The 71,059-nt window shown below is 45.2% G+C and overlaps 4 protein-coding genes, 1 long non-coding RNA gene and 3 pseudogenes across 5 annotated transcripts; 5 read left to right on the plus strand and 3 right to left on the minus strand.

Moving 5' to 3' along the window:
* Nucleotides 1-1,350: 1,350 nt before the first annotated feature.
* LOC136514296 (peroxidase 2-like) lies at nt 1,351-2,695 on the plus strand. The gene is made up of 4 exons (XM_066508282.1): nt 1,351-1,608; nt 1,735-1,929; nt 2,063-2,225; nt 2,343-2,695. The coding sequence occupies exons 1-4, from the start codon at nt 1,351-1,353 to the stop codon at nt 2,693-2,695; spliced, it is 969 nt and encodes a 322-aa protein (XP_066364379.1).
* Nucleotides 2,696-8,676: 5,981 nt separating this feature from the next.
* Nucleotides 8,677-10,512, plus strand: LOC136514504 (peroxidase 2-like; annotated as a pseudogene).
* Nucleotides 10,513-17,158: 6,646 nt separating this feature from the next.
* LOC136513867 (uncharacterized) lies at nt 17,159-22,827 on the plus strand. Its single transcript, XR_010773458.1, has 2 exons — nt 17,159-20,269; nt 20,388-22,827. It is a non-coding gene; the product is annotated as an uncharacterized lncRNA (long non-coding RNA).
* Nucleotides 22,828-23,352: 525 nt separating this feature from the next.
* Nucleotides 23,353-29,609, minus strand: LOC136512470 (CSC1-like protein At4g02900). The gene is made up of 12 exons (XM_066506425.1): nt 29,052-29,609; nt 28,022-28,405; nt 27,657-27,806; nt 27,093-27,228; nt 26,823-26,924; nt 26,449-26,568; nt 26,224-26,304; nt 25,750-26,090; nt 24,852-25,097; nt 24,413-24,737; nt 23,975-24,208; nt 23,353-23,837 (listed from the first exon to the last, which is right to left on the minus strand). The coding sequence occupies exons 2-12, from the start codon at nt 28,333-28,335 to the stop codon at nt 23,580-23,582; spliced, it is 2,307 nt and encodes a 768-aa protein (XP_066362522.1). The 5' UTR covers nt 28,336-28,405; nt 29,052-29,609; the 3' UTR covers nt 23,353-23,579.
* A 3,077-nt stretch (nt 29,610-32,686) lies between these two features.
* Nucleotides 32,687-35,328, minus strand: LOC136512691 (tubulin alpha-1 chain-like; annotated as a pseudogene).
* Nucleotides 35,329-36,412: 1,084 nt separating this feature from the next.
* On the minus strand, nt 36,413-37,710 carry LOC136510064 (peroxidase 2-like). Its single transcript, XM_066504637.1, has 4 exons — nt 37,462-37,710; nt 37,145-37,339; nt 36,843-37,036; nt 36,413-36,737 (listed from the first exon to the last, which is right to left on the minus strand). The coding sequence occupies exons 1-4, from the start codon at nt 37,708-37,710 to the stop codon at nt 36,413-36,415; spliced, it is 963 nt and encodes a 320-aa protein (XP_066360734.1).
* An 896-nt stretch (nt 37,711-38,606) lies between these two features.
* On the plus strand, nt 38,607-39,617 carry LOC136510907 (uncharacterized; annotated as a pseudogene).
* Nucleotides 39,618-45,272: 5,655 nt separating this feature from the next.
* On the plus strand, nt 45,273-46,856 carry LOC136513844 (peroxidase 2-like). Its single transcript, XM_066507819.1, has 4 exons — nt 45,273-45,633; nt 45,726-45,920; nt 46,028-46,190; nt 46,320-46,856. Exons 1-4 carry the CDS (start codon nt 45,382-45,384, stop codon nt 46,673-46,675), a joined length of 966 nt encoding a protein of 321 aa, XP_066363916.1. The 5' UTR covers nt 45,273-45,381; the 3' UTR covers nt 46,676-46,856.
* Nucleotides 46,857-71,059: the final 24,203 nt, after the last annotated feature.

Consider the following 71,059-nt stretch of genomic DNA (forward strand, 5'->3'; position numbering starts at 1 on the left):
AGTCTTTTCTTTTAGTCGGGTAAAACTTGTTGAGTACCCTCAAGTACTCAGGGTTTGTTAATCCCTGTTGCAGGTTCTGACTTATGCTGCGAATCGAGGTCATGTCGGTGGGCTCGATATGATCTGGTCGTCTCTTCTACCTTTGAATGCTTTACCTAAGTTGCTTCTGTAGTACTACTCATCTTTTGGAATTTAAAATTTAGTTGCTTCCTGAACATGTTTTGAAAACTAATGTTATAAGTCTTCCGCACTCCGATGTAAGATATTTTTGTATCAATTGTTGTAATGTTTTGGTAACTCCATGTTGATCATGTATTAGTAGTAAAATATGGATGATTCGGGGTTACCCGAGGACACCCGACATACTGTCGGAGTTATCTGGCTCTCTTGTGCAGCAGTCAAAGGTCTCTAGGACAATGACAGGTGCACGTGGGTCATATAATTTGGGTGGTTCTGCCATAGCCTCTAGCCGCTAGGACCTTTCAGCGGAAAGAGCCATTAGGCGCCAACGGCTAGTTTCAAATGGTAACTGACATGTGTCACGCGCGGGTGGCATCAGACAGAGCCGGTTTTGTCTGGTAAGAGGGTTCGCGCAAAACAAGAGGTCACATTTCTATTGTTTTCAGTTTTGCAAGTTTTAAAAACATTTTCAAGGATGGTCGCTAATACCCTCCACCCTAGATTGCATATCCGCTCCAAAAATTGTTTAGTTTCTTGAAACATTTGATAGAGGTGATTATGAACGTCACCTCTGAAAATCATTTCTGACCATTGAAAAAAAATACCGATTAGTGCTGAGATTTGTGGATCCATTCTTTGTTTCCCCGAAATGATGTATGGATCCATTTGGTTTCTAACTTTAGTTGTTCCATACCAATACAGCTGGAAATCGGAAATGTCTGGTCTGATCGAAGTTGCTGAACTATTTTGTCGGATGTATAAAATGGTGGAGTTTTGGTCACTACTCGTCACGACCGCTTCTGCTCGGGCCGCAATCATATGTGTGCATCGCCTCATCGGTCAACACCGCAACAATAATATATTTAGATGCAACCGCGTGCAGCGGCATGTCGCCGGCCCTAACAAGTACTCAAATTGACATGCTCCGGCACTCGGAAAATGTCAAACGCACACGCACGCCCAAGACAATCCTCCGACCCCAGCGAAACAGTCCGCGTGCCCATCATCGCTAGCTCGAGACTATAAAAGCTGCCGCATCCACCCATCCCTGTCGCATCCTCCGGCTCTCTTCTCTGCAACTGCAAGCAAGCATCACCGGCACTAGACGTAGCTACCAGCCTGCCTGCTGTCTGCCATCAACTAGCTTCGATCTCCTGCATTCAGACCTGCATGGCGGGAGCTTCCTCGCGCATCTCGTTTCTTGGGCTGCTGTTAGCCGCGCACTGCGCACTGATTTTGCTCGCTTTGGCTGGAGCTGCTCACGGTTATGCTCCTGGCGGCGGCGTGGCGCTGAGTTCCGCGTTCTACGACGAGTCGTGCCCCAGCGCCTACGACGTCGTCCGGCGCTTCATCCAGGACGCTCGCGTCTCCGACCCGCGCATCCCGGCCAGCCTCATCCGCCTCCACTTCCACGACTGCTTCGTCAACGTGAGCACAGAGTTCGAGTTCATGCTTGCTTCTGCCCGTGGCTGATCAATATTGCTGTAGGATGAACGCGGCAGCTAAGTGCGTTCTTTGCATCATCTGACATGAATGAACGGCCAAATGTTTCAGGGTTGCGACGGCTCCCTTCTGCTGGACGACGATCTCCCGGAGATCCAGTCCGAGAAACACGTGCCTGCCAACGACAAATCAGCACGTGGCTTCGAGGTGGTCGACGACATCAAGAGCGCTCTGGAGAAAGCGTGCCCTGGCATCGTCTCCTGCGCTGACATCCTCGCCCTGGCAGCCGAGATCTCCGTCGAACTCGTAAGAACCCCATAGCATTAGCTGGCTTCTTCTAGTGTTTCGTACTAGCTAGCTCTAGCTTCCCAATCTTGTTCCAAGTTAATTTTTCGATCTCGACTGAGAACTGACAAAATCATGAACTGCGTGCTTGCAGGCTGGAGGGCCACGATGGAGGGTGCTGCTCGGCCGGCGAGACGGCACGACGACTAACATCGAGAACGCCAACAACCTACCCAGCCCTTTCGACCCCCTGGACAAGCTCCAGGAGAAGTTCAGGAACTTCAACCTTGACGACACTGACCTCGTCGCCCTCCAAGGTAATCAATCTTCCACTTACCGATGTAGCAGCACAAACACTTCAAGCTTAGAAATTAAAGCTCAAGACAGTGTGTGCCTTGTCTCAAATCTCAACATATCTGCTATTACCACTTCAGGAGCGCACACATTCGGCAAAGTACAGTGCCAGTTCACGCAGCAGAATTGCACGGCCGGCCAGTCCAGCGGCGCACTGGAGAACCTGGACCAGGTCACACCCAAGGTGTTCGACAGCAAGTATTACAACAACCTCTTAGAGGGCCGCGCTCAGCTCCGGTCCGACCAGGTTATGCTATCGGACCCTTCTGCGGCGGCGACCACTACTCCCATTGTTCATCGGTTCGCAGGGAACCAACAGGATTTTTTCAAAAACTTTGCGGGATCCATGATTAAGATGGGAAACATTAGTCCGCTGACAGGAAAGGATGGGGAGATCAGGAACAACTGCCGGAGGGTTAACAAATGCTACTGACTCTGAATACATTGATTCAATTCGAACGATTCCTTTTTTCTCTTAAGCAAATGAAAGGCTTGTGTAAATGATTCTTCTGTTTCCATTTCTCAATCTTTGTAACAGTAAGGTGTTCATCTTACTCTTTTTTCTTTTCTGGAACAAATGTAAAAATGTTCTCACACTGGTCGTATGTCCATTTCACGAAAGTTGAGTTTATACAATTTTTTTTATCAAACTAGCCATCTCTCTAGCGTGGCAAAAAAATTTAAGTTACATAATATTAAAATTATTGTGAATGAGTTTAGTAACATAATTTTTCAAAATTGATTACCTTTACTCTCTCTCTCTCTCTCTATTCATTTTCTAAATCTCTATTTGGTTGTGATAATTTATCATTTATTCTATTAATGCATACAACTTTATGATTAATATGAAAAATTTTAGAATTTATTATTTTTCTAAAGCATCTCATGCGGATTAGTATGAAAAAGTTTTGTTGAGGGCCTCTGGTTAGTAATGTTAACATACATGTTGCCATACTTAGTTGAAACACAAGTTTAAGTTATATGTATTAGCTCTTAATTTTAATTTTGATCTTTTTTGTTATCTTTTTATCAACATGTTAAGTTGAAACTCTAATGGTTATTGTTCCTTTTATTCAAAAGTTTTATTTTTATTTTTACTAATTTATTTATATTTTATTTAAAAAGGTTCTAAGTCCTAGACTATGCTCTTAGTTACTACAATAAAGTAAATAGTCATTTTAGTTTACACCACAAGACTCAAGATGTTGAATTTACTTTGCCATATTCTTTCATAAAAACTTAGACCCCTAAATTTTAAATTACAAGTTTAATATTGTAATGTTTTAGTTAAAATGTAAACTTATTATATAAAGAAATTATTGACAAATTTTATTATGATGCAACATTCATACAATTTAAAGTGAATTGTCAGTGTCATTTGCATGTGATTTGTTAAGGGGTTCATTTTTCATAATTTATATAATTTTAATATAATATTTTGTCCAAATATATGGATGTTCACTTGGTCGACGTAGTCACACATATCATTTTTGTTACTTTTATTTTGATAGTGTTAGAGGTATGTCATTTAGAAACATCATATATCCCATTTTATGGTTATTGAATTATTTTCTATAATAACGTATATTTGTATTTAGAAGTAGATTTGAGGGATATGCTAGTTTATTTTTATAACGACATGTGGGTACTTTAGATATTGATTAAAGGGTTAATTTTTATTATCTTTTATGATGGTGGATGTTAGTAGTGTAAAAGAAAGTTTAGGGGATTGCTTTGCATTATCTTACATAGGCACGCGTGGGTAATTTAGATGCAAATTTTGATAGATCGAGGTGATTATGAACGTCACCTCTGAAAATCATTTCTGACCATTGAAAAAAAATACAGATTAGTGCTGAGATTTGTGGATCCATTCTTTGTTTCCCCGAAATGATCTATGGAACCATTTGGTTTCTAACTTTAGTTGTTCCATACCAATACAGCTAAGCGGAAATGTCCGGTCTGATCGAAGTTGCTGAACTATTTTGTCGGATGTATAAAATGGTGCAGTTTTGGTCACTACTCGTCACGACCGCTTCTGCTCGGGCCGCAATCATATGTGTGCATCGCCTCATCGGTCAACACCGCAACAATAATATATTTAGATGCAACCGCGTGCAGCGGCATGTCGCCGGCCCTAACAAGTACTCAAATTGACATGCTCCGGCACTTGGAAAATGTCAAACGCACGCGCACGCCTCTTTGAAGGATAGGTAGAGGTGTGTTCGTCCTGAATGGATGTATTTTCTGATAGCCTCTTTAGTCTTTTTCGTTTGTTACTTCATCGACACTAACAATCTTCATTTTTCCTTCTAGGATTACTTTTAGTCTTCCTTTTGTCTTGTTGTCCCTTGCATAGAAGACTTGCATAACATCTCTTGCAAGGATGAATGGGTCGTCTCTGTATGCGGTCTTAGTGAGATCAACGGTAGTGAACCATTCGCTGTCAGTGTTGATTTCCTCGAGCCGGACCCACTAGCAGCGAAAAAGAGCTTCCTTCAACAGACCGTAGGATAGCTCCCGTATCTCCTCTATGAAACCATAGTATGTTGCCTGCACGTTGCCGTTTTCGTCATGAGCTTCAAAACGAACACCACAATTTTGGTATGTGCTCTCTGCATCTTGCTTTTTTGTGTAAAATGTGAATTCATTGATCACATACCCTACTTAAGATATGTACTCGAAGGCCCCTTGGCTAAGGCATGCAGTTGATTACCCAATTTTATTCCAAGCAAGCGACGTCGCAACCAGCTGATAAATTCCTCCTTATGTTTTTTATCCAGCCAAGTCCGTGACCTGCTCGGATACAGAGTTTGTAGTGATTGCCTGTGCTCATCAATGTATGGCATCACACCATTGGCTTGCTAGAGAACAGCGAATTATGCCTGTCTGAAATAAACAGGGTCGTCTACTGTAATAGATTTCTCCCTGATCGTTCCTTTGCCACGTAGTCTTCCCTCATGACGAGATTCTGGAACTCCGACCCTTTTGATGTCCAGATAATATGTGCAGAACTCAATGGCCTCCTCCGTTGACCATCCTTCAACCATGCCCCTTCTGGCCTGAATCTATTCCTAACATACCCCTTGAAAACTTTTATCAATCTTTCGAAAGGGAACATCTGATGCAGGTACATTGAGCCAAGGGCTTTAATTTGGTCAACAAGATGAATGAGTAGATGCAATGAGATATCAAAGTAAGTCGGTGGAAAATGCATCTCAAGCCTAACGAGAGTTTCGGCTATGTCCCGCTGCAGCTGCTCTAGCGTGGACACATCAATGACTTTTTTTGAGATCGCGTTGAAGAACGAGCAAAGCTTTATGATTGGGGCGTGGACCTTTGGGGAGAGGATACCACACAGGGCAACAGGGAGCAGCTGAGTCATAATGACATGATAGTCATGGGCCTTCATAGGGCCATAGTTGAACTTGAGTTCTCTCATGTTCACTAGCCTCTTTGGGTTCGCATAGTAGCCCGTCGGGACTTTGAGTTCATTGAAGAAAGAAATAAGCGCACACTTTTCTTCCTTCAATATCCATGACGCAACCGGAAGTTCGAACTAGCCATTCTCTAGCTCCATGGGATGCAGCTCCTTTCTGATTCCCAAGTGTTGCATGTCTAGGCGTGTGGCTAGTGAATCCTTCGATGTCCCCCGGTGTCCATCAAGGTGTTAAGAGTGTTAGCGCACATGTTTTTAATGATGTGCATGGGATCAAGACAGTGACGTACACTTAGAAATGGCCAATAAGGTAGTTTCTAGAAAACTGATTTTTTCTTCCAAACGCTCCCATCAGGCGCTGCTACTGCATTGTCCCTCTTCCCAAGGACAACCTCCAGTTTGTTAAGTTCTCGAAGTATCGCAGGCCCGTCTCGATATTTTGGAGCGAAGCATTTCTCAATAGTACCGTTGAAATCTTTTTTTGTTCCTGCAGTAAGGGTGATCCTTAGGTAGCAACCTACGGTATTCCATATAAAATATCTTTGAGTTATTTGGCAGATTTATCGCATCGGTGTCGTCCAAGCACTCGACACATCCAGTATAACCTTTTGTCTTCTCTCTGGACAACAAACCACGACCTAGCAGGTCAGTGATTGTAGCGATAAGTACTCCCTTGATTGTGATATGTTCCTTTTTGTACTCGTTCCAAACATCCGGCACATCCTTTTCAAACATCTCTACTAGTTCATCGATCACTGGTTCTAGAAACACATCGATGTCATTTCTAGGTTGTCTTGGCCCTTAGATCAGTAGTGGTATCTAGATGTACGACCGCTTCATACAGACTCAAGGTGGAAGGTTGTATATACATAGTGTCACTGGCCAGGTGCTATGATTGCTTCTAACCTGGTCGAAAGGATTCATCCCATCTGTGCTCAAAGCAAACCAAAGGTGCCTTACCTCTCCACCGATGTCCTTATAGACAGTCCTCCAGTCATACCCATCGGCGGGGTGCCTCATCATTATATCTTTCTTACACTCTTCGCCATGCCAGCGCAACAACCTGCTTGACTTTGCACATGCAAACAACCTATGCACCTGGGGAGCTATAGGAAAATACCAAATGACCTTTACGGGGCCTCCTCTAGTCTTGGTACCCTCATCTGATGGCCCTTCCTTATACCGTGGAGCTCACACTTAGGGCACTTGTCTAAGTCTTTGTATTTTTCTCCACGGTACAATATGCAATCATTGGAACACACGTGAATTTTATCAACCTTAAGGCCGATGGGGCTGATCATTTGCTTGGTCAAGTATGTCTTTTCTGGCAACTCGTTTTTTTTTCTAGGAGCATTTTCCTTATTATACCTAACAACTGATCGAAGCCTTTATCGTTCAATCCGTTTGTCGATTTAAACTCTAACAGCATAATGTCGACTTCCAATTTGCTCATTGGACAATCCCTATACAATGGTGTTTTGCCATCTTATCTCATTTTCTCTAGCTTTCTCAGCTGTCTTTCACTAAGACATCTGGTCTCTACATTACGTAGCAGCTGAGAAATGCCATCGTTATCCTCGATGTCGTCAGCTAGCGTGTTCCTAAATATATTATTAACTGTGGGCATAGGTTCCGTGTTAACACCGGGTCCCTCGTCACCATCGTGGATGGCTACGTCAGGCATGTCCACATCATCATTGTTTTTTCTACAGAATATTTCCACCAACCTCGTCATGCATAGTCCATATCGTATAGTTTGGCATGAATCCTCTGGTTATCAAGTGCGATCGTATAGACTCAATTTGACGAAAGTTCCTTTGATTTTTGCAATCTTTGCATGGGCAGAAGACAGGGTTCCCATTCCCAGCATGGGCTTTGGCATCGGTGATAAACTGACTGACGCCATGCATGTACCGCTTGTCCGTTCGGGACAGATGCATCCACTCTCGATCAATCTCTGTACAAAAAAAAATATATTGAGACAGTAATTACAAAGAATTAATAAGAAATTGAGCTTCATGAACAACAATTATAGCTCGAAAAGTACCATTTTTGGAAAACATTATTGTACACTAATTATTGGAAAATTTAAATTGGTAGCCCCGGTCCTGTAAATTAAAAATCATAGTAAAAAACAATTATTGCACAATATTGAAGAACAACTATTCTACTCTACTTCTAAGAACTAATTATAGCATCACATACTAACAATGATGATCTTGACCACCATGGAATAATTAGCCACGAATTTAAATGTGTTCATAGACACCAACCGTTTGGATGATAGATTCACCATATTTTTTAGCCTTACACAAATATTCAATTGAAAAAGTGCTCTCTAGAATGGAGAAAGAAGTAGAATGAGAATCAAGCAATGTAGCCATTAAAACGAAGCTAATTAAGCAACTAAATCAAAGGAGTGGATATTTGTTACTAACCTTAAAGAAAAAAGATCAAGCCATTCTTCAAAATCCAAGCGCTAACTTCATGATGAAGAGCAGCCGCAACAATAGAGGAAAGGGCCCAAACGTGCGCTTCTGTTCTGAGGATGGAAGAGATGAGGAAGAAGAGGATGGCTGCAACCTTTTTGTGCTGTAGGCTTATCACCGTCGATTCTTGGCTATAACCGACAGTGATAGAGCCCAATCACTGCCGGTTTGTGGCTTCAACCGGTAGTGATGAGTGGCCACCAAAATACTGTCGGTTCAAGCCACAAACCGGCAGTGATGTGGTGCTTCACTGCCAGTTTTAACCTAGCCCCAGTCATTTTTTCATTTTCGAGCTCATAACCGACAGTGAAGGTACATCACTGCTAGTTCTCACAAATCCGATAGTGATGACGTCGACAGTGATATCCAAATCTGGCGTAGTGAAGCAGCTACCAGCCTGCCTGCAGTCTGCACTGTTAGTAGTAGCCATCCACTAGCTTCGATCTCCAGCGATCACTGCACGTGTAGTGTAGCATTCAGACCTGCATGGCAGCAGCTTCGTCTCGCGTCTCGTCTCTCAGGTTGCTGTTAGCCGCGCACTGCACGCTCTTGCTCGCTTTGGCTGGAGCTGCTCACGGCCACGGTTACGCTCCTAGCGGCGGCGTGGCCCTGAGCTCCGCGTTCTACGACGAGTCGTGCCCCAGCGCCTACGACGTCGTCCGGCGCGTCATCCAGGACGCGCGCGTCTCCGACCCACGCATCCCGGCCAGCCTCATCCGCCTCCACTTCCACGACTGCTTCGTCAACGTGAGTGCCAACTGCCAACTGCCAACTGCCGATGCTTGCTTCTGCCCGTGGCTGATCTAGATTGCTGTAGGATGATGTACGCGGCAGCTAAGTTCGTTGCATCATCTGACATGACTGAACGGTCAAATGTTTCAGGGTTGCGACGGCTCGCTCCTGCTGGACGACGATCTCCCGGCGAGCCAGTCCGAGAAACACGTGCCCGCCAACGACAAATCAGCGCGTCGCTTCGAGGTGGTCGATGACATCAAGAGCGCGCTGGAGAAAGCGTGCCCTGGCATCGTCTCCTGCGCTGACATCCTCGCCCTGGCAGCCGAGACCTCCGTCGAACTCGTAAGAACCCCATCTCTAGGTAGCTTATTCCATTGAACAATAGTGTTATTTCGTAGTACTAGCTAGCTTCCCATTCTTGCTCCACATTAGTTAATTTTTCGATCTCAACTGAGAACTGACGGAATCATGAACTGCGTGCTTGCAGGCTGGAGGGCCACGATGGAGGGTGCTGCTCGGCCGGCGAGACGGCACGACGACTAACATCGAGAGCGCCAACAACTTACCCAGCCCTTTCGACCCCCTCGACAAGCTCCAGGAGAAGTTCAGAAACTTCAACCTCGACTACACTGACCTCGTCGCCCTCCAAGGTAATGTCGACTACTTATCTATCTCCACAGCAGGTGACTGATGGAGAGCTTATCCATCAGTCACCGCTCCCCCGGCGGCCTGCTGCTTCACGCTGCCGTCCTTTCCTCTATTGTGGCGCCCAACGACGCCGGGCTGTTGGCCAGCAACGAGAGGCGCCTGAAGGACGCCAGCCGACGCGAGAGCTCCGACTGCTGCGGCCGGCACCGCGCCAGCCCGTCGGGGGCCACCGTCGCGTCCTCCGCCGTGCAGCACTTGTGGCCGACGCGGAACCGGCCTCCACGGCTTCGGCATCGTATTCGACCGGACTTGCGAAATAAGTTGGGACTTGAATGTTGCAAAATCACGTGTCCTCGAATCGTAGGGGGAGGCAGGTGCCTGATGGATTTGCAAACCAGGCGACTGCGTCCGAGTAATCAGAAAATACAATCGTGTACGGTTCAGAGTTCAGACCTCTACAATTATTTATGCTATGGCTTATATACTGACTTCAACGACAAATTATTCTTATATATTTCAGGAGCGCACACTTTTGGTAAAGTACAATGTCAGTTGACGCAACAGAACTGTGCAGCTGGGCAGCCAGAGGACACACTTGAGAACCTAGATCGGGTCACCCCCAACGTGTTTGACAACAAGCACATGTTATGATATAGTATTTTTCTCTTACAACAAAACAGCATCAGTTGGTTTATAAACAACAGAAACGATCAAGCAAACAGGGTGCTTCACAGCTACCCTCCGACCAGGTCATGCTGTCGGGCCCTGCCACGGAGGCGATGACTGCTCCCATTGTTCATAGGTTTGCAGGCAATCAAAAAGATTTCTTCAGGAACTTTGCTGCATCCATGGTTAAGATGGGCAACATAAGCCCGCTAACTGGGACTGATGGAGAGATACGAAAAAATTTGCCGAAAGACCAACAGCAAACGCTATTGAAAACTTCTTTTCAACTTGATTGATTGACCAATTGCGATGTACGTGTAAATAATCATTCTTTCAATTCTTTTCCTCATTCTTTGTAACTGTAAGATGTTCCGCTTTTCTCTTCCTCATTCTTTGTAACTGTCAGATGTTCCGCTTTTCTCTTTCCGGAAGTAAAGCAAACGTGAAAGATGTTTTACACGCCTTCAGCCTCCTAAACAGGGGTGTACATAGAACGGATATGAATCAATTTTGGATATCTATTAGTCAGCTGTCGATTCTTTTTGCTGGATACAGTTACGGATTCTAATATTCTCAAATACGGATATAAGACGAATAAGGCGCATTTGAATTCGCATTTGAATATGTACTCAATTTAGTTAATATCAACTATTCCTTTTTTTTTATCAATAGTTTTGGAACGTGAAGTAATGCCGCCCTTGCGTGAATATATTTCGCCTCGCCACCAGGGGTCGAGGGTCAAGGGAGGCTGGGGGCTGCGGTGGTGCAGTGTGCAGAAACTCCATTGACAAGGTTACGGAGGGCTCCAATGCCGCCTTCCTGAGCGGGAGATACAGAAGTGTTGAGCTATGATCCAAATTCAAGCTTGGGCCAAAGCGAAGCGGCCCATTAGCGTTAAGAGGGGCTACACTATCTATTAGTTCCGTATTGCTAATAAACGAGGGTGTGATGTTTTTCCTCCCAATATATACGGACCACCTCTCTCATGGAAAAGATGTATCATAGACTTCTATACGGAAAAGTCCCCAGGTTAGGATATCCTCAAGTTGTAAATATCCGACGTTTGTAACCTCACCCGATATATTGAAGATTTGCTGACTGGTGCCCGTGGTTTTTTCCCTTCCACCTTGGGAGGGTTTTCCACGTTAAAATTTTGTGTCCTCTGTGCTTGATCTACTGTTCTTCGTCGTTTATATTGCCTATCGTTTATAACAAGTGGTACCAGAGCTTGGTTTGACCTTAGGGTTTCGCGATGGCATCGATGAAGTTTGATCTACCGCTGCTGGATTACAAGACGAGATTTGCACTGTGGCAAGTCAAGATGCGGGCGATTCTGGCACAATCTTCGGATCTTGATGAGGCGCTAGACGATTTCGGATGAAAAGGGCAGAAGTCATAGACCGCTGAAGAGAAGTGGAAGGATCGTAAGGCTCTGTCTCTGATTCAACTTCATCTACATAATGATATTTTGCAAGAAGTGCTACAGGAGAAAACTGCCGCTGAACTTTGGCTCAAGCTAGAATCGATCTGTATGTCCAAGGATCTAACCAGTAAGATGCACGTGAAGATGAAGTTGTTCACGCACAAGCTGCAAGAAGGTGGTTCGGTGATGAATCACTTATCGATCTTTAAGGAGATCGTTGCCAACTGTCGATGGAGGTAAAATATGATGATAAAGATTTAGCTTTTTCTAATGTTATGCTCATTACCTACTTCGTTTGTAAATTTCTGAGATACCATACTATTAAGCCATGATGAACTAACCCTTGCGGAAGTATATGAGGTCCTCCAGATGAGGGAAAAGATGAAAGGTATGGTTCAGTCTGATGTGTTGTCCTCCAAGTGCGAAGTGTTGCAGGTTAGAGGCAGGCCCGAGCAGAAAACCTATAACAACAACAATAATCGAAACAAGAGCAAGAACGGTAAAGGTCGTTCGAAGTCCAGAAGCAGGGATAAGTTCTACAGGTATTGTAAGAAAGATACTCATGTCATTGAGGATTGTTGGAAGCTGCAGAATAAAGAGAAAAGAAACGGTATGTATAAACCAAAAAATAAATCCGATAGTGATGGTAAGGCCTCTGTTGTCTCCGTTGTTGATAATTCTGATTCAGGAGATGTTCTGGTTGTGTTGCTGGTCGTGATGAATGGATACTTGATTATGCATGCTCGTTTTATATATGCTCTAACAGAGATTGGTTCAGTTCTTACAAGTCTGTGCAGAGTGGAGATGTCATGCGTATGGAAGATAACAACCCACGTGAGATCGTGGGCATTGGATTCGTTCAGATCAAGATGCATGATGGCATGATACGCATACTAAAAGATGTGAGACACATATCAGGGATGGCCAAAAATCTCATCTCCCTCAGCACACTTGATGCCGAGGGGTACAGACACTTCGGTTCAGGTGGAGTGTGTAAGGTATCAAAAGGCTCTCTCATTCATATGATAGGTGATATGAATTCTGCAAAGTTATATGTTCTTAGAGGAAGTACTTTATATGGTTCCGTCACTGCTGCTACCGTTTCTAATGATGAACCAAGTAAAACTAATCTCTGGCATATGCATCTTGGGCATATGAGTGAACTTGGTATGGCAGAATTGATCAAGAGAGACCTGTTGGATGGCTGTACTATGGGTAAGATAAAGTTCTGTGAGCACTGTATTTTTATAAGCACAAGAGGGTAAAATTTAATGCATCTGTTCATACCACCAAAGGTACCCTTGATTATATACATGCTGATTTGTGGGGGGCGTCTCGTAAGCCCTCTTATGGTGGTGCTCGTTACATGCTTACCATTATTGATGATTACTCTAGAAAAGTGTGGCCTTACTTTCTAAAAAGTAAAGATGATACTTTTGTTGCTTTTAAAGAGTGGAAAGTTATGATAGAAATGCAAACTGAAAAGAAGGTAAAATTGCTTCGTACTGACAATAGCGTGAATTCTATTCGGATGCTTTTAATGATTACTGTAGGGAAGAAGGCATTGTCAGGCACCACAGCATCCCGTACACTCCTCAGCAGAATGGTATGGCTGAGCGCATGAACTGAACCATCATCTCGAGGGCTCGTTGCATGCTGTCCAATGCTCGTATGAACAGGCGTTTTTAGACTGAGACTGCTAACACCGCCTGTTACTTGATCAACTGGTCACCTTTTATCCCACTTAATAAGAAAACTCCCATTGAGGTATGGTCTAGTATACCTACTGATTATTCACAGTTGAGAGTTTTTGGTTGCACTGCTTATGCTCATGTTGATAATAGAAAGCTAGAACCTAGAGCCATTAAGTGTCTGTTTCTTGGTTATGGTTCCAGAGTTAAAGGATATAAGTTATGGAATCCTGAAACTAAAAAGATTTTCATGAGCACGAACATTGTTTTCAATGAATCTGTTATGTTTAATAACAGCTTGTCCATAGATATTTCACCAGTTGGTTCTGATGAGGAGCATGAACATGTTAGCGTGTAGGTGGAGCACGTAGATGATCAGGAAACTAAAATTGTTGATAACAATGTTCATGATATTGTTCAGCACTCACCTCCTATTTTACAGCCTTAAAATCAGTCTATTGCAGATCGCAGAACAAAGAGAAGTTGTGGACCTCGTCCACGTTTAATTGAGGAATGTGATATTGTTCATTATGTCTTTAGTTGTGCTGAATAGGTTGAGAACATTTATGAGCCGGCTACCTACATTGAAGCTATTGTTTTGGGTGACCACGAGAAGTGGATTTCCGCTATGCAAGAAGAGATGCAGTCACTTGAGAAAAATGGCACATGGGATGTTGTGCGCTTGCCTAAACACAAGAAGGCCGTTCGTTGCAAATGGATCTTTAAAAGAAAGGAGGGTTTGTCTCCTAGTGAGCCTCTAAGATTTAAGATAAGGTTAGTAGCAAAAGGTTTCAGTCAGATTCCTGGCGTTGATTATAATGATGTGTTCTCTCCAGTTGTAAAGCATAGTTCAATTTATACATTTTTTGGTATTATTGCTATGCAATATCTTGAACTTGAGCAGTTAGATGTAAAGACTGTGTTTCTACATGGAGAGCTCGAGGAGGAGATATACATGGACCAGCCAGAAGGGTTCATAGTACCTGGTAAGGAGAATCATGTTTGCAAATTAAAGAGGTCATTATATGGTTTGAAACAGTCTCCTCGTCAATGGTATAAAAGGTTTGATTCTTTTATTATGTCATATGGTTTTAAGAGGTCTGAATTTGATAGCTGTGTGTATATTAAATTTGTTGATGGATCACCTATATATTTGCTGTTATATGTTGATGATATGTTGATTGCTGCCAAGAGCAAGAAAGAAATCACTACATTGAAGAAACTGTTGAGTAGTGAGTTTGAGATGAAGTATCTTGATGCTGCTAAGAAGATTCTAGGTATAGAAATTACAAGAGACAAAAATTCCGGTTTGTTATTTCTTAGTCAGCAAAGTTATATTAAGAAAGTTCTTCATCGTTTCAACATACATGATGCAAAGTCTGTTAGTATTCCTATTGCTCCTTATTTCAAATTATCAGCTTTACAATGTGCTAGTACGGATGAGGATTTTGAGTACATGTCAAGAGTTCCATATTCTAGTGATGTTGGTTCTTTGATATATGTCATGGTTTGCTCTCGTCCTGATTTATCATATGCTATGAGTTTAGTTAGTAGATACATGGCTAATCCTGGTAAAGAATATTAGAAGGCTATTTAGTGGATTTTCAGGTACCTTCATGGTACAACAAATGCCTGTTTGAAGTTTGGCAGGACTGATAATGGACTCACTGGCTACGTGAATTTAGATTTTGCTGCTGATTTGGATAAGAGGAGATCTCTCATAGGTTATGTGTTCACTATTAGTGGTTGTGCTGTGAGTTGGAGGGCAATATTACAGCCCGTTGTTGCCCTGTCTACCACTAAAGCAGAATACATGGCTATTGTTGAAACATGTAAAGAATCAGTTTGGTTGAAAGGTTTGTTTGCTGAGTTTTGTGGAGATGATTCTTTCATTAATTTATTTTATGACAGTCAAAGTGCTATATGTCTCACTAAAGATCAGATGTTCCATGAGAGAACGAAGCACATTGATGTCAAATACCATTATGTTCACGATGTGGTCGCACAAGGTAAGCTGAAGGTATGCAAGATAAGCACACATGATAATCCTGCTGATATGTTGACAAAGTCAGTTCCTATTGCTAAGTTTGAGCTTTGCTCAAGCTTAATTGGTATAACTGTTTAGCCCAAGAGGCTATTTAGCTCCGGAAGTATTTCTTTGTTGTTTCAGGGTGAATATTCATTTTATACTGTAAGAAGGAATTTGTCTCAAGGTGGAGTTTATTGAGCTATGATCCAAATTCAAACTTGGACCGAAGCGAAGCGGTCCATTAACGTTAAGAGGGACTACACCATCTATTAGTTCTATATTACTAATAGACGAGGGTATGGGGCTTTCTCCCCTATATATACGGATCATCTCCCTCATGAAAAAGATGTATCATAGACTTTTATACGAGAAGGCCCCTAGGTTAGGGTATCCTCAAATTGTAAATCTCCGACGTTTACAACCTCACCCGATATATTGAAGATTTGCTGACTGGTGCTCGTGGTTTTTTTCCTTCCACTCTGGGAGGGTTTTTCACGTTAAAATTTCGTGTCCCGTGTGCTTGATCTACTGTTCTTCGTCGTTTATATTGCCTATCGTTTATAACAGCAAGATTATAAGCTTTCGCTAATATAATGTTTTCTCTTGCAACGAAAATAAAACAGAAATTTCAGCAACAAAAGAGTAGAGTAGGGGGAAGAGAAATCCCGAACATTCATCTCCCAGAGACAGGTGTTATACGTAGCACAGGAAGGCGAGGCACGAACGACGAGGGGACTCGTCGACCTAGACATCCACAAGGCGAGTCTCCAGAATAGGAAGCGGCTGGCCATCTTTGATTGGTCTCGATCGGTGGATCTTGGAAAGAAAACAAGATAGCCAGTCTGCGTCAAAAATCGCGACTTTGGCTGACTCCAACCGATCATGTATAGCGTGACCCAAACCCAAAATGGGTTGTCTACAGTGGGTTATCCGTGTAAAACACTCCTCCAACGGAGTAGGCAAAGGAGCGACGCATTTTGAGTGGGAGCCGTCACGGGACGCAAATAAGCGTCTTCTCTCCCTCCTTCTGCGTCTCCACGCTGCCGGAGCTCGTCCGTGCCCACTGCTCTGCTCTGTTCCTTCCGTCTGCAAGAGAGAGAGAAAGCGAGAGGGAGAGAACGAAGCGGAGGGAGTGAGAGAAGCAAGGCGGCATGGTGGTTGCGGCATCTCAATCCTCCAGGGTCGTTCCTCCGCCGCCACCAGCGTGGCCCCGCGCCTCCCTTGCTCCTCCTCTCTTTCACTCGCTGGCGCCGGGGTCGAGCGTCGGTCTGTGCTTGTCGGCCTTTTTTTGCTGAGGTCGATCCGGGGCATCCATGACTGGATCCAGGGCCTGGTGGCATCCTCTCGCAGCGTCCGGCATCCGCGGGTACGAAAGGAGACCCGACGAGCGGGCGGAGGAGCGCGGCGAGGCGGGCGGCGCGCGGCGCGCGGCTTCTTGTTTGCGTCGCCGGTTGGAAAAGGGAATTTTTTTGGTCCGTGACTCTTTCACTGTGTGCTACCTAAACTGTCGAATGCCTCTTGTTTTTAGGTCCGGCTCGTTGGAGACGGTCTTAGATTGATCGATTCACCCAAGATTATCACTCCCTGGGACTGGGAGGATTGTGCGGCGCAGTGTCGCACCCAGAACTGAAGGCGGCAAGACGAGAAGACGTATTCAAGAATAGAAGGCAGTATCTCATTTTTGTGTAATAGCTAGACTATGACGTGTGGGTCCTTATAGTCCAGAACTGTGCGTTGCAAGAACTTATCAACAATTATCTAAACTAATACCGTAAGGGCCGTAGGTGTTCCTCTGAGCTTCGGCCGAAATCCGGCGAGCCCTTGCTTGCTCACGTCGACGGCGCTCGCCGGCGGCCAGGGGTGACAAGTGGTATCAAAGGCGGTCTTTCCTCGGCAACTATCTCCCCCACCCGTCTCAATCTCTCAGCCCATATCTTGAGTTTCGGATCGTGATCCCTGACGACAGGTGCAGCGCGCTGATTTGCTCCGGCGAGTTAGTGCCTCACCATAGGTCCGTGCCAAGGTCGATCTAACTCGGTACGTTGCTGGGCGCGTGGTGCTTCCCTGGTGCTGCAGCGTGTCGGGATCTGGTGGTGGCAACGATCGGCTGCGGCGGTGTGAACCGGTCCAGCAGCTCGGCGCCAGCGGCTCCGACTACCACTTCTCCAACAACTCAGTGAAGCCGACGGGATCCTGTTTCGACACCTAGTGTTCGACAGCATCACCCACTGTAAGCTCGATCTCTGCGGATTCAAGACTTTTTCCTTTAGCACGCTTTGAACAACGAACAAGGGTTGCGGGGCACCAGTCCTCGTGTAAAATTCCGGTGTTTGGTTGTTTTCTGCAGTGCGCTGGCATTCGGCGGGGAAGTGTCCGTGGATTTGGGTTGCAGAGCGCTTGTCTCCTGTGTAAAATTCCTCGATCCCGCCTCATTTCCAGGTGTTGGGTTCACGGGTAAAGCACACGATAGGGGAGGATTTCATCCAAGCCCGTTGTTTCCCCAATTCTTCAACACGGCTCCTCCAAAGCCCTCAAAGCTGACACAGATTCTGCTCGACGAAATGTCTCGCAGCCATGATGATGAGAAGACTCGTTGGGACTCGATGATTGACAATTTTGACATGTTGTTTGCAAGGCTGAATGACATTGGCATCATCCAGCAGGGCCTCAAAACCCAGCTTGAGGACAACAACCGAAGGGTGGACACTTTTGCAGCTGACCAGAAGTTTATAGCAGGGCAAGTTAAGGCTAATGGTCATGTAGTGGCTGAAATAACACTTCGGTAGTTTGAAGATGAAGCCCAATCTCTGAGTGGTGGTTCAGCACCAGTGATTTATGAAGAATAAGCCCCCTACACCAATGTATTTGCTGATGCCTAGGGTAAAGGAAATTTCAAGCCAAGTACTTCTAAGCAGCACAAGCCTACTTTTGACAATCAGAAGAAAGAGAACTGAGAAGAAAACAATCCAAAGAAGGAACAGCTTCCTCATCACGCTCTACCAAAGATGCAATTTCCTAATTTTGCTGGGGAGCAACCCAAGATTTGGATCAACAAGTGCAACAACTATTTCAGCATGTATGCTATCCTTAGCAGCCTGGGAACGGGAACATGGCCCACGTTCCCATTCCCATGTTCCACGTTATGTTCCTGTTCCCACGTTATAAAATGATACCCAAGTTCCCGTTCCCACTCCAAGAACGGGGACAGGAACGGGAACATGGCTGCTAAGATGTTATCCCAGAAGACTTGTGGACCACATCAGCCACTATGCATTTGGAGGACAATGCTGCCAAGTGGTGGGGAGCCTATAAGCTCAGTCACCCTACAGTCACTTGGCAAGTCTTTTGTCAAGACATTCAAGCTAAGTTCGGGAGTGATGATTATATATAGAACTGCTCTGGCAGACCTCATTGCTCTGAAGCAAATAGGAACAATGGAAGAGTATACAGCCCAGTTTCAAGCTTTGCAATATAACATCACTATGCACAGTGGAAAACATAATGAGTACCAGTTACTGTGGACAGAGCAGCTCTCATTGCCAAAATCCAACAAAAGGTGCCGGATAGAAGTAAGCAAAAGTTTCAGAGAAACAGTCAAGCTACCAGGCCTCAGCAACAGAGAACAGAGGCAAAACCAGCAACAATATATGGAAACCTGTGGATAGATAGACAATTGAGGGATTACAGAAAGGCCAACAATTTGTGTTTTCATTGTGGTGAGAAGTTTGAGCCTGGCCATGCTGAACATTGTACTAAAAGGATCAAACCTCAAGTGAATGCCCTAGTGGTCAATGATTTAGACAAGGAGATCAGTGAAGACTTACTTAATGAAATGGCTATTGAGTATATGAATACTGAAGACTTTTGCTAATTGTCTCTCAATGCATTGGCTGGCACTCATACCTCAGACTGCATTCAGCAAAGAACCACTGTCCAAAACAAAACTATGCTGATATTGGTGGATACTGGCAGTTCCCATAGTTTTGTGAGCTCCCATTTTGTTCAGATAGCTCATCTTCCAACAGTGCCAATATCCCAACAGAAAGTGAAGCTAGCCAATGGAGAATGGCTCACCACTGTTAGAAAGGTACCCAATCTGCAGTGGTTTATACAAGGTCATACATTTTCCCATGATATGATAGTGCTGGACATGTTATTCTACGATGCTATCTTGGGATATGATTGGTTGAAGGCCAACAACCCCATGCAGTGTGATTTGGCTAAGATATTACAGTTCTAGCATAAGGGTACTCCTGTCACCATACAAGGTTTTACCAATACTCCTGATCAAGTTACTCCAATTTCTGCCACTCAACTATACAAGTCTTCTCAAGGCAATGATATCTGGGCTTATGTGATTGTGGATCAAGTTTCACCTGGTCAAGCAAATGCAACACCTGCCCCAAGTATTTCTGAAGATCTGAAGCTGTTGTTGGATCTCTATGCTGATGTTTTTCAGGACCCACAACAACTACCTCCTCCAAGGAGTTATGACCATGCTATCCCTCTCCATCCAGGGTCAGTACCTGTAAACTCCAGACCCTACCACTATTCTCCACAGCACAAAAATGAGATTGAAAAGCAAGTTAAGCACCTGCTGGAAACTGGTATGATTACTCATAGTCACAGCCCTTTTGCATTTCCTGTTTTACTAGTAAAGAAAAAGGATGGCAGTTGGAGATTCTGTGTTGATTATAGGAAACTAAATGACATGACCATCAAAAATAGATTTCCTATGCCTATCATTGAAGACATTCTAGATGAACTAGCTGGCTCCAAATTTTTCACAAAGTTGGACATGAAATCTGTGTATCACCAAATCAGTATGTTACCAACAGATGAGCACAAAACTGCTTTTAAGACTCATCAAAGACATTCCAGTTCAAGGTAATGCCTTTTGGCCTCACCAATGCACCTGCCACCTTCTAATATATTATGAATCAAGTTCTTCAACCATTTCTTAGGCAGTTTGTGCTAGTGTTTTTGATGATATACTCATATACAGTGATTCTTGGACTGATCATCTACAACATGTGCAACAAGTGCTGGAAACACTTAGGCAAAATCAGTTTTATCTCAAAAGGTCCAAATGCACATTTGCTCAGTCCATTCTAGAGTATCTGGGGCACATTATATCTGATAAAGGTGTGGCAACAAACCCAACCAAAATTGATGATATGCTCAACTAGCCTACACCTTCAATGACTGAGCTCAGAGGATTTCTGGGACTCACAGGATATTATAGGAAGCTTGTCAGTAAGTATGCACTGCTAGCAAAGCCACTTACAAACATCCTCAAAACTGAAGCAATTCCAGTGGTCTGCTAAAGCACAGCAAGCTTTTGACAAGCTCAAACCAGCAATGACAAAAACTCCAGTACTTGCTTTACCCAACTTCAAACTACAGTTTACAGTGGAAACTGATGCTTGTGCAGAGGGAATTGGAGATGTCCTCATGCAAAAAGGCCAACCTATTACATATCTAACCAAGGCATTGGGTCCAAGGCACAAGAATTTATCTATATATGAGAAGGAATTCCTGGCTCTGATAATGGCAGTGGAAAAGTGGAGACCCTATCTTCAATTGCAGGAATTCATAATTTTGACAGATCACAAATCTCTGCCATACTTGAATGAGTAGTATCTGCACTCTGATTTGCAGAGGAAAGCAATGACCAGACTTATGGACTTAAAATTCAAAATTGTGTATAAACCTGTTAAAGAAAATTTAGCAGCTGATGCTTTGTCAAGAATAGCACACATGTATACCTTGTAGGCAGTTTTTGTAGTGCAGCCTCAGTGGGTTCAAAAGGTGCTCAACTCATACATGACTGATCCAAAAGCACAGCAACTTCTCAAAGTTAGCAATTGTTAATCCTAATGCCAAAGAATTTAGCTTGGATCAAGGATTGATTAGAAAGAACAATCTCATTTGGATTGCACATAACTCAGCTTTGCAGACCAAACTTATCACAGCTTTTCATGCAAGTGCCATTGGAGGTCACTCAGGGGTGGATGCAACCTATCACAGACTTAAGAGGCACTTTCATTGGAAAGGAATGAAGAAGAATGTGGACAGTTATATTAAGCAATGCTCCACATTCCAGCAAGCCAAACACAGTAACATCCATCCAGCAGGCTTACTCTAGCCACTGCCTATACCTAGTGGAGTATGAAAGGATCTATCCATGGATTTCATTAAAGGACTCCCCAAATCAGAAGTCTACTCAGTGATTTTGGTGGTAGTTGACAGGTTCACCAAATTTGTTCACTTCCTACCAGTCAAACATCCCTATACTGCCATCACAATAGCTCAGTTGTTTCTAGACAACATTGTTAAGCTGCATGGCCTGCCACCATTCATAGTGACTGACAGAGATACTACCTTTGTTAGCCAATTTTGGAAGCAACAGTTCAAGCTGTACAAAGTTAACCTCAATTTCTCAACAGCATAGCATCCACAGTCTAATGGTCAAATAATCAGTGTCTTGAGATGTTTTTGAGGTGTTCAGTGCATGACTCCCCAAAGAATTGGAAATCATGGCTTCCCTTAGCACAATTGTGGTATAATTCATCTTTCCATAGCTCTCTAGGGTGCTCTCCATTCAAAGCACTATATAGATATGATCCAAATCTGAGAGCCTGTCCAACAGTCACTACCGAGACATCCCCTACAGTGGCACAAGTCATTGACAACAGAGAGCAGCACTGTCAGGCACTCAAGCAACGCCTAGAGCAAGCATAAAATCGAATGAAAGTGCAAGCTGACAGATAACAATCTGACAGGCAGTTTGAAGTCGGCGATCAGGTGCTTCTACGTCTGCAGCGGTATACCCAATCATCGGGAGCAAGCAGACCGTATCCTAAACTTACCCACAAGTTCTTTGGTCCATAAGGTGGCATACAAACTGGAGTTGCCGTTAGATAGCAACATTCACCCGGTTTTTCATATTTCACAACTGAAGCCATTTCATCCTGATCATACTCCGGTGTTCTCTACGCTACCTGTGACCACTGATCTGCAAGCAAGTGAAACACAGCCTGAGCGTATCCTTGATCGACGTTTGGTAAAAAAAAAGGTAACACTGTGATTCCTCAAGTTCTATTGTCTTGGACAGGGTGGCCAGAGGCTTCAGCAACTTGGGAGGACTACTACGTTGTCAAGCAGCGGTTTCCAGACACTCCGGCTTGGGGGCAAGCCGGTTCTTCAGCGGGGGGCGGGGGAGCTGTCACACCCCAGAACTGAAGGCGGCAAGAAGAGAAGACGTATTCAATAATAGAAGGCAGTATCTCATATTTATGTAATAGCTAGACTATGACGTGTGGGCCCGATGGTCAGGTGGTTGTATGCCTTATAATTCAAAACTGTGCGTTGTAAGAACTTATCGACAATTATCTAAATTAATAGAGTAAGAGCCGGAGGTGTTCCTCTGAGCTTTGGCCGAATCCAGCGATCCCTTGTTTGCTCACGTCGACGGTGCTCGCCGGCGGCCAAGGCTGACACGAAGCAGTCGAATCGAATTCCCCAAGGAAGGAAACCACAACAGAGAAGAGTTGCAATCGGGCCGACGGGACAAGAAGGGATGGATGCAATAGGTGTGTGTGTGTGTGGGTGGGGGGGGGCGGGCACCTGGCCCATGCGCAGCGTAGCCCATGTCCGGCCCATCCTAAGAGACTCCTTCTACTCCCTTCCCTCGATTCTTCAGACTGAGATGACGTTTCACTTTTTTTAACTTTGCACGGCACCCGCAGGATTGATACCCAGAATTACTAATCCTTTGGTCGGTTTTTGTTTCTGACTTTTGCACCTTTTCTTCAAGGAATATAGGAGTATTAAATTTACAAAGAAACAAAAAATAAATGTAAATTTGTTTTTCTGATTGATTGGATCTTGAACAAAACTGACGTATGGTCCTGTAATAGGTGCTCAAGTTTGAAAGCATCTGAATATTTTCAGTGTTATTCCAGCATCAGAATTGTTACTAAAGTCAGGGGAAGACTTACGTCAACTTTGGATGAAGTTACAGTTCTTAATTGCTCAAATTGTCCTGATGAACTAATGAATTGATAAATTGTAGATCATATATAATACAGCCTGTTTCACTATCCTACTGCCTCCTTTTGTATTTCCATTTTCTCCAAATATTTACAAGATTACTGGGCTAAAAAATTATATTTGCTCATGAAAGAATCAGGCTTTAGGTAGGAGGCACCCGACTGAATTCCCCTTCATTAGTACCACCAGAACTGGAATTGAATTTGCTTCCCCCTGGTGTGTTCATGCGAGACTGCCGCTTTGTCACAACGATGGGGTTCTTCTCTTCCTCGTCCATGGCGACAACCTTATATATATCATTTTTCTGGAAGACTGGATGCACATAAGCACCCTTTAGGTACTCTCTCAAATTTAAAGTTGGATCATGCGCCCGTTCCAATGTGTCCTTTACCATAGCATCCTGCCAATTAGAAGCGTATGGCAGCTTATGTCAGAATAGGTCCCATTTTTGTATGCTTTCCATGCTATTATAGCTTAACATTGATTCATTATGACACTTTATTCAGATATATTTGTGAGCTCGTTTTTTGGTCTTACCTGCAAGGGAAACTTCACAAACGCTGGCTCAAACCGGCCCTTGCAAACATAGTGGAACCAAATGGAGAGGACAGGAAGTGGGAGAAGGGCAACAGTGGACTTCTCTACTTCCTGTGTACTCAGCAGTCCCAGTAGGAGGATTTGTGATACTATCAGTGCTATGATTAGTCGCATGTGCACATCTGGCCAGAATTGTGCACCACTTTCGTAGTGCTGACTATATACGTTAATTATCTTGCAAAATAGGGAAAAAGTATATTAGGGACCCATGTTAGAGAAGATCGATAATAGAGTATGGTACTTGTATCAAATGAAATGTTGGCAAAGTTGTAATCAAAAGTTGCTGTTTTTTTTTTAACACAAAGTTGCTGTTTTTTATGGAATGTGAATAGGATTCCAACAAACATAATGGTGATTTAAACTCAAACAGAGTAGTACCTGATGTCTGAAAACAAGATATGCAAGGCTGAAGAACACAATGATGAAGGGAAGAAGCATTGGTGTGACAACTGCATATACAAGACCAAGCAGAAAATACAGCTGTAATCGTGGTTCTGAGTTGTAAAAATCCAGGCTTCCAGGATCCATGGCCTGCTCACGGTCGTGCTCCGTTCTGACCAAGAAAGCATTCTTTATATGGAATATGACTAATGCCTTCAACCGAAGAACTTCAGCAGCTATACCAGACCAGCCATCAACCATTATGTATGTCATGAAAAATGTTGCCTTCATAGGAATGGACTCTCCAATAACCTCTGGAATTCTTGAGGTGACACAAGTGAAAATGACATAGAATAAGATAATGCATTTGTTAGGTAGATAGCAAATTTGACCAAAACTATCATAATGCAAGAAATGATATTTTAATTCAGCGTACTTATTAGCAGACTGATGGATGAAGTTGTCTAGTTGTTGGAATGCTGTTCCAGTTATTACACTCCCCAAGAACACATTTACGAAAAGGAAAATGTAGTACTTCATTGCTGTTTTCCTGTCCAATCCAGAGAGCGATGTGTGTCCTTCAATCTTGCTCATGGCCATTAGAATTGTTGGGAGAAGTATAAGAAAGATTTTCAATACGATTCCTGGCAAGAAGCCTTGGATAACTGCCTGAAGGGAATTTCTGCATGACATTGCACGATAGAATTTAGATCCATTAGACAACAATTACCTTGAAAACAATTTACCATACAAAAAGGTGTTGGATTTTATGTATTATGCATTCCAAGGAAAATCTTGGTAACTGCAACCAGTAATGCACTTTTGTAAATCGACAAACAATATTTTCTTCAAACGAACATAATTGCATCATTCAATAATTCAAGATACCATATTTGCAACTAAAGGTAGAATGTGATTATAACTGAATAACTTATTATACTAATAAGGTTAGGTCCAATCTGCTTCCAAGAAGTGGTAGCCAAAGCTAACTATGTAGAAGCAAAAGCTACCCTAACAGGCATTGAGTCAAATGATTTAGCAAGGATGTATTAAAATCACAAAATCTACATAAGAGGCTCTGCTAAAGCTCTGAAGCTCTTTAAACCGATGCCTACTAATAAATTTCAAGCATTGACCATCTTATTTTAAAATGTGCCCACTATTGTGGCAAAAACAAGCCCACTTGGACACCATATTGATGAGTCACTGGAAGTCAGCGTGACAATAGTTAAGTTGCAAGATGGTAGGATTAAATGAAACCTACTTGTAAAATAGCATGCCAAAAATGCTTTTTCATGATACTTAACCGTAAACTAACAAATATTAACACTCACCTTTCTATTATAGGTTTCAAGAAAGGAAGCACCTTCTCGATCTCTTCTAGGTTTGCCAAGGATTGGACAATAGCAATTGGTATCATGAAGAAAAATGTCAGAAAGAAGAAGGCAACAGCTACAATAAGCCTCCTAACTGAGAGCTCAACAAAAGGGATTGCGAGATTAGCCCAGAAAACATCACGAGGTTCTGGAGCCCACTCAGTTAACCACACGGTCGGATTACTTGTCTGCTGTGTTTGAGCACAAACCGCAGCCCCCCACTGTGTTTTGAAAGACACAAATGCTGCTGGCATGATATAGTTTGGATCAGTGATCACCTTTTGCCTCTCCTCGTCCTCCTGCAATGCAAGTGAAAATGTTGTATAAATGGTATCAAGTAAATTGGTTGTAGAATTGAAGGAAGCAAGGAGGGTTCCTGACAGTCTGACGATAGTATCAACTGATGAAGAGGTGATTGTTGCTTTAGTATACCTGTTTACATAAATCCTCAATTTCTTTTTGGTGGTATTCTATAGCATCCACTCTTTGTCCCCAAAGACCCCACAGTCCTGTCTGTAAGAAATTTACTGGAGTCATACCACTTGCAATCTTTTATGAATCCATTGAAATAGCATTTTAGATGGCGAAGTCGTTCAGTGCAAGAGAAAAAAAAAAGCCATTCAGTGCAAGAGAATGTCTGAAATAGAGAAGTTGTACCTTTATTTTTGGCCTTTTTGCAGTGTTTTTAGCATGCTTGTTTTCATAGTAGATTAACCAATTTTGCAGTCCTTTTTTCTTCTCAACCAAGCCAGAAAGGTGGTTTGCATTGTATACAATCTGTTGACCAGATTTATAAAGTTACTCTAGAAGCAAAATTTGAACTGGAATGGACATGTGATCTCTCATTCAAAAAAGAACAAGATAGGAAAAGAAGCAACTCTTTCTGCATGAGTTGAAGAGTTAAGAAGTACAATCAAAGAAGAAATCGAAATATAAACAATTATTTATTTATTTATTTATTTTCTAATTGCCTGATCATATAAATCATCATGACAGTACTACAGTACACATAATCAAATGAAAGTTAGAACCTGGTGACTAAGGTAATGATCACGGTGATTCACAGCAAAGAAGTGCTCAACGTGCTCACTAACTGATTCATCTGGGTCTGGAGGTACATTTCGCACAAGAACCTAAATAAATAAGAAAAGGGTCAGGACTTAGGAGTGGCAATTAGGAAATTTTACAGTTCAACAAGTTTTCAGAAATAAATAATGTTTTCATTGAATAGGACGCAGACTTAACAAATAGATATAGTAAAACTGACACGTTAACTGAAATTGTAAGGATAGAACATTTACTGTGTATTGATCAGGTCGACGATTTTGATTAGCAAGGAAGCGCAATCTCATCGTTGTCACAACCTTATACTCGTGATACAACACAAAGCACGTCCAAAATGTAAACACATAGGACAATGCTATGTGTGCCCAAAACCTATGAAAATAGTTCAAGAATTCAGTAGATATATCTCTTCACTCAAAAAGACAAAAAATAGAAAATTTATCTGACTATGTGAAGTAATAGGAGAAATGAAAGAATATGTCAATACTCAACTACATAAATGCACAGATGCTTGAAAAAAAATTGAAGATATCAGAAATGATTATGTTTCTTTTGATCATAATCTTACAATTGCAGTCAATCTTTTTGTGTTCTAATTAAAACTCTATGCTAATCTCCAACAAGACTGAGAAAATGGATATAAGATATCTGAAAATGATAGGTTAGAACAAGCCCAATCGAAATGGAGTGTATCATGCAGCACAAAACTATCTCGATAAAAAGGAGGCATGCTCAATTATAGCATTGCAAGATACACTAAACAGCACATATCATAAGCAAGTAGTAGAATTAGTTCACACCTTTTTGAACCTTTTCCAAGATTTGATATTGAAAGCTTGTCAATTTCGTCATAACTTAGTCCCTTTTCATTTTCCAATGTTCCACTAGTCCAATTGACAGGAACTAGAACAGCAAATGCTAGCAGCGCAATTGGCACAAATATTTTCAAACTGCAAATGAAGAACATAATTCAGCATCAGGAAATATAATGTACTAATGCTATAAATATATTGATTTTCCAGTGTATATATATGTTCCAACAAGTCAAATGATCATGTTCTAACATCAAGCTGGCAGTCTAAATAATTATTTTTTAACTTTAAAGACATGAAACTAAAAACAATCATGCAATGTGAAAATTGAGAAAGCAGAATATCATGCTCACCCAAGAAGATAAATGCGGACATATACCGCAGAGTCTAGTCCCGCATGCTCAATAAGTTCAGGTTCTGGCATTTTCAGTGCTGCAGGCATCCAGTTTAGAAACCGGATATATGTTGACAAATCTGCATTCACAAACTTCGAGAAAACAGTTCCCAATTGCCTTGGGCTGCTTCTTGTCCCTTTGAGGTACCATTTTGGAAAGTATACCCGATCGTTAATAGGCTGTATCCTGAGAACAGCAAATGCAAGAAGGAAACCCACTGCAGATAGTATGTTTAGTCCCGCAGAAACTCCAATATCAGTGAGGGAACCCATATCTCTATTATGGGATTCACTCCTGAATAAGCATCATCAAGTAGTATTAGCAAGCTCTTGAAGCAAAAGGCTGCATATAAACAAACAAACAGTCAAGAGAAGTAGGACATTGACATTTGCAACAATAAATATGTCCGCTGGTTGGTCCATCAAATGAATCTAGGTCATAGATTTGGTAAATTCTTGTTAACAAAACAATAGTTGGTGTCAAGCCCCTTGATCAATACTCTGAAGATGATGATCCAAAATGGAAGGAGAATATATAAAAGGCACGACAGAAGCTAGGTGTCATACATATAGAGGCCATAGAACCAGTGGCAGAGCTAGTAAATTCTCATGCCTAGCTAGGGCCAACATTTAAGCCCCTAAATCACCCACAGTGAGTCATGTTTTGACAGATAAAAGAAGTAAAGCATAAAATGAATGCAAGTGAAAATCAAAATACCTAACTAATGACCCTTCGGTTTAACCTCACCTCTCATATCTTTATGAGTTTACCGATGCTAGCATGTGAATGTCAGCCTACACTACAAGTTGGACACTTAGCAAAAGTTAGGGATGCAATATGCAAAATACAAAAACTAGGGATGCAATCTAGGTCATCCTTATCATATAATTCTACAAATTCTAGTAAAGTGAAACAATTTGTGCAATTGAATTAGAGATGCGATTTGGGGCGTGTAATGGGAAAATGCCGTGGGGATTTTGCAACTAACCTGCTGGGTGGTGCTGCCAGGATTCGTTGCTGCCTTGCCGGCGCCCGGCATGCTGCGTGATGTGGCCACTGCCGGCCTGCCGCACTCCCCCGTTATCCCTCCTCCCGCCTCTGTTGCCCCGTACGCCAAGCACGGGCACCGTGTGCTGTCCTGCCCCACACAAGGACGGCGCCGCCTTCCGCTGTCCGCCTGCCGGCTCGATTCGTCAGCGCCACCGCCCACCGGTCCCTCGCTTGGCCGTGCACTCGCGCTCAAGGAGCACGCCGGCGCCTAGGTTTGCACGTGAGAGCCGAGAGGAGAGGCCAAGACGAGACAGGTGTGACGGAGGGGATCACGATCACCGCGCGGAGGGGAGAGAAGCCGTGGGCCGTGACCCCGTGAATTCTTCTTCGACCGGCGCCTCCGCCTGCAACAAGGTGATAGCCTCGGCAATCTCCCCTCCTCGCGTTCTCCGCGCTAGCAATTGGCCGATCAAGTGGCCGTGGCGAAGGGTGGAGGCCCCGAGGGATGCGTTTAGGAAGCACACGAGAATTGGACAAATCGTAAGCCGGCGGTGCCGTCCCCGGCCAGCAAATTTAATGATCCGTGATCAGTTCCGCATGATTCAGCGTATATATATGCACATGCATATACATAAGAAGTACTGTATTATATACAAGATGAGTCGGGTCCCACTTTCTTGTGTGTAGCCATGCCAACGGGGAGGCAAGTCATCTGCACTTCCACGGCTCGTGAGCACCACACCTGCTGCCAAGTGTGTGGCTGTCTTTTTGACCAGATGTACATGATCTGAAGTATCTAATAATAGGATGTCACCACTAAAATTCCCCGACGGTTTCGAATTTTTTTTGGCGGCGATAATAGGATGTCACCACTGGACACGTCCGCCTCCATCGCTCGGGTGTCCTAGCTACCCATGTGACCGTCGATCGGGTAAGGTGGACAGATCGCCCAACTAACGGCTAAAATAGTTAAGGGGTAAATTGAACCAACTGAAATAGTTAAGGGGTGTAAATCGAACCAAATGTTTGTTTAGAGGTTTATTTGGACATTGACCAAACTTAAAAGAAGTAATCTAAACTTTTGCAATATTTTGTGAAGCTAAGCACAAAATAGATATAGAAAACACTCTTCAGGATCTTTTGCGACAATATTATGAGAGAGATGATTCCATTTAAATGACCTAACATTGCTTCTTCTGAAAAACCTTAATACTCTGTAATTTTACAATAGGCAAACATTTTTAAGGACCCTAAAGTTACATTTAGGTGACCTAATAGTAGTATAATATAGTGCAACACTAGAGGTAGACCTCGGGCGAACAATTTGCACTAGGTGAAAGACTTGCATTATCGGAGAAAGACCTCAACAACAATTTGCAAAGCTTAACAACGTTTTGGAGTAGTAAACTCAGAGCAATAATTTTGTGAGACCTATTGTGAACTTTTAAACATTGGCTTACCCAACATTTTTTGAAAAGCCAAGTGCAAACAATCTATTTGTCATGGTTATCAATTTAATTTGTTAATGAGAGAGAGCGCCAAGGTAAAAATGTTGAATCATAATAATACAAATGGGGAAAAGGACAGGGTATAATAGGCTCCAGCAACTTCAAACTAGTTCTAGACATAATTACATTAAAGCATCTTCAATGGAAGAGAACCGGAAATTCGAAATCGGGAATACATTCCTCAAACACGTTTGCCACAAAGATCCACTCGAAGCGCTGCTCAAAGCAGGTACTTCAATTGACAAGGGCCAACTGGAGAGAGAAATTCACATAAGCCCGTTGGATAGGTAAACGCAACTATGCAAGCAAGTATTAGTTCAACTTTTTTAGTGCCTTAATACTTCATGTATAAATTGTAGTATCTAAACTTACACACAAACTCACATCACACGCACACACATTGTACACATGCAGGGTCTACCACACCTATACCTAAAGAAGATCATCAAACTCCAAGCGTGATGGACACGACATTTTAACACACACAGCTAAGAGGTATTTGGATCATCAAACTCCAAATATGACGGACACGACACCTTGACCACTGTAAAGCATCTGCGCTTGAGGCTGAAAAGAAAATGAGAAAAAACTCTGGTGCGAAAATCTATGTCGAGCAGGACTCGAACCAGGCCTTAGTGTTCCATTCAGCAAACCCCACTTCTGAGCCATCGGCTTGTTCGCAAGTAATAGTTCAATTGACAAGGACCAACTGGACAGAGAATGGGTATTCTCATCCGCCTGCTGGATAGGTAAACGCACGCTGTTTTATAGGTACGATTATATTTACATAAATAAAAGCCTAAGATGTAACCTTCATCCACTACATTATATATTGCCAACTTGGTTTTTTCTACTCTATTCGGCCTGCATTCTAAAAATAAAGGTATCGAAGGTTTAAAATTTATTCTAAATTATAAGTTATTCTGGATGCCCAGTGACATGTATGTGTGATTTCCTTCATTTCCTATCCATAATGCATACCTTTCAAACACTTTATTGCCCAAAATAGTTCATGTAAATTGTAGCGAAAATCAATGACATGCATGCCTATTTTTTAAAAAAAATCGTGTCAAATGAACCAGCTAATTAGTGTGAGGCAAATTATTTGATGCTAAAATTACTTAGATAGCTTGTATTTAAAAAAAGTAGAGCTGCATTACTAAATCTCACCCAGCATGGCCACGTTCGTTTCGCTAAAAATCAGGCTGAAAAATAGTGTTCGATAATTTGTAGTGAGAGAAAAATAATATACCATGACTGATAAGTTCAAACGAACATACTTCCGATCTAAATTGTTACTATGTATCTGGTCATAATGAACATTTAGGTGTGTCTAGAAAAGCGAGATAACTTGTAGGAAAGCCACAAAATAATTGCACTACTAGATCTCATCGTGCGTGCTCTCCATTTCAAATTGTTACTATATATAGTCATAATGAATATCTATGTGCATCTAGGAAAGTCAGATCAACGAAGTAATTAAATTAATAACTTGTAAAGGAAAACCACAAAGTAATACTCCCTCAATTCCAAATTATAATGACATTTCTAGATACATGCATTTAGACATAGTGTACATCTAGATAGACAAAAGTAATGTATCTAGAAAAGCTCAAAATATCTTATAATTTGGGATATCTAAAATTTCGAAAAGCTAAAATATCTTATAATTTGGGATGTAGGGAGTAACTTAGATAGCAAAGCCAGATCGACTTATATTTAGAAAAAGGAGTAGTACCAAACACGACTACTACCCACGAGTAACCATGCAGGCAATAAGCTTGAAGACCGTAAGCAGCAGCATCTAGCAGCTGTTCTAGGCTACCATAAAGCATCCCCAAGGTCCATACGATCGGAGACAAACATTCACCTATGTGACCAAACTGAAGACAAGAAAGACCACAGTAAAAAAAATGAGGTACCACAAGCTAACATTTTTCAGACCATAACAACGCTCATAATAACCCAGTAGCAAAGCAGGGAATTTAACATTCACGTCTGACAACATCAGGTGTTGTAGATCACACACAATCGACAGATAGTTCAAACCAACACATAGCATGGTAGATCACAAAGCTCACAGGATAATAGCATCAGACGTGCCAAAAGCAGCAGCACCAATAGTCTAGTACTCATCACCCTCGTCCCCGTCCTCACCCTCATCAAACTCAGCACCAACCTCCTCATAATCCTTCTCAAGCGCTGCCAGGTCCTCACGGGCCTCAGAGAACTCACCCTCCTCCATGCCCTCACCCACGTACCAGTGAACAAAGGCTCGCTTGGCGTACATGAGGTCGAACTTGTGATCAATGCGTGAGAACACCTCCACCACGCTGGTGGAGTTGGATATCATGCACACAGCGCGTTGTACCTTGGCCAGGTCGCCACCAGGCACCACACTGGGGGGCTGGTAGTTGATGCCACACTTGAACCCAGTCGGGCACCAGTCCACAAACTAGATGGTGCGCTTTGTCTTGATGGTGGCCACAGCAGCATTCACATCCTTGGGCACCACATCTCCACGATACATGAGGCAGCAGGCCATGTACTTTCCATGGCGAGGATCACACTTGACCATCATGGAAGATGGTTCAAAGGCATTGTTGGTGATTTCAGCCACGGACAGCTGCTCATGGTAGGCCTTCTCAGCAGAGATCACTGGGGCATAGGATGAAAGCATGAAGTGGTTCCTCGGGTATGGCACCAGGTTGGTCTGGAACTCATTCACATCAACGTTCAGAGCGCCATCAAACCTCAGGGAGGCAGTCAAAGATGAGATGACCTGCAGCAGAATAGTGTAACAGGAACATAGTTAGTTTTGGAGACAGGCTCAGATGCTCCAGTTTCAAGACAACACAATGATAATGGATTAAGGGAGTGTTTAGATCCCAGGGCTAAAAATTAGCCCATCTTGTCATAATGGGATAAACATGGGCTGGTAAGAGCTAATGGGCTCTAACCACCCATTAGCTTTTATTAGCCCATAATTAGTCCATGTCTAGCACTTCTGTTTGGCATCCAAAATCCACGGCTAATTGTTAGCCCATAGGATCAAATCACCCCCTAAAAGATACGTACCTGAGACACAAGCCTGTTGAGGTTGGTGTAGGTTGGTCGCTCAATGTCAAGGGAGCGGCGGCAGATGTCATAGATTGCCTCATTGTCAAGCAGAACGGCAACATCAGTGTGCTCAAGGAGCGAGTGGGTGGACAGGACGCTGTTGTATGGCTCAACCACCGAGGTGGACACCTGAGGAGAAGGGTACACAGTGAACCCCAAGCTTGGACTTCTTGCCATAGTCAACAGACAGACGCTCAAGGAGGAGAGAACCAAGGCCAGAGCCAGTTCCTCCACCAACTGCATTGAAGACAAGGAAACCCTGGAGACCAGTGCAGTTGTCAGCAAGCTTCCTGATGCGGTCAAGGCACAGGTCAACAATCTCCTTGCCAACTGCAAGACAAGAAACCATCGAAGTTAAGTCAAATGTTCATTACAGAATGCACAACTGGATAATGCCCTTGAAGATCATATTACTTACTGGTATAGTGACCATGGGCAAAGTTTTTGGCAGCATCCTCCTTGCCACTGATGAGTTGCTCAGGGTGGAAGAGCTGGCGGTAAGTGCCAGTCCTCACCTCATCAATCACAGTGGGCTCGAGATCAACAAACACGGCACGGGGGACATGCTTCCCAGCATCAGTCTCACTGAAGAAGGTGTTGAAAGCATCATCACCTCCTCCAACGGTCTTATCACTGGGCATCTGACCATCAGCCTGAATCGAACATACAGAACAGAGTTAGGTACTTAGGTATGGAAACCACAAGAACAATTCAAATATAGGAATCTGGAAGTAGAAATTTACAACAGATTTGCAACAGATCAGATACAAGCTAATGTCACAACAACACATTCAGAAACAAATTATATGAACAATCATGAAGAACATCCAGACAGGGCACACTCAAAAGTATACATTCTACTGCTATTAGATTTGTTTATGCATGATGTGCAACCAAAACGTGGACAAATGGCGGAACTGAATGACAAGGTAAGCCAACAGGCAGACAAAATTATCAGATCACATTAGCTTCAAGCATCCTGTCTTCCGTTGATCAATCATATATTGCTAACATTTTAGACATATACTTGAAACCATGACTTCCTACAGAATCCTACAAATGACTAGATCCAGCCCAAATCAAACAGATCTGAGGCAAATCTTAAATTAAGACAACCTAACTGACTCGCTCCATATAGTTCAAATTTCTGTTGCGGTATTAACAGATCTAACGTAAATCGACCTAGAAATGTGAATAGAACAGTTACGAACAAATACATGGCCAACGTAACTAAAATTAACTTATCCAAACTAGGAGATCTATATAATACAATATAAATAAACCGAACCAAAGGAACTGTGCCTCTCAATTAAAGAGCTACATTGTTCAGATCTAACGAAGGATATGACGAACCAACCAAGATGAACAACAATTACGCGAGCAGAACTTTTGCAGTTATCAGATCCGCACACAGTACAACTCATTTTAAATATAATTTGCCCCCACCACTCAGATCCACCAAGTCTGGAGCACAAAACCCCCAAGAACACATAGATCCAACACATATCCACAGCTACAGCGCAAGAACGGAAGGGGAAATGAACGGATCCGTACCTGAATGCCATGCTCCAGGCAGTAAAGCTTCCAGCAGGCGTTTCCAACCTGGATACCGGCCTGGCCGATGTGGATTGAGATGCACTCCCTCATGGTGCCGTCGGTAGGGTGGAGCGGCGGTGGAAAATGGGAGGAGGGGTAAAAAGCTTTGGGTCGTAGAGAGAGGCGAGTACGAAGACGCCTTCCTCTGCGGTGCTCAGCTAGGGTTTCATCCCACTCGGCTCGCTTTATAGAGCGGGACGATAGCCTAGTCCAGGTGAAGCGTAAACATCCATTGCCGTTGGTGCGATTTGGAGGGGCAGGCGTGGACGCGTGGCAGGGCCAGCGGCCCAGCGCCTAGTGGGCTAGGGGCCACAAAACTGCTGCCGTGGTGGCGCTGCCCCGGCCCAGCCGGGCGGCCATTAGCGTTTGCAATGATCAAACTTAGAGCTTCCAACGATCTAATAATACATACATTCTCACAATTTCAAAGAATGACACAAGAATGATTTGCGCCAACATCATAATAGGTAATTCTAAAAAAAAACATCATAATAGGTAAAAAAAGGGAAATATACAAAATAAAAAGTTAGCCCTATGTTTGATACTTAATTGTCTTTATCCGAGTTCATATGAAAAAAGTTATGAATTATTTTTTGATAAAACTATTTTTAGAGACAGGCATCTTAATATGTATACGTCTAAAAATCAATATTTAGAGATGGACGTTTAAAATGGCCACCTTTGTTCATAGTGATTTTAGAGGCGATTACCTTAGGACGTTTGCCACTTTAAAAGATATTTAGAGGCGTGCATTTGTTTGAATGTTTCCTAGCCATTTACACAGACAATCTCTAGATGTGTTCTCCTCTATATATTAATCAGAGAGGTTGTCTTCTAAAATCGTTTTTGTGATAGTGTTTATTGCCAGTCTAAGAGAGACCAATTAAATTAAAGTCGAGAGAAACTCTTGTACACATATGACGTTATTGACAGCATAGAAATTATACGTTTTTAGAAACGCATATACAAGTGGTGTAAAGATACCTTTCGCATTTGCTGCCCAACAACGGGAAAAAGGGTAAATACAATTCTCACAATTTCAAAGAATGCACAAGAATGATTTACGCAAACATCATAATAACAACAGGTTAAAAAATCAATCAAATTGAATGAGAGTCTTCATCAATAGCCTTTGCTATTGACCCTCCGGCAGTTCTTTCTGATCTCTCCATCCTTTCAGCGGGGTGATGTTGCCCATCTTAATCATGGATGCCACAAAGTTCGTGAAGAAATCCTTTTGGTTGCTCGCGAACCGGTGAACAACGGGTGCAGTGGTTGTCGGCGCCGTAGGGTCAGATAGCATGACCTGGTCGGACGGCAGCTGCGCTTGACTGTGCAAGAGGTTGCCATAATACTTGTTGTCAAACACGGTGGGTGTAACTTGGTCCAGGTTCTCTAGTGCACCCTGTGGTTGCCCCGCCGAACAGTTGTGACGCGTGAACTGGCACTGGACTAGTGCGCTCCTGGAGTAGAAATTTGTCATTCATATCATCAGTGTGCACACGCCGTATGAAAACTTGGCAAGTTTGAACTGTACGTACAAATTATATATTGCTGAAATGTACTATGAATTATTCAGTATGTGTAGTTTACCTTGGAGGGCGACGAGATCAGTGTTGTCCATGTTGACGTTTCCGAACTTCTCCTGGAGCTTGGCAAGCAGGGAGTCGAAAGGGCTGGGAAGGTTGTTAGTGCTTTGGACGTTGGTCGTCGTGCCGTCTCGGCGGCCAAGAAGCACCCTCCAGCGTGGTCCTCCAGCCTGCGCCCAGTTCGTCCGTGCACGATTCTTTTCCGTCAGTTGAGTTTAGGCGAGAAGCTAGAGGTATAGTTTCAATGCAAGAGGATATAGAGGATCGGAGACGCTTACGAGTTCAACGGAGATCTCGGCTGCGAGGGCAAGGATATCAGCGCAGGAGACGATGCCCGGGCAGGCTTCCTCCAGCGCGCGCTTGATGCCGTCGACCACCGGGAAGCCGCGCGCCGAGTTGTTGTTCGCTGGCACGTGCTTCTCCGTCTGGATCGCCGGGAGATCGTCGTCCAGAAGAAGGGAGCCATCGCAACCCTGAGAGCCAACATTATTAGACGTTCAATCATATGTCAGATGATGCAAGTCATCTAGGTGTGCCGGGCGCGTACATGCGTAACATTCTACACGAACACTATTGATGTGATCAGCTCACGTACGTTGACGAAGCAGTCATGGAAGTGGAGGCGGATGAGACTGGCCGGGATGCGCGGGTCGGAGATGCGCGCGTCCTGGATGACGCGACGGACGGGGGCGCCGGGGCACGACTCGTCGTAGAACGCGGTGCTCAGCGCCGCGCTGGCACTCGGAGAGTGGCCACGGGCGGCTCCAGCCAGGGCGAGCAGGAGAGCGCAGTGCGCGGCTAATAACAGCCACGCCGGAGACGAGATGCGAGAGGAAGCCGCCATGCGCACGCACTTGCACGACGCCGATCGAGCTGCTACGATATCACTGGAGAGGGGCAGAGGGCTAGCTGCTCGCTACTCTGACAGCGTCGTCTCGTAGGTGCTGTGGGTCATGGGCGGATTTAATGGTATTCCTGGGTATTCCCGGGAATACCCAACTTTTTTTTTGTACAAGTTTTAGTATATATGTGTGTATATTCATATATATAAATGTATAATGGTGTATTTCTGTGATATTTTCGCTATTTTGGCCCAACATGGCCTAACAAACAACCTATCTCCTAAACTCCACCTCGGCCCATGAGGCCTCTCTGGATCTCCATTCCAATTTCCACCGCGACACCCCTTCACCAGTTCACCAGCTGACCGGCAGCACGGGAAATCGAAATCCCGAGACCGAGAGCCCCTGCGCTGCCACCTTGTCCGCCTCCCCTGTCCCCTCCCGTTTAAAACTCTAAAACCGGCGAACCCTAGGCGAACGAATCGACGGTGGGTAGCGCCGCAGCGGCGAATCGGCGCGGCACACCGGCACCAGGCACGGGCGCACGATGCGGCCGGCCGCGCGGGCTGTAGACACCGGCGGGCGGCAGGTGGGGGTACAGCGGGCGGGGGGCTGGGCTACAAGTGAGGACTGAGGCCCCAGGATCTTCGACTTTGAGCTGTCCAGTCCAGCTACTGAGGACTTCATTTCTTTGCACATCAACTTCAATTAACCCTTGTGGCAGTTGCTAAGGAAAACCCAAAGTGTGTTTGGTTCTTTGATCAAGTTAGATTTCTATTGAACCTAATTGGGAATTCTTGTAAGAAGATACAAATGCTTCGAGTAGCACAGGCTTAGAGAACTGTAGAAGCTCTAGAATTGGGTAACATTGAAACTGGAAAAAGGTTTGAATCAAGAAATGGGTTTGGGGAGGCCTGGAGATAGTCATTGGGGATCTCACTATAAAACTGCTATGCATCTTGTAGCTTTGTATCCTTCAATTCAGAAAGTTCTCATAATGGTTGGCAATGATCGCTCTCAAAAAACTGAGTGTTTACGGGCACAAACAATGCTGACAATATTTAATTTATATGAGTTTGTTTTCATGGGACACTTGATGCAAACAATACTAGGGTTCACGGCGGACTTGAATGATGCCTTGCAAAAGAAGGATCAAGATATTGTCAATGCAGTAGAACTCATTTCTTTGACCAAGATGCAAATGTACACCTTGCGGGAGGATGTTGGGTGGGAGGATTTACTTAAAGAAGTGGACTCATTTTGTGTCAAGAATAAAATCAAAATACCCGATATGGACACATTCTACAAGCCTATTGGAAGAGATAGGAGGTTCTTTATCAAGATTAAGAATCTCCATCGTTTCCGTGTTGACATGTTCTTGAGTATCATTGATAGGCAGAAAGGTTTGATGAGGTAAACACAGAATTGCTTATTTGCATGGCTTCATTTAGTCCTATCGATTCATTTGCTGCTTTTGACAAAGACAAATTGGTTATGCTTGCTGGATTTTATCGTAATGATTTCTCAAACTTAGAGTTGCTCCATCTTCCCGCTCAACTCAATTTGTACATTACTGACATGCGTAGTGATGAAAGGTTTAGAAATGTGAGAAGTCTTGCTGAGCTTTCCATAAAACTTGTTGAAACAAAAAAAACATGAAAGACATAAAGTTGTTTATAGGCTTCTCAAATTGGTGCTAGTGCTTCCGGTAGCAACTATAAGTGTTGAAAGAGTATTTTCTGTCATGAATTATGTCAAGAACAAATTGAGAAATAAGATTGGGGATCAATACTTGAATGATTGCTTGGTTACATTTATTGAGCGGGAGTTCTCTCTACAAGTTAAGGACAAAGACATCACCAATCACTTCCAAACCATGAAGAATCACAAGATTAAAGCAACATTATAGTATTTTGTAAGTTCTCTTTATTACTTATTAATTTGTTTCATGCATATCTTAAAGCTGACTAGCTGAATAATTTGTTATTTAATTATTTTTGTGACTTCAATTATCGGTAATTATACTACTCTGAGTTGTATTTTAAACCTATGGATTGGAAGAAAAAAATTATGTGGAAGTGGAAATATCCAAGTTTTAAATCTTAGCTCCACCACTGCTGTGGGTGCTCTTGAGATTTGCTGGGATGGATGTCAGGGGAGTGGTTGGATATGCCAAGGGAAGGGAGTATTTACTGATAAGCTCGCGGACTTTTGTTTGGCATGGGCTTGGATTGGGTGCTCCGTGCTCGTTTGACCGGCTGACCGTCCATTTGAATGGTTTAGTTTAGCACTTGGCCACTACTGTCTATGGCTGCTGTTGTGTGCACCATCAATTCGGCACGCGGTTGCGATGCTAAAATATTTCCAGGATTGATCCATGCATGCATGCATGCCATGATGGCGGCATGACAAAAGTGACCGCGTTTAGTGGAATGATGATTGCGTGCTTGCGTATGCTCGCCGGAATTCGCCGCAAGCAGGCTTGGGAGCAGGGAAGGTGCCCAAAACTGTGTGGCATGTTCCATTTCTTCCGAGAAGTAGCAAAAGGGGACGAACTGTAGGCTGCAATTGTATAGGCCAAGGGTCCACGGGTGCAGGGTGCTTTGCCATCCCTGCCGACTGCTGGCGACCAACCATGGCTTGCAGTTGCGAGAGGAAACGGCCGGTCATGAGAGAGTCTCTCAGATGAGGAAGGTATAGACGCCCAGGCCTAGAACCATCAGTATCTTCAACGCTGCAGTAACAGGCCCCCGCGTCGCTCTCTCCCAAGGGGCGACTCGGGCGGCGCCTTTTCTCCGCCGCTGGCCGGCTCCCTCCCTCGCGCCTCCCCTGGCCGCCGTCGGAGCTCGATGCCAGTGTCCGACGGAGGGCAAGGATGGTGGCGGCTGGGCGTTCTTCCCCCCTCCCTCTCTCCCATAGGGCACCTGTGTGGGGGGCGGAGGCGGGTTCCGGCGGCGTGAATCTAGCCCAGATGTGGGCGGATCCGGTGTCTTCCCACCCTGATCTATCGTCCCCATGCATGCATCTGGTGGTCGGAGGCCTCTTGGTGGTGGTGCACGAGCGAGATGACGGTGAGGATACCTCACATGTGCTGCTGCGCGTGGCGGCAACGGCATGGAGGCAGCGAGTGGGCTGCGCTGCGACGGCGTTGAGGAGGCTGCACCTGGGCTGCGTGCAGGCAGGCCTCGGTGTGGCGCGGGCGGACGTGCTGGCTATGGAGCGGCACGTGAGCCTCGCACGTGAGCGAGCCGGTGGCAGGGCGGCACGCCCGCGGCATGACGGCGTTGGTGCTACCCATACATGCTGCTTACTGGTGTGGATGATGGCCACAGACATTGGAGGAGTGGCGACCGGCTTCTCAGTTCGGCCATCCCCTGACACGTTGGTACCACGAAGTGGAGGATTTCTGGTGGCGGTGCTCCGACCGGTGGCATGGCAGCTGCCGGCTATTGGTGTCGTGGTGGTGGAGACCAAGTCGACTACTGAAGAGGCAAGTGTCCTCGGCGGACGAAGATGGTCAGGTAGAGGTGCTGATGCAATGTTTGGAGGGCACGGCTTCCGGGTGGTAGTAGGAGGGCGACGGTATGGCGAGCCGTGCACTAGTAGTGACCGCGAAGTTGACGAGAAGGTCGGCGCGGAACGAGGTGGCCAGCGGAAGCTCGTTGCCGAAGTGGCCTGTGCGGTGAAGCTTCTCATGGCTATTGGAGGACCTGACTAATACTTCTGCTTTCTTCGACAAGGCGGCTTGGTTCCCAAGTGCTACGATGTATGCGGCTGGATCTCGGTGGACATGGTCAGTACGGCGAAGGCTTGAGGCAGTTGCTTATGTTTTTGGCTTGGCGGCTTGCAGCGGACTGCAGCAGCTAGTCCAGCACTCCTGCATGGCAGAGGCTAGTATGGTGCGGGACAACGCCATGAGGTGGCGCAAGTGGATCCGAAGGCGGCTACACTGCTCGCAGCGGACTGCGGTGACTAGTTTTGCTTAGCAAGGCTAGCTTGGCGCAGGACATCGTCGGCAACGACGGCGTGAGCGGTGACGATGGTTTTTTGTCTTGATGGCTTTGTCGTTCGGTTCTTTGTGGCGTTGCGTGGTGCCTGGCTATCAGTGGTGTTGTGCTTGAGGAGTGCTAGATTAGTGGTGTTTAGTTGACGAGTCTGGTAGCGTTGTGTGACGCGTGTTGATATCCCTTTTCAACTGGTCGCTGTTGTTAGAGGTCTCTTTGTTGCTTTGTTGTGTTGTTGTGGTCGTCTAGTTGTATCATTTATGCCCACTCTAGGCTTATCTTCTTTTTAATATAATCGATAGCTCTCTTTAAAAAAAAAAAGGCTGCAGTTGGAGTTGTCCGTTGGCCGCATTCAGCCCATGCTTACGTAGGGAGAATAAATATATCTTGTTAGTAGTTGGCTTGTTTTCGAATATATAGTCCTCAATCTTTCTTTGTTATACCTATATAAAATGCACTAGTTGAACTCTTTGCTTCGTCCGTATATATAACATTTTGTTTGGGCTTTATTTTGCTTTTGATTTTGAAAAGCTAGAATTGGTGGGTGGACGTATAAAAATCAACTTTCAAAAATATGCATTTGTAGATTATTGTTTTTTAATGAATGAAATGCATGTATACTGCTATGTACTCTTGGCTCCACGCCTCCACACATCTCTCACTAGTCCAGATCCGGCAATCATCGTCAAATCTAATTCTGCATCACTGCTATAATTGAGTCCAGTAATGGGTAATCAGCAGTCGCCTATCACTGCTAGTTCAAAGCTAGTCCTGACATTAATAGCATAAGGACCACAGCGCGGATAGACAGGCGATAATAGTGATACTGTGGGCGTCAATACTGATTTGGTGGCTTCAACCGTCAGTGACATCTATTTTCGCTTTTTTTATATACTTTTATTATCACGTTTTAGTAGAGGTTGCTGTCGAATATTTTACTTTCGATATTACTGCCAGCACATTTCTCACAAGATACAATACATCTGTCGGAAGTATTTAGTCCAACAATATCAATCAGCATATTCGCATACAGAGAATCAGCTGGGTAGCATACAAGATCACATAGATTATATTGGTTCATGTATGTTGTACCGTACGTCCAGTTTAAAGTGGATCTATCTGTATTCGTATTCTCGGTTACAGTGGCACTGATGTAAACTATGCGCTAGAAATAAAAGGAATAGACTATCGATGGGGGTTTCTAACCCTCCTTATATAGCCTGTGGTAGGGTTACAATAGATCTGATCGGTTAACAGATGTGTTCCCTACTTTGTTACATGTTTAACTTGAATCATGACTCATAGAAATCAATGTTAAAATGACGCCTTTTAAAAACATGGCTAAGGGGCTAGAGGATTGGGTCTTTTTGAGTGCTCTAATCTATCATCTCTAAGGATTAAATCTTAAAACGGTCACCCTAGAATTTATCGTATAACCATGAGAAGAACTACATGTCTCTGGTCTTAGCCTAGTACCTTGATTAGTTCTAGTTTGTCCGCATCTTACCAAAAGGGCAAGAGAGGGACACTAGTCGGGATGGATCTTGTCCTACGAAGGCGCATGCTATACCGTGACCATGTGTGCCACTCTTGAAGGAGGGCTCCATAGGGCTAGATGGTTGAAATCTTAGCATATGCAACTTATTAGAACGACCTGAGAAAAGCTTTGTAGTGATTCTTTGCCTTCTCACCTTGGAAGTGTTGGACAGATCGACAAATCCTTGGCAGATGGGTATCATGACTCATTGGTAATATTGTACAAACTTTGCAGAGTCAAATAAAATTGATATATCGGTCGTGCTTATGGTCACGAGTGGCTTGGATCTTTTTTATTAATTGGTTCAATGGATGGTTTGTGTTATGTATAACCTTGATGTTAATTATTTCTAATCACTTGGTGGTGCTAAGCATAACCTTAGCAACTTAGGCTTAGTAAATAAAACATGAGGCGCTTTTAAGCTTTTTGTGGATTAAGAACTCGTTTAAAAGTGCACTATATTTTTTATGAGCGGAGTCAAGTTGGAGTATAATTTTCTGCACCATATGGAATTTCATTCTAGCATCCGAAATGATGGATTCCCTCCTAGCTCGGAGGATAGTTGCTGTTGTGTGCAACTTATGCATGCCCAAGCCTGTGGAAAGCTTATGTATGATGCGTTGGCTTATCCCAAGCCTCCTTAACCACCTCTTAGAACGCAAAATCTATCAGACGATCGTTCGCACCCGTAGACGAGCGTGCGACGCGGCCCGGCCCACATGCCCGCGCCTGTGCCGACGAAGAAGAAGAAGACGACGGTTGGGGTTCCGGCGAGGAGCTCGCCGGAGTCGAAGACAAGGAGCTCATTGGTGTTAGGGTTTCGAGGTAAGATCTATTCCCCAGCGGCCTTAGAAGGGGGTTTGGCGGGCAATGGTGGTGGTGGGCGAGACGGCAGCGGAGGCGCCGCCCACCGGTGCGGTGGGAGATGGCGGTTGGGCGGGGCTGGCGGCAGGACGTTGTGGTGGAGCTTCACCGGCGCCCTGTGTTTAGGGGAGGGCGGGGGCAGGAGGTGGGTGGCGCGGCGAGGCGTCAGGAGCCGTCGGACGCCGGTGGTAGGGGCGGGGCTCCGGGGGCGAGGACGACGACGGCGAAGCTCACCGGCCCTGTGTTTAGAGGAGGGCGGGGTCGATGGGCAGGGAGCGGGAGGCGGGTGGTGCAGCGAGGCGGTGGAAGCTAGGGCGGGGGTGGGGGCGTGGACAGCGTCGACGAGGAGGAAGAATAAGATGGGAGGGGACGTCGCACGGAGGAGAAAGACAGGTCGTGCGTTCCGCAAATGCTCTGCTCCCTCTTGGAAGCGTGGCAGGCGCACCTACAAATTCTCGGTTCTGATCATCTGAAAGCTCCTGTGTGATGAGTTGGCTACAACCTACCACTGATTACAATATACACTATGCATTTCAGAGGTATAATAAAGAAAGATTGACAAATGTATTTGCAACATCCTAGCACTGATTAACAAGATATGATTAACAAGATATTTGCAACACGATCGGCTGTTTCCTGGCAGCTGCAAACCATGGCCCATGGTTGGTCACCAGCAGTCGGCAGGGATGGCAAGCACCCGTGAACTCGACACAATTGCACCTTACGGTTCGCCCCTTTTTGCTACTTCTCGGAAGAAATGGAACAGGCCACAGAGTTTTGGGCACCTTCCCCGGCCGGCCGCTGCCAAGCCTGCGGCGAATTAGTTTCGGCGAGCATACGCAAGCACGCAATCATCATTCAACTCAACGTGATCCATTTTCTCATGCCGCTACCATGCATGGATCAATCCTGAAAGAATATTTTATCATTGCAACCGCGTGCCGAAAAGGAAGGTGCACGCAGCAGCAGCCATAGAGAGAGTGGCCCAGACGCCAGTGCTAAACTAAACCATTCAAATGCGCATGCTCCGGTCAAACCAGAGCACCCAAAATCCCAGCCCAGGCCAGAGAAAAGTCCGCGAGATGTCCGCGAGCTTATCAGTCGAGACTCTATAAATACGTACGTACTCCTTCATTCCGCACATCCAACCAGAGTCCTCTCACATCCATCCATCCAACCAGTCCGCGACGCTATCAGTAGCGAGCTGCTAGTGCTAGCCCTCTCCAGTGATCGTAGCAGCTGGATCGGCGTTGTGCAAGTGCGCGCGCATGGCGGCTTCCTCTCGCGTCTCGTCTCCTGGGTGGCTGTTAGCCGCGTACTGCGCTCTCCTGCTCGCCCTGGCTGGAGCCGCCCGTGGCCACTCTCCGAGCGCCGGCGCGGCGCTGAGCTCCGCGTTCTACGACCAGTCGTGCCCCGGCGCCTACGACGTCGTCCGTCGCGTCATCCAGGACGCGCGCGTCTCCGACCCGCGCCTCCCGGCCAGTCTCATCCGCCTCCACTTCCATGACTGCTTCGTCAACGTACGTGAGCTGATCAAGAGTGCTCGTGTAGCATGTTACGCATGCACGCATTTGCATCATCTGACATGAATGAGCGCCAAACAATGTTTCAGGGTTGCGATGGCTCCCTTCTTCTGGACGACGATCTCCCGGCGATCCAGACCGAGAAGAACGTGCCAGCGAACAACAACTCGGCGCGCGGCTTCCCGGTGGTCGACGGCATCAAGCGCGCGCTGGAGGAAGCGTGCCCGGGCATCGTCTCCTGCGCTGATATCCTTGCCATCGCGGCCGAGATCTCCGTTGAACTCGTAAGCTAGCTAGCGTCCGAACTAATCCTCTGACTGCAGCTACCTCTATCTAGCTTCTCGCCTGACCTTAACTGACGGAAAAGAATCGTGCACGGAACTGGGCGCAGGCTGGAGGACCACGCTGGAGGGTGCTTCTTGGCCGCCGAGACGGCACGACGACAAACGTTCAGAGTGCTAACAACCTTCCCAGCCCTTTCGACTCCCTTGCCAAGCTCCAGGAGAAGTTCAGAAACGTCAACCTGGACAACACTGATCTCGTCGCCCTCCAAGGTAACTACACATACTGAATAATTCATAGTACATTTCAGCGATATATAATTTGTACGTGCAGTTCAAACTTGCCGATGCAAGTTTTCATACGGCGCGCACACTGATATAAACAAAAAAATTCTACTCCAGGAGCACACACATTCGGCAAAGTCCAGTGCCAGTTCACGCGTCACAACTGCTCGGCGGGGCAACCACAGGGTGCACTAGAGGACCTGGACCAGGTTACACCCACCGTGTTTGACAACAAGTATTATGGGAACCTCTTGCATGGCCAAGCGCAGCTGCCGTCCGACCAGGTCATGCTATCCGACCCTGCGGCGCCGACAACCACTGCACCTATTGTTCACCGGTTCGCGAGCAACCAAAAGGATTTCTTCACAAACTTTGTGGCATCCATGATTAAGATGGGCAACATCAGCCCACTGACAGGGAAGGATGGAGAGATCAGAAAGAACTGCCGGAGGGTCAACAGCAAAGGCTTTTGACGAAGACTCTCATTCAATTTGATTGATTTCTTTTTTTTAACCTATTATTATGAAGTTCGCGCGAATCATTCTTGTGTCATTCTTTAAGATTGTGATAATGTATGTACCCTTTTTCGTGTTGTTGGAAAGCAAATGTGAAAAGTGTTTTTACACCACTTGTATATGCATTTCTCAAAAATATAGTTTCTATGTTGTTAATAATGTCATGTGTGACCAAGAGTTGCTCTCAACTTTAATTTAATGGTCTCTCCATTTTCTCCTGTAGGAAAAATTATGTCGATCACATGATGAAAGGTGGCATTTAATCAAACAACTATATCTATATATTTGGATCTCACACACATATATTATATAGGACCAGCTTAGGGTGTGAGAGTTCAGGAACATTTGAAGTACGTTGTGGCAGAACCACCTAATCTAATACCTCATAGGAGTACTCGTCTTCCATTAGACACTAAGTACTCAAGAGAGGACACTAAACGACGCAGTTCCGTCGAGCACACCCCAAGAGAAAACTCAAAAATCCACATTTTTTCATCAGGATCATAAATGAGAGAATAAGGCTTACAACATTCTTAAATCATTTCTTACATCACTTTATTACAGTAACAAAATATTACCTCAATTGATTATAACAGCGGGATATAACAATGTTATCAGAGTTACAAAGGAAACAAAGATTAATTTAATGATATGGTGGAACATTAACGTAGTGGACATTTATATACAAGAGATGCTAGCAGATTTTACATCTTTTCTTATAAAAACCTTTAGTGAGAGTTATAAATAAACACTATAGTCGTAGCGTGAAGGAATCCTCTCTGAGCCCACCAAGAGATTTCCACACAAAAGACTCAACTCTAAGTATCCCCCGATCACCTGCAACAGGGGAAATAAAATACTCGATTGTACTCAGTAAGACTTTCCCGATAGAAGGAAAATAAAAGACTCCAAGGATATGCAAGGCTTATTTAGCTTGTGGGTTATTGCATCTGCGGAAGCAATACTAAATGTGCGTCCTTATATTCAATTTTATAGCAGCCATCATTAGTTCATTAACTAACCATTCTATGTAAGCACCTATTGCTACTTTCAAGCAGAGGGTAAGCAATCAGAATCATTTTATCACCTTTCAAGTTTTAGTTCTTACTACGGTGCTAAACCATAGCCAAGTCGTACCATCTCACAGAAACGATGATTCACAAATCAATGCATCCCAGCTGGGTACCCCAAAACATACGCCCCGTTTGTACCCCAGGCACAAATAAGACTAACCCATTCCACTCCTGTCACGGGGTCTAGGTTCCCATCTAAACTTGGACTCTAAGCCCCCACACTTGAGCCTCGGTCTCAGTATGGTGCTTAGACCTCCACCTTTCTCTGTCTCCGATCAGTCGGTACGGAAAGAGCTGGAACCCATGACAAGAGCATAACGGGTCTTCCCACTCCCATAAGCACACTCAGGATAATAAGTCTGTGACCTGACTACCATCCACAGCATCGGACGGTCCTTAATCAACACAGGCGGAACAAGTGCAATCCGAGCCTCGCTTGAATGCCTAACCAAGTCCAGATCCAAAGTACCATTCCACCTAGTCTCCAATTATTCTTCATATATATTCTATGTGATAGTAATATAATAACAATAATAATATATTTCCTATCTCTCACGAGTGACAGGTAATCACTCGACTTCTACCGGATCCTCTAGCATAGCAATCTACACGATCCTGACATTCTAGTAGGATTCATAGGATAAGGATATATATATGCAAGTGGTTTCATTCAACTCCTTAAAACTTAATGCACAAGCATAAAATAAAGTACAAAATAATAGGGGTTATGCACCGGGGCTTGGCTGGGTAAGATATAACCAAAAGTTAGCATTCCATCATGATGACATGATCATCAAGGCACCATCCTTTCCGCTACTTCGGTCGACTCCATGATCCATCGTCGTTCCTATTATGATATACATGGACGCAACGCAGAGACGCAATTAATCAACGATAACCGCAACTCTTAAAAATACGATTACGCTCCACAAGCTAACGAACTAGCTTTAATAACTAATGTACTAGTCTACATATCTACGTCGTCAAGTAAGACCTCATTTTTTGAAAATGTTTTAGTTCTACAATCCTAAGGTGCTTTGGCATTTTATTGATTAAATATATATTTTCGAGCTAGGACTCATTTAGCTATCTTAGCAAATTAATTATTATGGAGCTACAAAATTACAGTGAGCACCTAATAATGTTAGAAATTTACTGTGAAAGTTTCAGAGCAACACTATCACCAATTTATCACAAAAATTCCTTCAAGTTTATATCTTAACAATATTAAGCATCTCAAATTAATTAGATCACTTCTGAAAATATTATAAAACTATGTGAACAAAATATACTAGCAGATAGATCATGATTTTAGGAACCTAACAAAATTAGTTTCATATTTTTTGGTTAACTATACAATTTTATATTGAATTTACAAGTTTATCTTCGAAACCAAATTAGAAAATACTTAGAAAAGGAAAAGGGCCGATGGCCACCATTTGGCCCAGCAGACCCGCCAGCCTAGCGCCAGACGCGGCCCACGCGCGAGACAGCCCACGGCGAGGAGCCCGCGCTAGCACTTTAGCAAATGAGTCCTCGGACTTTTCCCGAACCACGACTAGGTCCTAATACAATTTCTTCCTTTCTCCGACGAATTCACTTAACCCCCTAGATTTTTTCCAAATTTCCCCGCACGCACCCCCGTGCACGGCGGCGCGGCGAGCGGCGGCACTGGGCGTCCACGCTGGCCACCAGGGGCCTACGCGGACCCATTTAGCGGGTCGATCGCCATCTACGGCTAAACGAGCTACAATGGGTGGCAGTTAGGGACTCGGAGGCGCACTGTCGCGGGCTACAGCGGCGAGCGGCTATCCACGGCGGCGACGCGTCCATCCCGAAGACCTACGGCACCATCGGAGGAGAGGGGTTAGCGAATAAGCACCAGTAGCTCACCGAGATTCGAGCTACGATGGCGGCTGAGGCGGAGGGGTGCCAACATGGCCTGGCCATCTGCGACCGATCCACGCAGCGGCGTTCCGAGCGCGGCACCGGCGTGTCACTACACCAATGGTGAGCTTCCTGGCCAAAACCGTGCGAGCACCAGATGGAGGAAGTCAAAGCGAGTTTAGAGCCACAAGCAATTGAACCATTACCACTCCAATCCTACCTCTCTCACCAGTCCAAGGTCACGGAGGCGAACATGGCCCACGACGAGCTAATCACTGAATTATCGCGGCGTAGGACTCTACCGTGGCCAAATGCGGTTGAGGCGTCTAGCTAGCTCTCCCTGCTACTTACTAAAGTGAGAAGATGGACTGAGAAACCATGGGCTAGGCAAATTTGAAAGGCGGGGCGCGGTGCCCAGGTTGAGACCACGTCGTCGGAAAAAACATGCGGATGAGCTCGAGCAGTAGGGCGTGTTAAAGCGGGGCTCCGATCGGTGGTGGCAGAGCGAGCTCGTGCACACTGGTGATGAGACCGGGGAAGGCTTGGCGCGACGCGCTTGAATTGGAGCGGCCGGACCCGAGCCGGTCGCACCGACGTCGGCTAGCGAGGGCAAGTGAGGCAGGGAGGCATCCCATCGCCACTGTGACCCAGACAACGACCAGACATGGCGACAGTGGCATACACCAAGGACACAATGCGGTAGGTGATTAGAAGGGTGGGGCGGACGCCACGTCGACCAAGCAACGGTAGCTGCAGCCTTGGCTCGGCCCAGCGCACGGCATAGTGGGAGCCAGACCGCGGCCAGCCGGGGCCGGCCAACGCTAGGGTGCGGCGCTGCGTGGCGCCATCTGTGCACATGAGCTGGCCCGCGGCCGTGACCCGGCCATGGTGTGAGACCGGCGCCCACAGCATCTGCGCACGTGGTGACCGCGGACTTCGGCCGAGCGGCTGCGCTCGGTGCCGTGCATGCATTTTAAAGCGAAGCAAAGGCGGCTGGTTACCTCGATTGAAACTCAACCAATTTCGCTGATCCATAGACAACACTGCCAGCCATCTAGCGAAGCAATCGTCACGACAATAGAGCAACCATAGAGGGAGATAAAAGGATGCCAACATGTACTCGTCACTGGAGTGCCAGTTCACGAACAGAGCGCCAACAACGCGGTTACAACGCATTCTAAGTAGGTTTGGGCAATTTATACAAGAACAATGTGACATCCAACACAACTTCGACCTACACCATGCTCATGTACTCACTTTGATGCAATCAACAATACCAAAACATGCGGCTAGCGTTTAAACATTTTAGCTAGAATTTAAATGTGAAGATAGCATTGTCTTCTACCCTTGCATACCTATAAAAGTTAAGGATTTTAGTTGGGGCTAAGTAGCCCTTAACTCTTTTGTCATAATTTTTAATAGGTCTAAACCTTGTTAACTTCAACCAACAATCACTTTATGCAATAGTCCATACCTTATACTAACCCATAGGAGCAAAATATTTAAGCACAATTTAACTATTTTGCTCAATATAATTCACCAAAAATAGTATTTTAACAATAGTTCAAGTGTTTGCCGACTTAACGAAAAGAGCTTATCTTAACGTCAAATTTGATTTTTGAGCTCTCAAGAACGCCAACATTTATTTTCACAAATTAAAGTTGTATCTTCAACTACACCACTTGCTCGTCATCTTTACTTAAGTATTACACACAAGTTATATTTTATTTTTTTTATATAAATTGTTTTTCGTGCCAAACAATTAAAACGACTTATCCCATGTTTCTCGTTCATTAGCACTTTTACGCACCGAGTAAGTTAACTTGGATATTTATTTGAGTTCACAAAAGTGAGTCACCTAGGATTCACTTATCATTTCACGTGTGTTATAAATTTTTAAAACCCAAAAACTTATTAGGCTAATCCCTCTCGGTCCTAAATCTCGATGCTAAGCAAACTCGTAACACTAGGGGTGTTACATACGTCAACCCATCTATTTTCTCCGTGCCATAAAAAGTGTGTCACTTTTCAAGAAATGAAACGTTTTTAACTTTGACCATATATATATAATAATATTAATATTTATGATGTATAATTAGTATCATTAGCTGAACCGCTGAATATATTTTTATAACAAATTTATTTAGAGATAAAAAATATTACTAATATTTTTTTATAAATCTAATCAAATTTTAAAAAGTTTGACCAACACAAATCCTATAGCGACACTTAATATGGGAATGAGACAGAGGGAGTATTTGTCCATCTTCACTCTTCAAGATCCAATCGAGATAGGACCCCTATATATCTCTAGATTATCTAATTTAACATTGGTCAAGCATGTGCATGACGATCCTGTCCTTGGTTATGTTAAAACATTTAGAGGTATTAAAACCGATGTTTTAATTTTACAATTTTAGGAAAAGATTTTTTTATTTGACTTTTGTTGGCATGCACTCTCATATTAAAGAAATGCTTGAACACTTCGAGTTTCTCACCTTTGGTCAATTAACGCAAAAAAAAATTGGCAGTGAAAACTGAAGTAGAGATACTGGAGAATTTCATAAGTCACATTGTCCGAACATACGGGCTATTGAGATTATTTTGTTGCTGAATTTGTATGACCAGCACAAGCTAAATTGGTTTCTTGCTTTTCCCTCAAGCCGATTCACAGCAATCAGCAAGAATAGTAGAAGTTTACTTTTGTTGTATCCAAGTTCGATCGTATTTTTTATGCCACTCGACGAGTTGAAATGTCCTGCATATTGTAAGTGACATAATTTTGTTTCCTATATTATTAATGATTGCAATGTCTTCCGTAGCAAGTCCATCTGAGATATAGGTTGACACAATGTCGTTCTTGATTAATACCCTAACGTTGTGGAAAGTTTGTGATAATTGGTGATCCCAGAGAAAATAGGAAGAGTAACAAGATTTCAGGCCGCAATTGCGCTCAAGACGTCCATCGATGTCCAGGACGACATCAAGATCACTATCGAGTTTTATGGGCTCGGGGAGGGGGAGAAGCAAAAACTCCTGTGAAAAAGCAAAACGAAGGTGCTACTACTGCTGACAACAAAAATGAGCAAGGTCAATTTCTCAACCTTGTTAATACAAATCAGAGCCACCGCCCCCACCCCACGTAGGGGTGGAAATGGATGCCTTATTACCATTTTATTTGAATGTGTATCCAATAAAACTTAAATATGCATATATGTATTTGCATGTATTTTTGATATGGCAAAATTTGCTACAGGACATGCAAAGTGACCCCTCTTTGCTAGTGGACATGTAAAATTTGACGATTTGTTGGTGGACACTCTGGTTCCTTACAAATTTGCTGGTGGACACCCCATCCAATAAAATATTAATTTCTAGGTGCTGTGGAGAGAGAAGGGCGATAAAATATCCAATTTGTCCCTGCCCTTTCTTCTACACCTCTTTCTTCTTCTCCATCTGCTCCGAGCAGCACCGCGTCCTCCCTTCTCCCTCTCCGAGCAGCACCTCAGCCCCACAGCGCCACCGTCGACGGCGGCTGCGCCCCTCCTCCGAGCCGCACCGTGTCCTCCCTCCTCCCTCCTCCCTCCAAGCAACACCATGGCCAAGCAAGGCCACCACCGGCATGGCCACCGTGGCTGCTGCTGCTGGGGCGGCGCGGCCACCCAGGCTTCCTCCCCACGTCCACCGCACCCATGTGGACCGAGCCTACACCCGCCAGCCGCACCCGCCCTCACTCGATCTGTTCATCCCGCACGCGCCGTGTCAGAGTTGAGGCGCCATTGATGGCCTGCATGTGAAGCTCACGACCCGGCTCTCCTCCTCTCCTCCGCCCCTATAAAGAGCGCCCTCGGACTCCTCTCTGCTCGCCGCGTCTGCCTCGCCCTCCCGAGCTCCCTCCCGCACCGCAGCGACCACACTTGCCATCGCGGCCGCCATTGACGACCGACTTTTAAGTTCCGCGACCCGGCCATCCTTCCCCTCCCCGCCCTATTTAAGGGAAGCACCGGCACCGCGATCGCACGCCGCCACCACGCCTTCCCTCCTCGAGCCTCCTCTCTTGCTCCAGTGCCTCGAATCGCCGCCGCCGCCATGGCCAACCACAGCTTGAGATCATCGATCTCCCCGTGCACACCTCCTTTCGCCACCCCGTTTCCTCCATTGGAACCGCAGTGGCATGGCACGTCCGCCCAACCCCTCAAAGGGCTCGATTCAAAGCCACAGCACCGTCCCCTGTCCTCGCCGGAGCTCCAAGCCGAGCCATCGCCGTTGGTTCTGTCTTCCTGGACACAAAGGCAGCGAACCACGACCGTCCGATCTGAGATGGGCAGTTCAGATCCTATGTTGACCACCGGTCAACCAATCAAAGGTGAGGCCACATCACCTATATGAGCCAATCCTATCGCGCCACGTAGCCGTCAAATGCCACATCAGCTGAAGTCAAGCCCAGTGATCACAGTTTTACCGTGCGTGGGCCCCGCGCCGCCGTGGCCAGAGGAAGGAGACCAAGGTAGAAGAAACAGCCAGGGGCAGAAAGGACATTTCCCGTGCTTCTCTCTCATCGAAAGCCCAAAAATGAATATTTTATTCGGTCCGGTGTCCATCAGCAAATTTGTAAGGAACTAGAGTGTCCACCAGCAAATCGCCATATTTTGCATGTCCGCTAGCAAAGATGGGTCACTTTGCATGTCCTGTAGCAAATTTTGCCTTTTGATATCGATGCTAAAATTGATGTATTTCAATCCATTTTTTTCCTATTCGATTCCATATCCATATTCGTAAAAATCATGGAATATTTGACTGTATCCTTATCCGATTATGCACATGATATACAATATAATATTTAAATATAGTTATTACGTTTAATTTAATATTGTCTCGATTTAATTTGAGTTTTATATATTTGTTGTCATAAATTGTATTTTAATGTATTATTTTATTTTATTATTGTTGAATATTATTTGTACATGCTGTATAATTTTATTACAATTTCTTGTCAGGACTAGCTTTGAACTAACTGTGATAGGCGAGTCCTATCACTGCTAATTACACTTTACCGGACCCAATTATAGCAGTGGTGCCGGATTTAGATCCGATGATGATTGCTGGATCTGGACTAGTGAGAGATGGGTGGAGCCAAGAGTATATAACATATAGGTAGTATTAAATGTATGCTTGTGTTTGATTCATTAAAAAGCCAATAATATCTAAAAATACATATTTTTGAAAGTTGCTTTTTATACATCAACCCACCAATTCTAGCTTTTCAAAAGCAAAATAAAGCCCAAACAAAATTTCTGTATATATGGACGTAGCAAAGAGTTGAACTAGTGCATTTTATAGAGGTATAATAAAGAAAGATTGAGAACTAAATTTGCAACAAGCCAACTATACCTATAACGAGATATATTTATTCTCCCTACATAAGCACGGGCTGAATGCGGGTAACTGGCAACTCCAACTGCAGCGTTAAAGACACTGATGGTTCTGGGCCTGCCGGCCTGGACGTCTACTTCCTCGGCCACGTTTAGTTCGCCGGATTCAGCGCCGCCGAATCACTGTAGCTACGATGCAGCTACACTGCAGCTAGCTACAGTGTCATTTTGTTTTTATTTGGTAATAATTGTCCAGTCGTTGACTAATTAGGCTCAAACGTTTGTCTTGCAAAGTATAACCAAACTGTGCAATTAGTTTTTAATTTCGTCAATATTTAGTACTCCATACATGTATCGTAAGTTTGATGTGACGGAGAATCTTCTTTTTGCATAGTGCCAAATTCTAGAATTCGGAGAACTAAACACCCCGCTCATATGAGAGACTCTCTTTGACCCGGCCACATGACCGGCCGTTTCCTCGCAGCTGCAGGCCATGGTTGGTCGCCAGCACTCGGCAGGGATTGCAAAGCACCCTGCACCCGTGGACCCTATGCGTGAGTTAAAAAGTGCTACCGTACTCATCACATCGAATCTTGCGATACGTACATGGAACATTAAATATAGACGAAAAAAAATAATTGCACAGTTTGGTTGGAAATTACGAGACGAACGTTTTGAGCCTAATTAGTTCATTATTAAACACTAATTGTCAAATAAAAACGAAAATAATACAGTAGCCCAAATTCTCAAATTCACTAAACTAAACACGCGCTATACAATTGCACCCTACAGTTCGTCCCCTTTGGCTACTTCTCCGAAGATATGGATGAGGCCACACAGTTTTGGGCACCTTCCCTGTCGCTTGCGGCGAATTCCAGGCTTCCGGCGAGCATGCGCAAGCACGCAATCATCATTCAACTCAACATGCAAAACTGGACATGTATTTTGCATGGATCAATCCTGGAATATTTTAGTATCACAACAGCAGCCATAGACAGTAGTGGCCAAGTGCTAAACTAAACCATTCAAATCCATCTAAAAAAAAAACTAAACCATTCAAATGGACATGCTGCGGTCAGCCGGTCAAACGAGCACGGAGCACCCAATCCAAGCCCATGCCAAACAAAATTCCTCGAGCTTATAAATACTCCCTTCCCTTCATTCCGCATATCCAACCAGTCCCCTCACATCCATCCCTGCAATCTCAAGAGCACCCAGCACCTACGAGACGACGCTGTCAGTACTCAGGGCCTGTTTGCTTGTCTGAATTCTGGAGAAATCTGAATGATTTGGAGGAATGCTGCAGGAATTTATAAAAGAAAAACACTGTTCCGAATGAAAAAATAAACGGATCAAGCCGGATTTAAGGGCACACGAACGAGGCCTCAGTAGCGAGTAGCGAGCTGCAAGCTGCAAGCTGCAAGCCCTCTCCAGTGATATCCTATATAGCAGCTCGATCGGCGTCGTGCAAGTGCGCGCGCATGGCGGCTTCCTCTCGCATCTCGTCTCCTGGGTGGCTCTTAGTCGCTCACTACGCTCTCCTGCTAGCCCTGGCTGGAGCCGCCCGTGGCCACTCTCCGAGTGCCGGTGCGGCGCTGAGCTCCGCGTTCTACGACCAGTCGTGCCCCGGCGCCTACGACGTCGTCCGTCGTGTCCAGCGCCGGTCCTATGATTTTGAGGGCTCTCTGGCGAACTCGTCGCGACGGCCCCTCTAGACCATAAAATTTTAAAATATATAGACTAATTTTACTTGTATAGGGAAAACAACTCTAATAATATATTTTTAATTTAATATGTCTAATAATTATCGAGAGCGAGAAACAACGTAGACTAAAAGAACAATATATTTGTACTTCTAGAACTAATACGATTACCTTAGAGAAGAATAGAACTCCATCATATCCACTGCTTCTTATAAAAAGATGCTTCTTCGGTCATTTCTTGATGCAAAATCATCAAGGACGGTATCGAGATCAATAGTGTCTAAGATATCCTTCTCGATGGTGCACATAGCCAAGCCATTTAACATTTCTTGTGACATAGTTAATCTCAAATAGTTCTTCAACAACTTCAATTTGAGAAACTTCTTTGGGCCGAAGCTATAGTCACAGGTACAGTTAAAAGAATTCGATAGGCAACTGAAATATTTGGATAGCAATCTGCATCCATAACAAACTTCAGAATCTCTGGCGCCGACATCAAAGAATCTGGCAAAGTCACTTGTAACACCTTTAATTCTGAAAAAAAAAATCATTGATCTCAACATCGGATGAGTTATCATGAGAAAATTTTTCCACAAAAATCTTGCAGCGCAACCAAAGATCAGCTTCATCTAAGGATTTCAAATTTTCTGAGTTAAACAAGAACCCAAAAATATTATCAAATGCTGTCATCTGCTCAAATCAACTAGTCAATGAAGCAATTGTAGAATCAATCATAACTAGAAAGTACTCTCTTCTAAAGGAGCCCACAGCAGACTGTTGTATTTTCTTGTCTTGGTCATCTTGTTCATCAAAATGTTTCTTTCTCTTTCGTTGACGTTTTGTAGGAAATATTGGCTTTATATCCAATTCAGATGCAATAGTTTTTTTGCTGTATCCATACTAGAAATGAAACCTTTATCTCTATACTTCTTAAAATATGATATGACACCTTCAATGTGTTTGAGAGTAGTATCTATACTCACAATTTTAGATTGCAACTTCTTGCTAACCTTATTTATAGAGAATAAAATATCGTGCCAGATAACCAAACCAACTATAAATTCAAAATTCTCAAGTGCACTCATCAAAGATTGACATTCACTAACTGCCATTGGGTCATCAGTTGAAGCCTTCTCTAGCGCTATTAAAGCTGATCTTATTTGAGGAGTTTGGAATCTGATAGCTTGAACATTTTTTATTCAGCTTTTCCAGCGAGTATTAGACCATGACTTAACTGTCAATCCTAGGACATTGTCAACCAAAATCTTCCACCTTTTGATAGATTTTGCAAACAGGGTGTATATACGTTGGATAATGCCAAAAAAGAAATAGCTTGCCTGCAAGATTTCAAATATCACAAATAGTAAGATCCCAAATAATGGCATATTATATGAAAACAATATATAACATATAAAAGAAATAATAGTTTACCTGCAAGATTTTTTCATATCACAAAGAGTAAGATTCAGACTATGACATGCACACGGCATATATAGTGCTCTTGGATTAATTTCAAGCAAGCGCGTCTGAACACCTTGGTGTTTCCCCTTCACCGACCTCAGAACTACGTTTACTGGCCATCACTTTTGGGACTTCTGCGAAGACCGGTGCATCTCCGTCAAATACGTCTCCGTTGCCCATCCTAGAGCCAACAGCCAGGTCGAGCAGGTGAACGACATGATCCTTGATGCCCTCAAAAAGAGGCTATATCAGGAAGAAAAGCATCCGGGTAGATGGCTCAAGGTGCTACTAGCTGTTGTCTAGGGACTGCGCACTCAAGCTAGTCGCAGCATAGGTGTGTCTCCATATTTCTTGGTCTACGACTCAGAAGCCATACTACCAGCGGATATTGCCTTCCGAGCACCTAGGGTGGAAAATTATGATGAAGAGTAAGCCACAGTTGTTCGGACAGAGGACGTCGATAGGGCCAAAGAAGAACGCCTAATCACTTGTGTTCGCACAGCCAAGTATTTAGAAGGCTTACGGAGGTACTACAATCGCAACATCAAAGGCCGTTCATTTGCTGTCGGCGACCTCGTTCTCCGCAAAAAACAAAAAACTGAAGGGATGCACAAGCTCTCCTCCCCCTAGGAAGGGCCTTACATCGTCAAAGAGGTTACCCGACCAAGGTCTTATCGCCTATGTGACTTAGACAGAATCGATGTCCCCAACTAATGGCACATCGAGCACCTTATACATTTCTATCCTTGAAACGTCCTAGATATGTACTCTCCACTTTATGATGAATAAAGTTTTGGTCTCCATAATTTGTCTCCACTTTTTCTCTATTACGGTTTAATCTCCACTTACGGTTGCCGGGCTCTATGCTACTCCATAACGAACTCCAATAAGAAATTGTCATAACTGAGCCAACCACGTTTCTCTAAATCTCCAATGTTTTTGCTGAACGAGTTTCTCCAAATCGCCGAACACGTTTTCTCCAAATTGTTGAACACATTTTCTCCAAATCGCCGAACATGTTTTCTCCAAATCGCCAACGTATTTCGCCACATGTTTCTCCAAATCGCCGAAGATTTTTCTCCCAATCTCCAAGATATTTTGCTAATCAGCGAGCAGCATACGTTCTGTTCTGTTCTTTATGGAAAAGACACGGTCTCTGATCTCTCCCTACACGTGCTATGGGCTCCGCGCTCTGTGTTATGGTTGGTCGGCTACGGTTCCTTGGTCATGCCTGTTCCTCCTACACATGGATGGGCTCCGCGCTCGACATTATGGACTATGGGCTAGCTAAGGCCGAGAGCCTAATAAAGAACTAACTGCTCGGACGCCACTTATACTACGTTTATCTCCAAATTATTTCGCTAACCGCTGAGCAACACACGTTCCACTCTGCGCTCTATGGAGAATACCCAGTCTCTGATCTATCCCTACACGTGCCACGGGCTCCGCGCTCTACATCATGGGTGGTCAGCTGCGGTTTCTTGGTCACGCCTGCAACTCCTACACGTGCACGGGATCCACGCTCGACGTTATGGACTGTGGGCTAGCTGAGGCCATAGGGCTCAGTAGCGAGCTAACTGCTCGGACGCTACTTATACTACGTATAATTGCGTTATGGTTAAAACTATGAAGATTTTTTCACCGAAATACTAGCAAACTACATACACTTGCACCTTATAACATTTATACACATACATAAATGTTTTTTGTGCTTTTGCGCATTCTAACTACACTGACCAGATGTTATAAATGATAATCTCTTAGCAGATCACCGAGCTTCGCCATCGCCGCCCGTCTCACCGAATAGATCGATGTCGCCGGCTAGCTTTTTCACCATGTCCTCCACCTCATCTTCCAGCTGCTGGGTCTCCGACTTGCCTAGCCCTTCCACGAATCCGGCCCCTGTCGCCTGAAGGTCAATGGCTAGATAGTGGGACCGAACCACCGCAAGGGCATGTGTAGTGACGGTAACCATGGCGTCGTGGTTGAAGCTCTTGAAATTGTCCCACGCGGCCTTGCACCTCTAGATGATGGTGTCCGAACATTGCGGCCCACCGTCAGGCTGAGGAGCCGCCTCTAGGTCAACGTAGTTGAGCACCAGTTTAACTTCAGTGACTACGGCGTCGAACTTGTCCTTTTGGGTCCTAGCCTCCTGCACCAGCACATCAAACTGTGCCTTGACTTTATGACGGTAGCCTGCAAGCATTACATGGTTCCATCAAACAAGAAAACCACTTCAGCAGTAACTCCGACCAGGAAGTATTCACCTTTTAGCTCCTCGGCCAGTTTGTCTGCTCGCTCTGACTCCTTCGCCTTCTCCTTGTGGAGTTGTTTGAGGTCCTGGCGCAGCTGGCCAAGCTCTGCATCTTGCTCTACAAGCACAATAGTCATCACCAAAGATATAGCTATTCAGCAATACAAAGCACATTCGCCGATACGACATACCTTTCTTCTGCTCGGAGACTTTCCACAGCTGCTCCAACTGCTCGGAAGCACCCATCAATTGCTCAGAGACAGTGGCCAGCTTCTCGGACTTGCATCGTAGCTGCTCGGACACGGTCGCTAGCCGCTCGGATAGGATGCCCTTCTGGTATTCTAGGTCCCGCGCGTTGGACTCTGCAAGGTCTCACTCATGCTGGGCCTTCTGGATGTTTCTCTCTATGAGGTTCATCACTGCCTTGAGTTTTCCATTCTCCTCGATGAGGGGCTCCATCCTCTTTATCAGTTGGTGCCGCTGCTCGGCAGTCCAAGTTATCCCATGCAAATACAGAATGATAATGATGAACTCCGATCTCCAGCGTCAAAGGCAAACACTCCCGATGCAGTACTGACCTTGATTTATTTCATCACCCCGCTAAGGGTGGCCTTCAGTCTCCTTATCTCCCTGGTGGTGTCCTCCTCCTCGACAACCACCACCTTGTCACCGCGCTTGCGGAGGATTCAGACAGATTGAGGTCGAGGTTCATCATGCTCGATCTCTTCCTCCTCGTCCTCCTCCACTGCAGCTGGAGGCACCACCTGGGGGCTCAGTGGCCAGATAGCATGTCCGACCACGCCCTTCGATGCCTTAGGCAGCGCCGTCTGCTCCTCTAGCACCACAGGCCCCTCCGCCCTAAACGCCGACACGACATTGGCGGATACAACCTCTGCTCCCAAAGATCTAGTGGTTTCTGTCGTCACCTCGGGCATTGTCACCGAGCCATCCGCTATCGACGCTAACCTCTCGCCGCCACCAAGTTCGCCAGTAACGGTGATTGACTTCTCCGTAGACCGCCGAGTGCCCAGGGACTCTAGGATGGGGTCTACTATCACCTCCTCTGCTCTGGGACCAGCTTTCGGTCGCTCGACAGTCTGGATGGGTGGGGTCGGCCCCTCTGTACACTTTGCACTGCATTAGATCAGCTTGTCAGTCACCAAAAAAGCTAAGGAAAGATAGCAAAGTAACTCCAAGGCAAGTATACTTATGGTTTGGCCTGCTGGTACAATTTCTTGAACCGGCGCTGCCTACTCGAGCCCCCAGGCGCGGCCATGAGGTCGACTCCTGTGCTTTGGGGAGGAGGTCCCGCCTTCTCCACCATCGGCCTCCTCTCCGCCTGCCGCTCTAGGACTCCCCTTGCCTGTTGCTCGGGGACTCCCGCCACCTGTTGCGAGGGAACTCCTATCGCCCACTACTCGGGGACATCTTTGCCTCTCCTTGATTGTACCCCCACGCGCATGTTGCGCAGAGGTGCTTCAGTGCTCGGCGGAGGAGCAACCGGAACTTCGTTGTCATCCGACCACTCGAACACCACGGTCCTTTGCTTCTGAGTGGTCTGGTCATCACCAAGCGAGATGCCGCCTGGCTTGAGGGGAGCGGTACCCACTGTCTTTCTCTTCTTCCGGGCTGGCTCATCTGCCGCTGCCCTCTTCCCCCGGATTTTCTCCGACACCAGGGACGGACTCTCCGACGAGATGCTGACTGCTCCCTCCTCAGGCTTCAACGGTGGCTAGGCATCTACTCCCTTCAGCCATTTGCTCCTCGACACGCCCGAGAAGTACACTGCCCTATCCTACGAGTAGATCTTCGCATAAATGAATTAGTCCAATGCTCGGAAATGACAAAAGGTAAAAAGCATCAGGAACATACAACTGAGATATTTACCTAAGGAGGCAAATTCTTATAGTTAAAGGGCTTCGTATACCTGGACATGCTGAATGAGGCAAACGAAGTGAATAGCTTTGTAGCCCACTCTTCCACAACCTCCCTCGATAGCATCTCTGGCCTCTCCCGGGTACCATCGGTCCCCCCTTGAATTCAAAGGTGGGGGTGGGCTCTCTCCTTACAGCGCTGAACGCGGTGCACTATAAAGCTCGTCGCCACTAATCCGCCGTTGGTCTTCACACCCTTTATTAAGCTAAGGAGCTCCCTCACTTGCTCCATATCAGTGCTGCTTGGCATCTCTGACCAGCTCTTCTGGCTCTTGGGGATATGGTCGACGTCGTAGTAGACGGCTAGGTGGCTCTGCCTCATATAGAACCACCTGGCGTTCCACCCCTTCAGTGATGTGTTCAGCGGCACAGTAAGGTACTCCCCCGCCATTCCATAGCGTAGCTGAAGGTACACTCCGCTGACCACCTTGGAACCACCGCCGCCTCTCTTCTTCAGCCAGAATAGGTGACGGAAGAGGTTGAAGTGGGGAAGGATTCTGAGATATGCCTCACAGAATTGGATGAAGATAGAGATGCGTAAAATGATATTTTGGTGGAGATTGCACAGACTAACCATCCAAAGCTCCAACAAATCCCTCAGGAATGGATGAACAGGAAATCTCAACCCACGCCAGAAATAATCCTCAAATACCACCACTTCATCGGTATGAGGCGTTGGGAAGGGCTCATCGAGGGCCGGCCGCCATCTGACGGTAGCGCGGTCAGAAAGAACGCTAGCTTCCACTAATATGTTGAGCTCTGCTTCTCCCATTCGCGACGGCACCCACTCTTCGTCACGCCGGGCTTCAGCGCTCGCCTTCTTGGGGCTCATCTTCTTCGATTTGGCAGCTCCCTTCTTTGGCGCCATCTCTTAGATTTGATTAAGGTTTGGCGGTGGAAGCAAGTGTGGATGCAAATCTAGAAATGTGAGGGCTGAGGAGGAAGACAAAACGGCAAAGTGGCAAAGGTGGGAACGTAGGATGCGGCGGCGCAGTTATAGAGCACTTTCCCCACCCTTTCGCATTCAAGGGTTTTTGGGGAACCGTTCCCGTGATTTATGCCACCCCAAATTTCTTCGCAACAGCAAGGTGGTCCGTTACCTGGCCTTTTGCGCGACCGCGGCCCATATCGCCGATTTATCTTCGTAATTTGTTACGGCCCGCCAAATTTTCGCCGACTTCTTCGCCAATCGTTGCGGCTCAATAATTACTACTGTACAGCGGTTACTCTAGTATTTTCTCCGTGTTTGGTTTTCTCCAAGACTTCCTCTTGTGGCTTGGGGACTGCGTCAGCATTACATCTTGGTTCCTCTCCGCATAGGGGATTTTTCTTTAGTTGACTGCTGATTCTGACCCTGGCACCACATGACCATGTCACCTACTGTCTAGCTCGGGGACTAAGTGGGCACACTTCACCTTACGGTGAATGTGCTTTTCGGGGCTATGCCCGGAGACTGGCTGCCTGCTCGGCTGGTCTTCTATTTTCTCTACTTTGGACTCTGGCACCACATGACTACGTCATCTATTGTTAGGCTCGGGGACTAAGTGGGCACACTTCACCTCACGGTGAATGTGTTTGCTTTATTCTGGAAGACTCTGCACCTCTTGAAGCTGAAGAAGACTATCTCATTTTCTCGTGGTTGGACTCTAAGTGGGCACACTTGGTCCACTTCGAAGAAATTTTCGATTCTGAACTTGAGCTCCTTACACCCTTATGGCAAGCCATACTTGGGTTACGCTGCTCGGCTATAGTTCACGCTGCTCGATGACAGTACATGCTGCTTGGTAACTGCTCATAATTGCTCGGCAACTCATCATGGTGGTTGGACCATGAGTTTGACTGCTCGGCTTTGTTCGCACCTGCTCGGACAAGCTCAAGATGATATTGCACAACGGGTACAAGGCGCTCGGGGACTAGCTCTGGGGGTACGACCCCGGATACCAACGGCAGATCACATGGGCTACCCCCTAGGGGCGGCCCAGCCCACAAGACGAAGCCTTGCGGGGCATGACACTGCTCGGCGCCTCCCGCAAGACACCGGGAAGATATCCTAAAGATACTACGAGATCTGTTAGGATACGTATGATCCCAAGATTCCCATGTTCTGTTATTAATTTCTGATTATCTCTCAGATCTAACCGACTTGTAACCTTATCCCCCGGACTATTTATGGCGGACAGGGACCCCCTCCAAACTCACGCAATATCATACGATAGCTAATACAAACCAACAGACCACAGGAGTAGGGTATTACGTCATACTGACGGCCTGAACCTGTCTAACTCATGTGTCTCTGTTGCCTTCTTATTCTTGATCACACGCTTCTCTGCCGATCAATCTACCTTCGTGGGATACCCCTCGGAGGACTGCTGACGATATTCTATCGACAACCACTTTTCGAGAAATGAAACGTTTTTAACTTTGACCAAATATATATAATAATATTAATATTTATGATGTATAATTAGTATCATTAGCTGAAACCGCTAAATATATTTTCATAACAAATTTATTCGGAGATAAAATAAATATTACTAATATTTTTTATAAATCTAATTAAATTTTAAAAAGTTTGACCAACACAAATTCTATAGCGACACTTGATATGGGAATGAGACAGAGTGAGTATTTGTCCATCTTCACACTTCAAGATCCAATCGAGATAGGACCCCTATATATCTCTAGATTATCTAATTTAACTTTGGTCAAGCATGTGCGTGACGATCCTGTCCTTGGTTATGTTAAAACATTTAGAGGTATTAAAATCGATGTTTTAATTTTACAATTTTAGGAAAAGAATTTTTTTATTTGACTTTTATTGGCATGCACTCTCATATTAAAGAAATGCTTGAACACTTCGAGTTTCTCACCTTTGGTCAATTAACGCAAAAAAATTGGCAGTGAAAACTGAAGTAGAGATACTGGACAATTTCATAAGTCACATTGTCCGAACATACGGGCTATTGAGATTACTTTGTTGCTGAATTTGTATGGTCAGCACAAGCTAAATTGGTTTCTTGCTTTTCCCTCTAGCCGATTCACGGCAATCAGCAAGAATAGTAGAAGTTTACTTTTGTTGTATCCAAGTTCGATCGTATTTTTTATGCCACTCGACGAGTTGAAATGTCCTGCATATTGTAAGTGACATAATTTTGTTTCCTATATTATTAATGATTGCAATGTCTTCCGTAGACAAGTCCATCTGAGATATAGGTTGACACAATGTCGTTCTTGATTAATACCCTAACGTTGTGGAAAGTTTGTGCTAATTGGTGATCCCAGAGAAAATAGGAAGAGTAACAAGATTTCAGGCCCCAATTGCGCTCAAGACGTCCATCGATGTCCAGGACGACATCAAGATCACTATCGAGTTTTATGGGCTCGGGGAGGGGGAGAAGCAAAAACTCCTGTGAAAAAGCAAAACGAAGGTGCTACTTGAAGCGACCTGATTTCCACGAAGTGAAAACCACAGAGTCGAATTGTAATAAGACTGTTGTAGATCATATTACCCAATTTTCCAGTCGAATACCACATCCAAACAACGATAATATCAAAGTACAAATAGCGCGGAATTACATAATTTATTACATCGCCGCATTGGCGGAATCAAAAGTAGCATTCATTCAGAACAGCTTGAAGATAAGATCGCCAAACTCGAGCGTAGGCACGAACCCCTCAACTACCAAACTTCTCGGAGCTATACTCCTCAGCAGAACCTGTATGCCAAAATTTATCAGTACGATTTATACTGGCCACTCCCACCCTATGAGCTATGCTTTGTGTAAATTGGATGCAAGTTGAATATTATCACAAGGAACCTATAAGGCTGGAGTTTCCTATGTATTAGCATATCAAGTGTATAATAATATAGTCAAGTTTTAACACCATTCCCACACACATTCTACCCCATTCCCTTTCTAGAGCCAGGTTTCGATCCTGGGATCGATATACCACCATCTCCACACCATCACCATACCATCGCTCAATCGACAGGCTGACTCCCTCTCGGCACTGCCTCAAGGTCCATAGCCCCTGGCTACGACCGACACTCTCTCACGGGGGAAGAAGAGAAGGACTCATCTCATTATCTAGTTTAAGCGAAACCCAAGAAAGGTCCATAGCCGACAAGTCGGCACATGTATCGATCGATCAACCATACACTCTGCAGAGGTTTTACATAACCACAAGATCTGCCTTCTTCGTTGACCGTCGTCAACTGGGCTGATTCCGGCCGCTTGCTAGCCTAGGATAATGCCACTCTACCATTCAGCCCTGGTACACCCCAAGTCTAGTCTGGGGCGGCTGAAACTGTGAGTCATGAGCTGGGTCCACAAGGTCTCCATGAAGTCTCGGAAGGGTGTGGGGGCATTCTCCGTGTCCCGTACCTCCTTACACTGTCCGCTATCAACCTAGCAATAGTGGCAATATCCTACCAAGTAGTCTGGCCATCCCGCGCCATATAGGGCGAGTGGTACGTAAGGCTTCCCGGTGAATCTGAGTACTAGTAAGTTCTTAGGGATGACCAAGCCAGAATATCTTCATCAGGGTTTCCATTTATCATGCCACCACAGCACCTCCATCCCGGGCTCCTCTCAGATCTAACCGACTTGTAACCCTATCCCCTGGACTATTTATGGCGGACAGGGACCCCTACAAACTCACGCAATATCATACGATAGCTAATACAAACGAACATACCACAGGAGTAGAATATTACGTCATACTGACGGCCTGAACCTGTCTAACTCATGTGTCTCTGTTGCCTTCTTGTTCTTTATCACATGCTTCTCTGCCGATCAATCTACCTTCGTGGGATACCCCTCGGAGGACTGCCGACGATATTCTGTCGACAACCACTTTTCGAGAAATGAAACGTTTTTAACTTTGACCAAATATATATAATAATATTAATATTTATGATGTATAATTAGTATCATTAGCTGAACCGCTAAATATATTTTCATAACAAATTTATTCGGAGATAAAATAAATATTACTAATATTTTTTATAAATCTAATTAAATTTTAAAAAGCTTGACCAACACAAATTCTATAGCGACTCTTGATATGGGAATGAGACAGAGTGAGTATTTGTCCATCTTCACTCTTCAAGATCCAATCGAGATAGGACCCCTATATATCTCTAGATTATCTAATTTAACATTGGTCAAGCATGTGCGTGACGATCCTGTCCTTGGTTATGTTAAAACATTTAGAGGTATTAAAATCGATGTTTTAATTTTACAATTTTAGGAAAAGAATTTTTTTATTTGATTTTTGTTGGCATGCACTCTCATATTAAAGAAATGCTTGAACACTTCGAGTTTCTCACCTTTGGTCAATTAATGCAAAAAAATTGGCAGTGAAAACTGAAGTAGAGATACTGGACAATTTCATAAGTCACATTGTCCGAACATACGGGCTATTGAGATTACTTTGTTGCTGAATTTGTATGGCCAGCACAAGCTAAATTGGTTTCTTGCTTTTCCCTCAAGCCGATTCACGGCAATCAGCAAGAATAGTAGAAGTTTACTTTTGTTGTATCCAAGTTCGATCGTATTTTTTATGCCACTCGACGAGTTGAAATGTCCTGCATATTGTAAGTGACATAATTTTGTTTCCTATATTATTAATGATTGCAATGTCTTCCGTAGACAAGTCCATCTGAGATATAGGTTGACACAATGTCGTTCTTGATTAATACCCTAACGTTGTGGAAAGTTTGTGATAATTGGTGATCCCAGAGAAAATAGGAAGAGTAACAAGATTTCAGGCCGCAATTGCGCTCAAGACGTCCATCGATGTCCAGGACGACATCAAGATCACTATCGAGTTTTATGGGCTCGGGGAGGGGGAGAAGCAAAAACTCCTGTGAAAAAGCAAAACGAAGGTGCTACTTGAAGCGACCTGATTTTCACGAAGGGAAAACCACAGAGTCGAAATGTAATAAGACCGTTGTAGATCATATTATCCAATTTTTCAGTCGAATACCACATGCAAACAACGATAATATCAGAGTACAAATAGCGCGGAATTACATAATTTATTACATCGCCGCATTGGCGGAATCAAAAGTAGCATTCATTCAGAATAGCTTGAAGATAAGATCGCCAAACTCGAGCGTAGGCACGAACCCCTCAACTGCCAAACTTCTCGGAGCTATACTCCTCAGCAGAACCTGTGTGCCAAAATTTGTCAGTACGATTTATACTGGTCACTCCCACCCTATGAGCTATGCTTTGTGAAAATTGGATGCAAGTTGAATATTATCAAAAGGAACCTATAAGGCTGGAGTTTCCTATGTATTAGCATATCAAGTGTATAATAATATAGTCAAGTTTTAACACTATTCCCACACACATTCCACCCCATTCCCTTTCTAGAGCCAGGTTTCGATCCTGGGATCGATATACCACCATCTCCACACCATCACCATACCATCGCTCAATCGACAGGCCGACTCCCTCTCGGCACTGCCTCAAGGTCCGTAGCCCCTGGCTACAACCGACACTCTCTCACGGGGGAAGAAGAGAAGGACTCATCTCATTATCTAGTTTAAGCGAAACTCAGGAAAGGTTCATAGCCGACAAGTCAGTACATGTATCGATCGATCAACCATACACTCTGCAGAGGTTTTACATAACCACAAGATCTGCCTTCTTCGCTGACCGTCGTCAACTGGGCTGATTCCAGCTGCTTGCTGGCCTAGGATAATGCCACTCTACCATTTAGCCCTGGTACACCCCAAGTCTAGTCTGGGGCAGTTGAAACTGTGAGTCATGAGCCGGGTCCACAAGGTCTCCATGAAGTCTTGGAAGGGTGTGGGGGCATTCTCCGTGCCCCGTACCTCCTTACACTGTCCGCTATCAACCTAGCAGTAGTGGCAATATCCTATCAAGTAGTCCGGCCGTCCCGCGCCATATAGGGCGAGTGGTACGTAAGGCTTCCCGGTGAATCTGAGTACTAGTAAGTCCTTAGGGATGACCAAGCCAGAATGTCTTCATCAGGGTTTTCATTTATTATGCCACCACAGCACCTCCATCCCGGGCTCCTCCCATCATAGGTTCACACCCAGGACCACCTTATATACCATTTACCCACCACAGGTATCCATTCCAGGGGTGTCTAGGTAGCACCCCGCAGAAAGACTTGCCCCAGGCTCATCGTATACTCCAACTTGGTCGACACAACCCTCACCCTCCACACACCCAAGTCACACACGCAGCACTCTCCCCATAGTCGAGATAACACCAGTTTCCACCACGTATTAATGTAGTATAAGCGTAGTAGAAGTATAAGCAATGAAATATAGCAGTAAGCGTGTGTCTAGCCTAATAGCAGGGTATGTAGGGGTAAGGTTGCGTCACTCGTTGGTGGGGTTAACGTGGCATGCAGGGTCCCATAGAGTGCCGGCCACGGCGGCAGTCTTACGGGCACGACGGCGGCGGCGGCGAGGTGGCTATGGCCTCGGAGAGGAGACTCAGTGGTGCGTGTGAGCTTCATGAGGCCATTGCGGGCACAGCGGTGCTCTTGTGCGGCCCCAGCGGCCTCCGGTGGTGGCTGGCCGGGGTGAGGACTATGGTTGACACGGCGGTGTCGTAGTGGAGATCGGCGCGGCCTGGCGTTCTCGAGCCAATTGGCTTGACATCGCCCTCCTCTTGACTCCTTGTGTGCGCGTGGGACTGGCTTCGATTTCAAGATTGTGTTTAGGGCCTGTGCATGTGTGCGTGCGTGCGGTAGGGAGTGTGGTGGCGTGAGCGCTATGCTCGATGCCGGCGTTTTCCGAGTAGAAGAACTCAGCGTCGTCCTTTCACTATGGGATCCTATTTGGCTCTGCAAATCGGTCATGGCAGTCTTCTACGCTACTCAAGTGGCTAGGCCGAGTGCTCAGAGGCAACGGTAGGGTCTCAACGGCGGTGAGCTCGTGCCGGTTGGCTAGGGAGAGGTCTCAGCAAGGTGCTCACCGCGCTATGCTCGGCGAGGCTAGGCGATGCGGCGTGTGGTTGACGCAGTGACGATCACGACGGCACTGGCTCGTGGTACGCTCTGACTTGATCCGCGGCGGCGCTCCGAACTCCAGCGTGCTCTAGGTCCTCCTCCCGGCAGTGGCTCTGCCCTCCTTGTTCCTCTCCTCCCCTCGGACCTCGTGCTGAGTGGTCTGGCGGATACTGCACGGCGGTGGCATGATTGAGAGGGAGAGGCTAAGGCTCCGGGGTCTTTTTATAGCTGAGCTCCATGCCTCCAATGGCGATCGGCATCGTGCGGTGGGAAGGCACGCGATGCATCCGACGGTGGCATGAGGTTGCATGAGCTCGGCGCAAGGGGGAACAAGGGCCATGCCCGGGCGTGACCCCCTGGCCCGCTCCTACCAACGCTGTTGGCCTCCGGTCGTGCGGGCGGTTGATGCGTGGGCGAAGAAGATGAATAGGAAAGCCAACAGGTGGGGCCCGGCGGGTAGTGAGAGCAGCTCAGTGTCGCAACGCGCGCGCGTGGTGCAAGGCTAGGCCGGCATGCTAGGCCTGCGCGAGCTCATGGGCCACGCGTGTGGGTGGGAAAAAAGGAAGGGATTGGCAGGTCGGCTGGGCTGGCTAGCTTGGGCCAAGCTGCTGGCTGCGAGCCCCTCTCTCTTCATCTCTCTTTTTCCTTTTCTTTTGTTCT

This window comes from Miscanthus floridulus, chromosome 16, assembly GCF_019320115.1.
Source record: "Miscanthus floridulus cultivar M001 chromosome 16, ASM1932011v1, whole genome shotgun sequence".
Classification (NCBI taxonomy): Eukaryota; Viridiplantae; Streptophyta; class Magnoliopsida; order Poales; family Poaceae; genus Miscanthus; species Miscanthus floridulus.

Coding starts and splice junctions, on each gene's coding strand:
- LOC136510064 (XM_066504637.1), bottom strand. CDS start 37,710: ATGGCGGCTTCCTCTCGCATCTCGTCTCCGGCGTGGCTGTTATTAGCC. Junction 37,340..37,461: donor TCCATGACTGCTTCGTCAAC/GTACGTGAGCTG, acceptor GTTGGCTCTCAG/GGTTGCGATGGCTCCCTTCT. Junction 37,037..37,144: donor CCGAGATCTCCGTTGAACTC/GTAAGCGTCTCC, acceptor AACTGGGCGCAG/GCTGGAGGACCACGCTGGAG.
- LOC136514296 (XM_066508282.1), top strand. CDS start 1,351: ATGGCGGGAGCTTCCTCGCGCATCTCGTTTCTTGGGCTGCTGTTAGCC. Junction 1,609..1,734: donor TCCACGACTGCTTCGTCAAC/GTGAGCACAGAG, acceptor CAAATGTTTCAG/GGTTGCGACGGCTCCCTTCT. Junction 2,226..2,342: donor TGACCTCGTCGCCCTCCAAG/GTAATCAATCTT, acceptor TTACCACTTCAG/GAGCGCACACATTCGGCAAA.
- LOC136513844 (XM_066507819.1), top strand. CDS start 45,382: ATGGCGGCTTCCTCTCGCGTCTCGTCTCCTGGGTGGCTGTTAGCCGCG. Junction 45,921..46,027: donor CCGAGATCTCCGTTGAACTC/GTAAGCTAGCTA, acceptor AACTGGGCGCAG/GCTGGAGGACCACGCTGGAG. Junction 46,191..46,319: donor TGATCTCGTCGCCCTCCAAG/GTAACTACACAT, acceptor ATTCTACTCCAG/GAGCACACACATTCGGCAAA.
- LOC136512470 (XM_066506425.1), bottom strand. CDS start 28,335: ATGGGTTCCCTCACTGATATTGGAGTTTCTGCGGGACTAAACATACTA. Junction 26,305..26,448: donor CAAAAAGGCCAAAAATAAAG/GTACAACTTCTC, acceptor AATTTCTTACAG/ACAGGACTGTGGGGTCTTTG. Junction 24,209..24,412: donor ATCTTGTTTTCAGACATCAG/GTACTACTCTGT, acceptor CTATTTTGCAAG/ATAATTAACGTATATAGTCA.